The 64,934-nt window shown below is 43.5% G+C and overlaps 1 protein-coding gene and 1 long non-coding RNA gene across 6 annotated transcripts; one reads left to right on the top strand and one right to left on the bottom strand.

Moving 5' to 3' along the window:
- Positions 1-8,818: 8,818 nt before the first annotated feature.
- On the bottom strand, positions 8,819-46,072 carry LACTB (lactamase beta). Of its 5 annotated transcripts, XM_073995961.1 has the most exons (7): positions 45,781-46,072; positions 28,936-29,164; positions 27,433-27,499; positions 23,940-24,130; positions 23,303-23,639; positions 21,327-21,492; positions 8,819-9,599 (listed from the first exon to the last, which is right to left on the bottom strand). In XM_073995961.1, exons 4-7 carry the CDS (start codon positions 24,075-24,077, stop codon positions 9,074-9,076), a joined length of 1,167 nt encoding a protein of 388 aa, XP_073852062.1. In that variant the 5' UTR covers positions 24,078-24,130; positions 27,433-27,499; positions 28,936-29,164; positions 45,781-46,072; the 3' UTR covers positions 8,819-9,073. The 5 variants fall into 5 exon arrangements, 4 of the variants coding, with proteins under 4 accessions (XP_073852062.1, XP_073852064.1, XP_005559790.3 ...); XR_012415023.1 differs by lacking the exons at positions 28,936-29,164; positions 45,781-46,072 and adding an exon at positions 27,907-28,338 and having other exon boundaries at positions 21,327-21,488; XM_073995963.1 differs by lacking the exon at positions 23,940-24,130.
- Positions 46,073-57,144: 11,072 nt separating this feature from the next.
- LOC141407207 (uncharacterized) lies at positions 57,145-63,137 on the top strand. The gene is made up of 2 exons (XR_012415022.1): positions 57,145-57,666; positions 61,151-63,137. It is a non-coding gene; the product is annotated as an uncharacterized lncRNA (long non-coding RNA).
- The last annotated feature ends 1,797 nt before the right edge of the window (positions 63,138-64,934 follow it).

The following is a 64,934-nucleotide window of genomic DNA, read 5'->3' as shown; positions in this document are numbered from 1 at the left end:
GCTGACACCTGTAATCTCAGCACCTTGGGAGGCCGAGGCGGGCAGATCACGAGGTCAGGAGATCGAGACCACCCTGGCTAACACAGTGAAACCCCATGTCTACTAAATACAAAAAATTAGCCAGGCATGGTGGTGGGCGCCTGTAGTCCCAGCTACTTGGGAGGCTGAGGCAGGAGAATGGCATGAACCCGGGAGGCGGAGATTGCAGTGAGCCGAGATCGCACCACTGCACTCCAGCCTGGGTGATAGAGCGAGACTCTGTCCCCCCCCCCCCCAAAAAAAAAAGATAGCTAAAAATAAAATGAAATTCTTGGCTTTTGGCCTGATGAGATGACAAATGGTTTTGTGCCTGGTTGTTCCTGTAAGTCATCTGATAAAGCTCTAATTCCTTTTTATTTTATTTTTCTGGAGATAATGATTCAGATACTATAAAATCCAACATTTGTGATGTAAAGTTCAGTAGTTTTTAGTATATTTACAAGGTTGTGCAACCATCACCACTGTCTAATCCCAGACCATTTTCATCACCTTACAAACTTCATACCTATCAGCATTCACTCTTTATTCTTCCCTCCTCTCAGCCACTGGTAGCCACACTAAGCTACTTTTGTCCCCATGGATTTGCTTCTCAATATTTCATATAATGCTATTATTTCATATAAATGGAGTCATATGCTATGTGGCTTCTGTATATTTCACTTAGCATAATGTTTTCAAGGGCTGTCCATGCTGTTGCATGTATCAATCAATATTTCATTCCTTTTTTTGACAGTATTCTGTATAATAATATGCAATGTTTATCCATTCATCAGTTTATAGACATTTAGAGTGTTTTCACTTCTTATTTATTTTTGAGATGGAGTCTTGCTCTGTTGCCTAGGCTGGAGAGCAGTGGTGTGATCTCAGCTCACTGCAACCTCTGCCTCCCAGGTTCAAGTGATATGGCCTCAGCCTCCCGAGTAGCTAGGACTACAGGCACGTGCCACCACACCCAGATAATTTTCTTTATTTTTTGTAGCGATGGGGGTTTCGCCATGTTGCCCAGGCTGGTCTTGAACTCCTGACCTCGGGCCATTCACCCACCTCAGCCTCCCAAAGTGCTGGCATTACAGGTGTGAACCACTGCACCTGGCCAAATAAAGTATTCTTAATTACATCTGCAAAATCTCTTTTGCTATGTAAGGTAACATATTCGTAGGTTCTGGGGATTAGGGTATGGGAATCTTTAGAGGGCCATTATTCTGCTACCACAGAATATACAGTTGTAAAATTCTACCCCATATTTGGAAACTGAGATTCTTAAATTATGTCTTTGTAATTCTTCCCTTCCCTCCCTTTACCTTTCCCTTCCCTTTTCTTTTTTTTGACGGAATCTTGCTCTGTTGCCCAGGCGGAGTGCAGTGGTGCGATCTCTGCTCACTGCAAGCTCCGCCTCCCAGGTTCATGCCATTCTCCTGCCTCAGCCTCCCGAGTACCTGGGACTACAGGCGCGTGCCACCATGCTCGGCTAAATTTTTTAAGAGTATTTTTAGTAGAGATGGGGTTTCACTGTGTTAGCCAGGATGGTCTTGATCTGCTGACCTCGTGATGCGCCCGCCTCAGCCTCCCATATCTTTGTAATTTTCCATGGAAAAAAATGTAAATCTTTGGAAGGAATAGAGTACATTGTTGCATTTCACAAAGAAAAGGATAACTTTTACAGAATAATGACCTTGTATTCTTTTAGGAGTTTACAGTTACTTTTTCACAACTACAGGCATAGAAAATGACATCAGGGGCCGGGCACAGTGGCTCACGCCTGTAATCCCAGCACTTTGGGAGGCTGAGGCGGGCGGATCAGGAGGTCAAGACTGAGCGCATCCTGGTCAACATGATGAAACCCTGTCTCTACTGAAAATACAAAAATTAGCTGGGCGTGGTGGCGGGCGCCTGCAGTCCCAGCTACTCAGGAGGCTGAGACAGGAGAATGGCTTGAACCTGGGAGGAGAATGTTGCAATGAGCCGAGATCGTGCCACTGCACTCCAGCCTGGGCGACAGAGCAAGACTGCGCCTAAGGAAGAAAAGAAAATGACATCAGGTCATGGTGTTTGCTATTTATCAACATTGACATAGCCTTTGAATTTTGTTTCAAAGGAGATGCCAGAATAGCAAATTTTCTCCGCTGATTTTTGTTCTACCGATTCTGGCTTGCTTCCCCCCTACTCTACCAGGTCTACTCTCACTTTCATGCCTAGCAAAACCTCACCTTTCAAAGAATTAGGCAGAATATTCCTAAGTTAGTTAATAAGCTTTCATTTTAAATCTTAGGAAAGCAGTGTTAGTTTCAGTTATTCTACAGGAACAGAAATTGGAGTTGCTACAACCTTCTGAACCACAGCCCGGCAGACCCTTGGCTTCAGCCCTGTTCAGTGTTTTTGTGGCTATGAAAGTCTTTTTAATTTTCTCATTATACATTTTAGATATCATGCTATGTATTTAGAACAGAGGGGGTGTGTAAGATTATGACCCTATGTTTTCTTTATCTTGTCTTTGTGTTAATTTGAAGTTGTTTTTCTTTATTTGTAGCCAACTAATTAAAATAACAACACATATTTATTTTTATTCATTTTTATGTGACAAACTTTTAAATTGAAGACTGCATCAATAAAATTGCATGCCGTTAAATATGACTTTTATTGGATTGGTAAATTTTTAGAGATGACTTTTTTTTTTTTTTAAGACAGCGTCTTGCTTTGTTGCCCAGGCTAGAGCGTGCAGTGGTGCTATCTCGCCTCACTACAACCTCTGCCTCCTGGGCTCAAGTGATCCTCCTCCCACCTCAGCCTCCCAAGTAGCTGGGACTGCAGGCCCATGCCACCACACCTGATTTATTTTTGTATTTTTTGTAGAGACAGGGTTTCACCATGTTGCCCAGGCTGGTCTCAAACTTCTGGGCTCAACTGATCCGCCTACCTCAGCCTCCCAGAGTGTTGGGAATACAGGTGTGAGCTACTGCGTTGGCCTAGAGATGCTTTTTATGGGAAGTCACGATAATGGTTAAAACAGGCTTTAGAGTCAGATATGTGTGGGTTTGAAACAAGTGCTAGTTAATGGTTTGTGACCTTGGGAAAAATAATATTTCTACTTAATAGAATTATGTTGAAGGTATAATGAGATAGCATATACAAAGTGCTTAGCAAAATGCCTTTCCCACAGTAAGTGCTCTGTTAATAGTTTGTGTGGGCCGGGTGCAGTGGCTGACGTCTGTAATGCCAGCACTTTGGGAGGTCGCAGCGGGTGGATCAACTGAGGTCAGGAGCTCGAGACCAGCCTGACCAATATGATGAAACCCCGTCTCTACTAAACGTACAAAAATTAACTGGGCGTGGTGGCATGTGCCTGTAGTCCCAGCTACTCAGGAGGCTGAAGCAGGAGGATCTCTTGAACCTGGGAGGCGGAGGTTGCAGTGAGCTGAGAACGTGCCATTGCACTCCAGCTTGGGCAACAAGAGCGAAACTCCATCTTAAAAAAAAAAAAAAAAGTTTGTGTGTTTTTTTAAGGGGAAAGCAGTCATGTCTATTCAACATCAAGTACTTTAATGTTCCATTTTTTCCCTAAAGTTATTTATCCACCTTACCACCACACTGGAGCATAGATATGTTAACTTTTGCTACAAAACAAGTCACCCCCAAATCTAATAGCTTAAAATGTTGACTTATTACTATTTCTCATGATTATATGGGTTGGCCGCTTACTCTGTTGGTCTCACCTAGGTTCACTTACACAGCCACCTTCACCTGGAGGCTCAAGTCATAGGTCTGGCAGCTGGTGCTGGCTGTCAGCTGGGACATCTCTGTTCCCCTCCATGTGGCCTCCCATCCTCCAGGAAGCTAGTCTGGCTTCTTTACATGGCAATCTTGGGGTAGTGTTCTTAGAGGGTGGCAGACAAAAGCTTGAAAACCACTTAAAGCCTATGCGGTGGAACTTGTGCAACATTATTTCCACCACATTCAATGGGTCAAAAAGCAAATGATAAAGCAAGACCAGATTCAAGGGAGTGGAGAAAGAGCTCCACCTCTGATTGGAAAAAGCAGCAAAATCACATTGCAAAGTTGCATGCATAATGGAATGAGAGGAAATTGTGGCCATCAAAGAATTGGTGGCCGGGCACGGTGGCTAACGCCTGTAATGCCAGCATTTTGAGAGGCTGAGGCAGGAGGACTGCTTGAGTCCAGGAGTTTGAGATCAGCCTAGATAACATGGTGAAACCCCTACTCTAGAAAAAATACAAAAAATTATCCAGGCATAGTGGAATGCGCCTGCATTTCTAGCTACTCAGGAGGCTAAGGTGGGAAGATCACCTGAGCCTGGAAGGTCAAGGCTGCAGTAAGCCATGATTGTACCATTGCACTCTAGCCTGAGTGACAGAGTGAGACCCTATCTCTCAATAAATAAATAAATAAATAGATAAATAAAAATTCCAAATGGGGGCCAGGCATGGTGGTTCATGCCTGTAATCCCAGCACTTTGGAAGGCCGAGGTGGGAGATCACTTGAGCCCGGTTACAGTGAGTTATGATCACGTCACTGCACTCTAGCCTGGGTGCCAGAGCAAGATCCTGTTTCTAAAAAACAAATAAATTCCAAATAAGATAAAACATTAACATTAAAGAAACATTACATATTTAATGTTAAAATAACATTAAAGGAAGGCATGACATTTTTATGTTTATCTAAGGGCATGGATTGAAAATTTGACAAAAATAAATACAGGACCTAGAGATCAGAAGTCAGAAAGAAAGAAGGAGATGAAACGAATCTGTTTTAGAGAGCTGCTCTCTTTCTACTTCAACTAACTCAGAGATATCCATTTACTTGTATAACAAGTGTTAAGTGAAGAAGCAGATTTAGGGCTCAGAATTAAAGAAAAGCCCTTCTTTTATTAGAGTGTATAAAAATTTTGATTTCTTTTTGAATTTTCCTGAGTTCAGTGGCACACCGGTAATCTCTAGTACACATGATATATGGCTGTTAGAACAAAATTCCCCAATATGTTAACACTGCAGCTTCCAAAATGGCTCCTAATGATCCCCACCTTCTGGTATCCACTCCTTTGTACGGTCCTCTCCCACACCAAATCAGGGCTGGTTTCTGTAACCAACAGAATTTGGCATAAGTGATGGCATATAGCTTCCAAGGCTGAATTAGAAAAGACATTGAGGTGTTCGCCTGTTTCTTCAATCCCCTGGTCTAAAGGGAAGCCATAGCACAGACAAGCAAACCTAAGGAGAGCGCCATGTGGTGAGAAACTGAAAACTCTTGCCCAAAGCCAGCAAGCCACAAAGACCTCTTGCCCATGGCCACATGGGTGAATCATTTTGGAATGAGATTCTCCAGCCCCAGTCAAGCCTTCCCTCAGATGCTTAAAGCCCCTGCTGACATCTTGTCTACAAACTCACGAGAGACCCTGAGCTAGAAACGCCCAGCAAAGCTGCCCCCAAATTTCTAAAACACAGAAACCGTGAGACAATAAGCTTTGGGGTAATTTGTTATGCAGTAATAGATAACTAATATACATTATACTACAGGAAAAAGCTCAAGACACAGAAGGCCAGATATGGTATGATTCCATTTATATGAAACATCCGTAACAGGCAAATCCAAAGAGATAGAAGGTAGATTGCTGGTTATCAGGGGCTGAAGGACAGAGGAATGGGGAGCAAATGCTAATGGGTATGAGGTTTCTTCTTGTGGTGAAAATGAATTGGATAGTGGTAATGGGTGTATAATCTCGTGACTATACTAAAAACCACTGAACTGTACATGTTAAAGAATTTTATGGCATATGGACTGTGAATTATATCTGAATTGTGTGTGTGTGTGTGTGTGTGTGTGTGTGTGTGTGTATTTGGAACAAAGCAGTGGATGGAAGTTGGAAGGACTTTGAGGAGAGTGTTAATGAAAACCTGAAGAGCCTTGAAGAAATTGTTGAGAAGTATGGCCTTTGAGGAGGCTCCATATGTAGTCTTAAGGAAAGTAACAGAAGTCTTATTGGCAATTAGAGGAGGGGATTCTTGTTTAGTACTGACAGAAAATTTAGCAACACTGTCACCAGGAGTAACTCAGAAAATAGAAAATGTGCCTAATGAACTGGGTGACTAGCTGATGGGATTTCCATATACAGTGTTCTTTTTTTTATTTGTTTGTTTTGAGGCTGGGTAATTTATAAAAAGAGGTTTATTTGGCTCACAGTTCTGCAGGCTGTACGGGAAGCATGGTGCTGGCATGTGCTTCTGGTGAGGGCCTCAGGAAGCTTACAACCATGGCGGAAAGAGAAGGGGGAGCCCGGATGTCACAGGGCAAGAGAAGGAGCAGAGAGCCATACCCAGTGTTGAAGTGCTTCCTTAATTCTTGTTGCTTATACTAACATGCAAGAGAAAGATAAGCTATAGGAAGAACTATTGATAAAGAATTAATACTTGATGGTTTAAAAAATTGCCAGACTTCAGATGGCAAATGATGCCAAAATTAAGAAATGGCTTCAAGAAAAAGATAAAATTGAGGGCACTTCCAGGAAAACATAGTCTAAAGATGAAATTGAGGGCATGACTATACAATCCTTTCTCAAGACCTCAAAATGAACCAACATGGTGCTTCAGAGAACTATTTAAACCAGAGTTCATTAGATTATTAGCGTAAGTAGTTCTTCCCATTATCTCGGCAGAGACAAGCCCCAAGTTAGAGAGGGGCTATTCTTAAGGGACTTTGGGGTAGCTTGTCTACTGGTATAAACCCCAGTAAGATTCATAGGATACTCTTAACATTTTTAAATGTTATATTGTCAGCTAATAGGTTGCTAAAACAAATTCAAATATTAGAGAAATAAAATATTATATTGGCAGAGTCACTGTTAACTTAGACTGAAAGGACAGAGAGAGTACAAAAAGGCCTTTGGGTCTCCAAACTTCTACAAGTGGAAAGCAGACTGAGAAAACCACTCAGCTAGAAAGATATGCTACCTTTCATGAAAAAAAGGTATAGGGAAGTGGCCAGGCTTAGTGGCTCAAGCCTGTAATCCCAGCACTTTGGGAGGCCGAGGGGGGCAGATCACCTGAGGTCAGGAGTTCAAGACCAGCCTGGCCAACTGGTGAAACCCTGTCTCTACTAAAAATATAAAAATTAGCTGGGAGTGGTGGCACGCACCTGTAATCCCAGCTACTCGGGAGGCTGAGGCGGGAGAATAGCTTGAACCCAGGAGGCTAAGGCTGCAGTGAGCCGAGGTTGTGCCACTGTACTCAAGCCTGGGTGACAGAGGGAAACCCTGTCTCAAAAAGAAAAAGAAAAAGAAAAAAAAGTATAACTCAAGGGCTGGGCGCAGTGGCTCATGCCTATAATCCCAGCACTTTGGGAGGCTGAGGTGGGTGGATCACTTGAGCCCAGTAGTTGGAGACCAGTCTGGGAAACATGGTGAACACCTGTCTCTTAAAAAAAAAAAGAAAAAAGTATAACTCATAAGGCAGAACTAAAAGCCCAGAGAACATAGCCAAGAGGTAAGAATTATTCTGAAGGCTTGAGTACTAATCAGAGTTGCCAACTTCTGTCTGACTGAATTTCAGTATTGCCAGTCTCCTGTATATCTTCCATTTCCCTATTTTTTGAAGAGGACGGTATCTAGCAATTGTCCTATATTTGCTGTGCTATTATATGTTACACATGTGGGGAGCAAATAACTAAAGTTCACAGATCTTACAAGAAACTGTACTTGAGTTGCCGTACCTAAGGAACTCATCCCAAGGAGCCCTCATTCACACTTGGACCTGACCTGATTTAGATGATAAGATACTGGGCTTTGAGCTGATGCTATACTAAGGTGAAACTTTTGGAGGATTTGAAAGGAGGTAAGAGTATTTTGCTTTGGGAAGGACATAAATCACTGGGGACCAGAGGTCAGACTGTGGTACCCAACTTCCAAGTTGACACCCAGTGATTCCTACCTCCTTATATTCACAATCGATATAAACTCTCCAACATTTATTAGGCCCCATGTAACCCATGGAATTTGGCAAATGTGATGGTATGTGACTTGAGGCTAGTTTATAAGAGTGACTTCTGCCTGGCACTCTCTGTCTCATCACTTACTCTGCGGGAAGCCAACTGCCATGACATTAAGATACTCACACGGCCCTACAGAGATGTCCATGTGTTGACAAACTGAGCCCCCTTGCCACCCACCAGCCAGAAGACAGACTCTTGCCAGCAGTCATGCAAGCAAGCCATGTGGAAGCATTTCCTCCAGCCCTGGAGGATTCTTTAGATGATCATAACACCTTGTCTGCAACCTCATTCAAGACTGTGCGAGACCCACATGACTATATTGCTCCCAATTTCCCGATTCCTTCCCTGAACATTTCTTTTAAGCTGTAGTAGATAATATACTATTTCTCATGCTTTTGTTACTGCTCTCCTATTAAAAGGATATTTGGCCTGGGCACAGTGTCTCACGCCTGTAATCCCAGCACTTTGGCAGGCTGAGGCAGGGGATCACCTGAGATCAAGAGTTCAAGACCAGCCTGGCCAAAATGGCGAAATGCTGTCTCTATCAAAAATTCAAAAATTGACTGGGCATGGTGGTGGGTGCCTGTAATCCCAGCTACTTGGGAGGCTGAGGCAGGAGAATCGCTTGAACTCAGGAAGCAGAGGTTGTGGTTAGCCAAGATCACACCACTGCACTCCAGGCTAGGCAACACGGCAAGAATCCATTTCAAAAAAAAACCCTCAGATATCTGGAGGCTCCTGTTGAATGAGATTTTCTCTGTATTACACATGCAGAAAGTACATATTTTATCAGAATATTTTATTTCAAGAGTTAACACTTTTTTTCAAAAAGTAAAAACAATAGAATTACTTCCCTGAGTATAAAGAACCAATTCTACAATAAAAGACCATTACAAAATTAAGCAATTAGAGGTACATAATTCTCTGCATTCAATTATACTCTATTTCAAATTTATTCTTAAAAATTTCATGTTTTGGAACTTTAATGTTTAAAAAAAAAACCCAAAACAACTCATTTTGCACCTGTGGTGTTAAGGTATCAGTCTGATCTGTCTTTATCAAATTCAAGGGCAATCTTCAAAGCGGTGCTATTGAGGCCAACAGACTGCATGTTACATATGATAGAAACGATGATTCCTCTTGGGGGAACCTTGTTATTTATAGTCTCCGTATCCAGTTCTTCAGGAAGGACCAGCAGGACGCTACTAGCACCCACGGCCCCTCCAGTATGTGAAGCATAATGTCGTTGCTTTCTACAAGAACCATACGTTTGCTTCTTTTCCACCACACCCCACGCCATTGCATATTTACCCTCTTTATCCCAAGACATCTCTGTGTTAGGGACGGGGGTCCACATCATAACCATTGTTTCCGGTTTGAGGTATCCAGGTAAAAGACTTTCATTTGAGTTCTTAAACAGCCCGACTTGGTAACCATAAAGCATTGCATTCCCAAATTTCAGAAGGTCACCCACTGTAGACAGAAATCCACCACCAGCCCATTTATAGGAGTTATCCACGTAAGGTGTGTTGACAAGACGTTTCTTTTTATTGTAAACATAAAATCTAAAAGGAAATAAGAAATGATCATTAAACATTTAATAACCACTGACTTCACACGATAGAAAAATGTGTACATGAGACAGATTGTATTTCAATGTAATGATCATACATTCTTAGAAACTATAAACTAACCACTAATTCTCAGCATGATTCAGGTCCTAATGACACACAGATACTAAGTAAGGTAGTCTAATTACCTTTTGAATTAAAGCATAGAAAGTGGTTTTTTTTCTATTGGTATGGCTTGTCCGTGCTGAGTGTATCAAACTTTTAATACCTGCAAAAATTAATATAACTCATGACATATTTGCCCTGTGCATATGGTGACACTTATCATTTGGTAGATATTCCTTGTCCTTGTGGTTAATGCTGAATCATGCCACAAGTGAATTTTATAACCAACACTGTAAACATCCAAAGCATATTGGGATGTTTAGGAATAAGGTTATTTGTAAGATGACTAGATTTCTTGGATAAAAATACCATATAAGCTGGGTGCAGCGGCCCGTGCCTGTAATCCCAGTGACTTGGGAGGCTGAGGCAGGAGGACCGCTTGAGCCCAGGAGTTTGAGTCCAGCCTGGGCAGCAAAGCAAGACCCTATCTAAAAAAAAAAATTCTAAAAATAATACCATATACATATCGTATATAATGATGTGACATGGTAGTTTCTTGGTGCAGTGGGAAAGGTTGGAGTTAGCAAACCCTAGTTTGAATCCTTTCTTCTTTTTTCAAGATTCTTATATGTAACCTAAAAGTACAAGTCATAATATTGGGTGAAGTAGGGCTGGCAATTAGGAAAGGAGTGGCCACAGGTTTGTGTCTGAAGATTTAAAAAAAGAAAAAAGTCTAAAGGGGATCTTAGCATGCTCTTTAGAGAACCAATGACTTGATAGGTGGTTTTCTCATTGTCTCAAAATCAACATGTCTGTCATATTTCTTTCTCTCCATTAAAGCCTTCATTATACAACTTTTAATGACTTTCTTGCCCTAAACTCTCACATCCAGTAAGATGCTAAATCCTATTTATTCAATCTCTGCTTTGTGTCTTACCCTTCTCCCTTCCTTCCATTCCTATGGCAACTCTCAAATTTTAGGCCCTCGTTACTTTCTGCCTCAACTCCTGATTATATTTGTAATTCCAGCCAACCAAGTCAAATTAAATCTAAAAGAAGTTACATAATAGAAACACATTTTTTTTCCACTGAGAAATAAATTTCCACTTTTCTTTTGAGACAGAGTCTTGCACTATTGTCTAGGCTGGACTGCAGTGGTACAATCATGGCTAACTATAGCCTCAACCTCCAGGGCTCAAGCAATCTTTCTGCCTCAGCCTCTTGAGTAGCTGGGACCACAGGTGTGTACCACCATACCTGGCTAAGTTTTTTCTTTCTTTCTTTCTTTTTTTTTTTTTTTTTTGGTAGAGATGAAGTTCTCACTGTTGTCCAGCCTGGTCTCAAACTCCTGGCCTCAAGCAATCTACTCGCCTCTGCCTCCCAAAGTGCTGGAATTACAGGCATGAGCCACTGTGCCCAGCCAATAATCAGCTTTCTGTAACTTCTTTTTTTTGAGACGGAGTCTCGCTCTGTTGACCAGGCTGGAGTGTAGTGGTGCAATCTCAGCTTACTGCAACCTCTGCCTCCCAGGCTCAATTGGTTCTCCTGCCTCAGCCTCCCCAGTAGCTAGGATTACATGTGCTGCCACCATGCCCAGCTAATTTTTTTCTGTATATTTACTTATTTATTTATTTTTGAGATGGAGTTTCACTCTTGTCGCCCAGGCTGGAGTGCAGTGGCACGATCTTGGCTCACTGCAACCTCCGCTTCCTGGGTTCAAGCAATTCTCCTGCCTCAGCCTCCCAAGTAGCTGGGATTACAGGTGTGCGCCACCACACCCGGCTAATTTTTGTATTTTTAGTAGAGATGGGGTTTCGCCATGTTGGCCAGGCTGGTCTCAAACTCCTGACCTCAAGTGATCCGCCCACCTTGGCCTCTCAAAGTGTTGGGATTATAGGCGTAAGCCACCGTGCCTGGTCTATTTATTGATTTTTGAGACTGAGTCTTGCTCTGTTGCACAGGCTGGAGTGCAGTAGCCCAGTCTCGGCTCACTGTTCCTGGGTTCAAGTTATTTTCCTGCCTCAGCCTCCCTAGTAGCTGGGATTACAGGCATGCACCACCATGCCCAGCTAATTTTTTTTTATTTTTGTATTTTTAGTAGAGACGGGGGCTTCATCATGTTGGCCAGGGTGCTCTCGAACTCCAGAACTCAGGTGATCTGCCCGCCTCCACCTCCCAAAGTTCTGGGATTACAGGGATGAGCCACTGTTCCCGGCCGATTTTTTCTTTTTTTTTAAACAGAGTCTCGCTCTTTCGCCCAGGCTGGAATGCAGTGGCACAATCTCGGCACACTGTGATCTCCACCTCCCGGGTTCAAGCAATTCTCCCTCAGCCTCCCGAGTAGCTGGGATTAAAGGTGCCCAACACCATGCACGGCTATTTTTTTTTCTTTTTGTATTTTCAGTAGAAATGGGGTTTCCCTATGTTGGTCAGGCTGGTCAGGAACTCCTGATTTCATGTAATCTGCCAGCCTCAGTTTCCCAAAGTGCTAGGATTACAGGTGTGAGCCACCGTGCCCAGCTCTGTAACTTCCTTTTAACAGTAAAGCATTTCAAACCACTTACATTAAGACTGGAAACTAGAACTCCTCAGTTATTCCTCCTTTAAATATTAAAATATGGAGACTTCTATACTTTAGAATTCTAGTTTTAATAAGCAAATTCTAGATTTTAATCTCTTAGTTCCTTTTCACATAGGACCAATGAGTACATTTTTATGAAAATAATTTTGTTCAGCTGAAAGATAAACTTTACTATTTCAAATTCCTAAAACATTTCTGCTTAAAAGAATATAGACACAAGTTCTTGACTAAGTTGCTGAAACATTTTTGTAACTAACTGATGGGACGATGCCAGATGACAAACAGCTTCTTCATACGTATTTATAAGAATCTCCAGATTCTGCACAAGAATGTTATATAACCACAGAAATCTACATCTACAAACTTATAAACTAAAAATACTTTTTTTCAAGGGTGGGGGGACAGGGTCTCACTCTATCACCCAGGCTGGAGTGCAGTGGTGTGATCCTAGGCTCAGGTAATCCCCCACCTCAGCCTCCTGAGCAGCTGGGACTACAGGCACACACAACCTTGTCTGGCTAATTTTTGTATTTTTTGTAGAGACAGGGTTTTGCCGTGTTGCTCAGGTTGGTCTTGAACCCCTGGGCTCAAGTGATTCACCTGTCTCCGCCTCCCAAAGTGCTGTGATTACAGGCATGAAACCACTGCGCCCAGCCTTATTTTCAAAATGCTTCTTAAATGTCTTTAGAGACAATATTCATCACTTGGTATGTATTGTTATAAGACGTTTGAAAACCAACAGAATTTCAAATGCATATTATAAAAACAATCCCACTTTAACATTTAGTATTTACATTTGGATTGAACTACTAGTAGAGACTCTGTCAGCTAAAGGCATGAAAAAGAGCTTGATACGGAACAATTCTTAATTCTAGAAGACACTTTAGAAATAGAAGGTAAAGGCCATATCCATACTGTCAAAATGCAGCCAAAGTTGAGAGAAGGTGGGATGGTTAATGGGTACAAAAGAAACAGAAATAATTAATAAGATCCAGTATTTGATAATGTACCATGGTGATGATGGTCAATAATAATTGTACATTTAAAAATAACTAAAAGAGTAGGATTGGATCGTTTGTAACACAAAGGATAAATACTTGAGGGGATGGATAACTCATTTTACACGATGTGATTGGTATGCACTGCACGCCTGTACCAAAACATCTCATGTACACCGTAAGTATATACAGCTGCTCTGTACCCATAAAAATTGATATTAAAAATTTTAAACATTCAAAAATACAGCAAACACTCCAGAAAACATTCATTTTATTTGGTTTTCATCCCATCTAGTTATAAAATTAGAAATTTTTGTTGCAAACACTGTGCCAAACACATTAAAAAAATGGCCAAGTTCTAATAATAAGCTGAGGCATTGACTGAGGATTCCCCTATCAACAAATTGAGTGTCTCTCAGTGGCAAGAACAGTCAATGGGCTCCTTTGTGATGTTCACTTACAGAGTTATTTAGTGTACTTGCCTATACAGAGTATATTTGCTACACAGAATCAATAGTTATGCGCCTAAACAGAATCAATGTTCCCACTGTTCCATTTAAGAAAATCCCAATTTTATTCAAGACAACAACATACCCAGTTAAAAACAATTCTCTTGACTCCCTTACAGCTAAGTGTGATCTTGTGACTCAAATCTGAGCGAAAGAATTTCAGTGCTATTGTGAGGTGGGATTCTGGTGAGATCCTTTGAACAGGTGACAGACACCGTGTGGTACTATTTTCAACATGTGCATAAACACACAAAGAAATGACAAAGAAGAGAAATATTTACTCCTGGAAACACAGTAACTCTAAAAAGCCTTAGTCAGGATATTATAAACAGGTTTATGGTTATACCCAACAAGTCAGTAGACTACATAACAAAGCTGGAAACATTTTTTCCCCTGCAAAATGGTACCATAAAACAAATCAATACAAACATATATATTAAGTTTTACTTTAAGGTTTTATTTTTGTCTATATCTTTGAAAAGATTTCTTTTACTCCCCGAACTCCCCCCCAAAAGCTGGTGCCTTTAAACTCCTTTAAAATAATTATTACAAAAAAGAATCAGAGTTGAGTTTCAGAGGCCCAAACAGATACTGTATCAAATAAAACAAATAAAGCAAATAGATAAAACATTTTCCTAGGTAACAATATTTCCTTCTTTTAGTGCCCTCTTTTATTTCAGCAGCCCATTTTACCTAACTAAAATGAATCAACTACCCTTTAGAACCACTGAGAACTACTACGAATTAAAACGAGACAAAACAAAAACACCAAACCAAAAGCATCTCAAAGCTGATAGGGACCCTTAACACTAGAGATAGAAACCCATTGCCTTTTTTCAAAGAATAGAAAATAAAATGAGCTAGGCTCACGCCTGTAATCCCAACACTTTGGGAGGCTGAGGAGGAAGGATCATTTGAGGTCAGGAGATCAGCCTGGGAAACACAGCAAGATCTCATCTCTACAAAAAATTTTAAAAATCAGCCAGGTGTGGTGGTGCACATCTGTAGTTCCAGCTACTTGGAAGGCTGACACAGGAGGATCACTTGAGCCAGGGAGTTCAAGGCTGCAGTGAGGTATGATTGTACTACTGCATTCCTGCCTAGGCAACAGAGTGAGATCTTATCTCAAAAAAAAAAAAAAAGAAAAAAGAAAATGAAATTAACTCACCATCATATGGCAATTTTGATTTTTGCGCAAGTCACAAGTTAATTACTCATCAAGAAAACAGGAAACAATAGCTGCTCTGCATTCTGCACATTCACAGAGCCTTCATTTCTAGCTTAGAAAAGAGGCTCAATGAGTGGACATAATGTCCTTCTCCCCCTTATATACAGAGCTAGACATCCATTTTCAAATTTTCAAATGTCTAGATCTAAATCACAGTAAGGTCATGCATCTATGCCATCTTTACTAGAGAAACTTTTTTTAGATTCAACTGACAACTTCTGGTATTTGTCATTTGTTTTTGAGACAAGGTCTCATTCCATCATCAGGTGAGAGTGCAGTGGCACGATCACAGCTCACTGCAGCATCAACTTCCTGGGCTCAGGTGATCCTCCCTGCTCAGCCCTCAAGTAGCTGGGACTACAGGCTCATGCCACCATGCCCGGCTAATTTTTTTGTATTGTCTGACAGGGTTTCACCATGTGGCCCAGACTGGTCTTAAACACCAAGGCTCAAGCAATACACCCCTTTCGACCTCCCAATGGTATTTATCATTTTTCTTGTGCTTTCCAGTAAAATATAATGCTAGATCCAAAAATAATAAACACAAAGAGTCTGAAGTAGTTGAGAACCACAGGCCATTTAAAAAATTAAAATTCATTGCTTGTTGCTAACCTAATTTATTTTGGGTCCCCAAGAAATCTCTTTTAGGCCATAGACTGATTTGCAATGCATATTTAATCCTTTTAAATAAGCTGATAATTAAAAAATTATAATTTAAATACAACAGATTGAACAAAACTAGTACGGAGATAGGAACATAAAACTAAAAACATTTCCAAAAAGAGCCACCATTTCATCTATTTCTTTATAAAGTGCAATTAAACCATTTGTAAAGCATGTACTAATGGAAATATGCAAGGTAAAAGTAATAGTTGATTTGTTAAATGTGCTACCTTTCTAACAAATCAAATAATAAAATGGAAAATAAAACACCATAACTGTAAAATTCCTATTAGTAATTAAGCTTCAAAATTCTATCCCAAAACTCCTTTCACAAATTACTAGTAAAAAATATAATAAAATTTTAGTTTGATATATTCCACTGAATGGCTTTCAAACATTTTTTTTAACCTCAACCCACAGTGAGGAATACATTTCTCCTTTCGACTGAATGAAAACACACACACCCCCCCCCACACACACACACACATCACACCCTTCTAAAACAGAAGTTTTATGGAGCAACACAGTGGCCAGTGGCATAGATGGCTGCTTGCTCACAAAACTGACTCTTCTATTCTTCCTTAGTAGTAAAGTAAAGCAAGGCACATGCCTGCTCAGCTAGAAATTACATTTCTCAGCCTCCCTTGTTGCAAAGTTTGACCATATAGCTAAGTTTTTGCCAACAGAAGGTGGACAGAAATGAAGTGTGACACTTGCAAGCCTGGAACTTAAGGCCCTGAGTACAAGCTCCATACCCTGTCTCTTTTCAGGAGGCTGGGGCACCTTCGGGGCTATGATTGAGCTTCAGGTGTACAGACAGGGACACCACTGTGGAGAGAGGAGCAGTAAGATGGATGACTCTGGCCTCTTAAAGGCTTGTGGGGAACCAATCAGAACTGTTCACCTTAGGAATGCTGCAAGGAAAATTAAACTTTTGTTTTCCTCACGCCACTGCATTTTGGTGTCTCCTTAATGCAGCAGCCTAGCCTTTATCCCAAAGCTTATATTTACCTTTACTACCTGCGATGTACGTTATCATATTCTATTCTATTTTGTTCTATTAAAAAAAAGAAATCCTGCTACTCAACCCACTAAACTGATTTTCCAACTCAATAATTGGACACACAAACCTACAGTTTGAATACCACTACGGTAGGAAGAGAGAGGAGTAAACAGATAAAACTCAGTAAATACAAATACTTAACGAATTGAATTAATTCTGACCATAAATAATCAAGATATAACTCAACTGGCCATTTTGTAAACTTCTAACTCACCCTCCTAACATTTCACACAACTGCCCTTTCATGAGTGTTTTTGTTCTTTCTGAACAAAGTATTTTTGAAAAGTTATCAAGTATTTGCTTTCCAAATACTTTTTCCTCTAATAATAAAAATCCCAAATTACTTTAAAAGGTCAAACAAATTTTTATTGCATTTGCTAACACTGTGTCTCAAATTTTTCTCTACAAAATAAGCTCAAATGTTTGTAATTTTAAAATTCAATACTTCCATGTGTGATTTTTGAAGTATACCAGTTCGGACAAGAAATCTGTATTTGGTTCACATTATTTTAATCCTGTCTCATCTCAACCGAACATGCAAACTTTTTAGCACTTTTATATAGTCTTGTGCTTGTTTTATTCAATTAACCAAGTAATTAATTAATTTTTAGAGACAGGATCTTGCTTTGTCACCCAGGCTGGAGTGCAGGATATGATCATAGCTTACTGCAGCCTGAAACTCCAGGGCTCAAGTGATTCTCTCCTCCTGATTAACTAGGACCACAGGCATGCGCTACGATGCCCGCCTCCTTATTTAAAGAATTTTTGTAGGGATGGGGTCTCACTCTGTTGCCACGGCTGGTCTCAAACTCCTGGCCTCAAATGATCCTCCTGCCTTGGCCTCTCAAAGTGCTGGGATTACAGGCATGAGCCACACAGTACCTGGCCTGAGTTATTTTAGATTATGTAAATCAAAGTTAAAACTCTAAGTCATAGAAAATGTCTCCATAACAGAAAGCATAAATTAAATTGTAAAATTTGTAAAGGCTAAAAAGCGACTAAACCCTTTCCTATTATAGTGGTAAATGAATCAAATATGAAATTATATAAAATCATAGCATTTTTCACTCCTAAGGGTAAAAATTCTAGTTAACTTGTCAAAATCTGTTCTAAAAGCCTCTCCATAAATTATATTAAAGTCTGCTTAAGCAATTCACCTAGGATTTTGTTTGAACACCCAATTCAAATTTACATAAGTAACTTGAACTTGATATTTTATATATAAAAGCTATAGAAGAAAATGGAGAGAAAATGTGGTTTAAATGTTTTAAATCTTAAATCTTACTAAAATTACCTAAGGATGCCTCACTGTAAAATAGTGTTTACACCCAGATAGTTTTTAAGTATTCAATTACTTTAGTTAGATACTATTTTGGATTTTTATAATATATCCAAAAAAATGTTTTTTGGGATGGGGTCTCCCTCTCTCGCCCAGGCTGTAGTGCAGTGGTGCAATCACAGCTCCGTGTAGCCTCACCCTCCCAGGCTCAAGTGATCCTCCCAGCTCCGCCTACCAAGTAGTCAGGACTACAGGTACACACTACCATGCCTGGCTAATTTTTTTGTACTTTTGGTAGAGATGGGGTTTTACCATGTTACCCAGGCTAGTCTTGAACTCCTGAGCTCAGATGATCCACCCGCTTCAGCCTTCCAAAGTGCTGGGATTACAGGTGTGAGACACCTCGCCCCACCCCCAGAATCTTAATTACCCTTATTAATGGCATGTAGGAGAGGTCTACATAATCCAAATAAGAAGAGCATTTTAATGTTCACTATCAACACACATAAAATCAAGCAGAAAATCATTCATTTAAAAATATATACACATACATAAGAAAGAACAAAATCATGTCCTTTGCAGCAACATAGATGTAGCTAGAGGCCATTATCCTAAGTGAATTAATGTAGAAACAGAAAATCAAATACCACATGTTCTCACTTATAAGTAGGAGCTAAACACTGGGTACACGTGAACATAAAGATGGATACAAGAGACACCAAGGACTCCAAAAAGGGGGACGCAGGGAGGGAGGAGGGCAAGGGTTGAAAAACTACCTATTAGATACTAAGTTCATAAGTTCATTATTTGGGTGACAGGTCCAAACCTCAGCATTATACAATATAGCCATGTAACAAACCTGCACATGTACACCCTGAATCTAAAATAACAATTACAAAAAGGAGGGGATTACCATGTTAGCTACATATCTAAAGGGCGGTGTGGCCCCACTGATAACTACGTTACATAATCATATTCTTTTCTTTGTTGGGCCGGGGGGTGCTACAGAGTCTTGCTCTGTTACTCAGACTAGAGTATAGTGGGGCGACCTCCGCTCACTACAACTTCTACCTTCTGGGCTCAAACAATCCTCCCACCTCAGCCTCCCGAGTAACTGGGACGACAGGCACGCACCACTATGCCTGGCTAATTTTTGTATTTTTTGTGGAGATGGGGTCTCACTACGTTGCCCCAGCTAGTCTCAAACTCCTGGGCTCAAGCAATCCTCCTGCCTTGGCCTCCCAAAGTGCTGGGATTACAGGTGTGAGCCACTGTGCCTGTTCATAACATGTATTCCTTTTGAAAGAAAATTTATGTACTTAATTGATTTATTTGCTGGATGTTGGTCTTTAAGCTCCTGGAGGGCAGGAGCTATGTCAGGTTAGCTCTACTATGTGGTACAATATGTGGCATGTAGTATTTGCTCAATAAATATTTACAAATGTATGGCAAAACAAAACCAAAACTACACATATAGGTAAGCAATCTAATAATCATTTACTGTTACAGTTTTAATATTTCATATACTATTTTAAAAGCAATATATTAAATAATGACAGTGACAGATTATAACTCACTGACTAAACTAAGAATCCATGAATGCATACTGGTATGAATAAATAAATAAGAGAGAAGGGAAAGCACTTTTTTTTTTCTGAGATAGAGTCTACTGTCACCCAGGCTGCAGTGCAGTGGCATGATCTTGGCTCACTGCAACCTCTGCCTCCAGGGTTCAAGAGATTCTCCTGCCTCAGACTCCCGAGTAGCTGAGATTACAGGTGCCTGCCACCAAACTTGGCTGATTTTTTGTATTTTCAGTAGAGACGGGGTTTCGCCATGTTGGCCAGGCTGGTCTCAAACTTGGCCTCAAGTGATCCGCCCGCCTCAGCCTCCCAAAGTGCTGGGATTACAGGCGTGAGCCACCGCCCCCAGCCCGCACCTTCTTATAATAGAATGCCAACTAATAAATATAGAATGGATGATGGAATTAGAAAATCACCATTTGACAACCATCACTGTAATAACTGATTCAGTCATGAATCATCAATAGATGCTAAAACTAGTAGAAAGTTTGATGAGAAACAGGATTTTTACATCATCTTAAATTATCTCTTCCAAATATACTTGTTAATTATAAGGTAAAAATAGTAACTTTATAAAAACCTGACAGGCACCACCTCAAAAAGTGATTAAAATACCATCAGCAATAATGGGACAAATTGATGTCATGTGACTTCTGATAGATATGACAAGTAAATGCAATGTGAGATCATGGATTAGATCCTAGACCAGAAAAAGTTTTTCTGCTCTTTTGCTATAAAGGACATTATTGGAACAACTGGCGAAATTTGAGTAAGGCCTGTAGATTTGATAAAAGCATTGTATCTATGTTAATTTCCCAAATGTCCTTGGTTTTTTGTTTGTTTGTTTTCGTTTTTTGAGATGGAGTCTCGCTCTGTTACTCAGCCTGAAATGCAATGGCACGATCTCGCTTATTGCAACCTCCGCCTCCTGGGTTCAAGAGATTCTCTTGCCTCAGTCTCCCGCGTGGCTGGGATTATAGGCACCCGCCACCATGCCTGACTAATTTTTGCATTTTTAGTAGAGATAGGGTTGGTTTCACCACATTGGCCAGGCTAGTCTCAAACTCCTGACCTCAGGTGATCCACCCACCTCAGCCTTCCAAAGTGTTGGGATTACAGGCGTGAGCCAACGCGCCCGGCCCTGAATGTCCTTGATTTTAGAAAATACACATGTAAATATTTATAGGTAAAGGGGTATCACGTCTACAATTTATTTCTAAATGGTTCAGAAATAAACACGTGTAGACAGAAAGGCAATGCAAATGCGGTAAACTAACATTAAGGGAATCTGAGTAAAGGGGATATGTGAATTCTTTGTATTACTCTTGCAACTTTTCTGTAAGTATAAAATTATTTCAAAACAGTATGAAAACCATTAAAAACTAATAACACGTAAACAAAGCATTCGTTAAAACATAAGAAAAGGAATGGTTAAAGAGCAAATTACAGATGCTCAGGGTGGGTGCAATTTTGGTTTCATTAGTCATGTTTGAATTATGAATATTATTGCTGTCTTTCATCAAAGGGTCTTAGTGTACTTTATAAACATGTTTTACTTCCTTCACTCTACAGATGGGAAAACAGACATGTAGAAAAGCTCCCAAAATGTGGCAAGTTGATTTTGGAATGGAAACAAAGAAAATGTGACTTTTAATTAATAACATAGTGTTAAGATGTGATACAACTAGACACAGCAGAAGGTATTCATTTACCTTGCTCTATTGTAAATCACTGGCTCATTTTCTTCCTGCACAGTTGTCAGCATATCCAAGTCTTGGAATATTTTCTGCATATAGTCCAAATACTTATAGCCTGAAGCTCTCTCTACTATGGCTGCCAGTAGGGTATAGCCAAAAGTTGAATACAAAAACTGACTACCTTGAGACATCATTGCAAGGAGGAAAAAAAGAAAATGCTTGATTATTATTCAAAACTACATAAAATATATTCCCACTGAAAATTAGCATACCTTTAAAACAGGAATATTTTACTGCAGCATTTAGAAAAAGAACACAGGACAAACACATCAACATATTGAATTAACTTTGCAATTGTCCTTATTCCAAGTCCTTAACACAAGAATAAAATTATGATCAGCACACTTAACATTTCACATAAATCTGCTCCTTTCTCTGATAATAAAGTAAGCAAATAAATCCTACCTCAAAACAAAACAAAAATCTTTCAAAGTGACACCAAAACAGGAAGAGGAAGAAAAGCAAAGCAAATTTGATTTCTTGAGTCAACTTTGTTCTTAATCTACCTCTACTCATTGTTTAGGGCATAAATGGGCAAATATGTTCTTATTTTAATACAATATATGGGTCAGGAGCAGTGGCTCACTCCTGTATCCCAGTATTTAAGGAGGCCAAGAGGGGAGGATCACCTGAGGTCAGGAGTTCGAGACCAGCCTGGCCAACACGGTGAAACCCTGTCTCTACTAAAATACAAAAATTAGCCAGGTGTGGTGGCGGGCACCTGTAATCCCAGCTACTCAGGAGGCTGAAGAAGGAAAATCGCTTAAACGCAGGAGACGGAGGTTGCAGTGAGCTGAGATCGTGCCACTGCACTCCAGCCTGGGCGACAGAGCCAGACTCCATCTCAAATAAAATTAAATAAATAAATAAAATAAAATAAAATAAAATGTAGGCACAATAACCTTGTTTCAAATACATATTTAAATTTAAATACATATTCAAATATATATAGTATTTCAAATAAATAACTTTATATCATTTTGGGTTCTGGACAAACTCAAACTGGTTTGAGACGGGGTCTTGCTCTTGCTGTTGCCCAGGCTAGAGTAAAGTGGTATGATCGTAACTCACTGCAACCTTGAACTCCTGGGCTCAGGGATCCTCCCGCCTCAGCCTCCTGAGTAGCTGGGACTACTTACAGGCGCAGGCCACTGAACCTGACTATTTAAAAAAATTTTTTTGTAGAGACAGGGCCTTGCTTTGTTGCCCAGACTAGTCTTAAACTCCTGGGCTCAAGCGATCCTCCCACCTTTGCCTCCCTAAGTGTTGGGATTACAGGCGTGAGCCAACTGTGCCCAGCATGGAACTTCATTTTTAAGATAAAATCCAAAATTATATTTTATTTGCTCTTATTAGTTATATTTATATAATATCTATTCAACTAAAAGCTTTTAAAATGAAAATAGAATATAAGTATATAATTTATACTATGGTAAATTTAGATTTTAAGTAGCTTCAATAGGCACCAAATCAAAAAATAAAACAAAGATAATTATTTGTATAGATCAGCTTTTTGGGAAAAATTATTGATGAACGCTCATTTCTTTAAGAAATAAAGGCACAAAATAAGCTGAGCAATTTAAATTCTAACCAAGTACTAAAATATCAGCAATACCTTAACATGTCTATTTTGGTCCAGGTTGTATTTAGAGAACTATTATTCCAACATTTCTCCATAAGTTTGCATGAACATCTTGATACTGAGAATCCTCTAAATGACTGGGGAGTCTCCAATGAGGCAAAATTTAAACAACGAGCTGCCTGGATGCTAGGCTTTGTTAGAAACTACAGATAAAAACACAAGCACCAGACTAGCCCCTGTCACAAACATTAGCCTCACTGAATGCACTCAGGATGGTATCATTTTGGATTTCCTGAAAATTAACATTTCAGTAATGATGATTTTGTTAAGAGAAGGGATGAACACTCACCAGGCTTAAAGAACAAAGGATCATTTTTAAATAATCTTAGGGATTCAATTGAATTTTCAAACTTTTCTCTCAAATATAATTCGCCTTGTTCAAAATCATTCTTTTTCTTGCCAGGTTTTGAATTCCGGCTTTTGGCTTCATTCTCCTGCTCTGTTTTAAATTTAGTAAAATCATTCTTTTCATTACTTTTGCCTTCTTTTTCTTGCTCAAATGCAACAGTCTCTTTCATCATCTTCAAGGCTTTATAAGCTTTCTCTTCTTTCACCTTTTTTATGTCCTTTTCATAATGACGAATTCCACTTAAATGGGAAATCAGTAATCTTGTTGTGACAGAAACCTAATTGTAAAAACACGAAAATTCAATTACAGTATTAACCCGAAAAACAGAAAGTTAGTTACCTTGGAATAATGTCTCAGTAATATTTTCCATTTTGAACTGCTGCTGGGAAAATGTCATGTACAAATCCTTAGCCTCAAATTTCAGAAAAATACCTACCTGATTATCATCTTGATGAAAAAAACCTAATACATTAACAATAACTAAAAAGCCAAAGAATCCTAGGAAACATTTTAAATATAAATTCTAGCATAAACCATTTAACATGCCATTAGTAAAATGAACTGTGAGTTTCACTACCTTTTCACCTTCATATTCTTTTTCTGGGAATTCGGGAACATAATGTTGTACTGGAATATCAAGATCCAGTTTCCCTGCTTCCCACAATTTGGCAAGAGCAACCATGGTGAGACTTTTGCTGATGCTGGCAATTCGCATAACTGTCTCTGGCTTACATGGTACACGGTTCTCAACATCAGCATAACCTAAACCTTTGGAGGAAAAAAGTAAAAAGTCACTATTAAAGGCTTCATGGTCAAACAAGTCTTCAAAAACTGAAATAATACTATCTTTAAACATGCTGTGTTTATCTAAAAGAAAAGATACTCCACTTTTATAAGTTACTTAACACTGGACATGTAAAAGATTAAAATCTTAGTATACTGGTAAGTCTAACAATTTAACCTTATAACTAAAGTGAAATTGTACCCTGTTTGCAATAGCAATTTTCTATGACTTAGATACAAATTTTTCTTAGCTTATCTAAACAACTGAGTTATTCCATATTTTAAATAAATTATTATTTAAAGAAAACATCATTATTCTTCTTCAGATTATATTTATTTTTGACTTTTGAGTAAATTTCCACCAAATTCCTTAAAATAGCCACTCAATAAAAGTAAGTGTGGGCCGGGCGCAGTGGCTCATGCCTATAATCCCAGCACTTTGGGTGGCCGAGGCGAGCAGATCGCCTGAGACTGGGAGTTTGAGACCAGCCTGGCCAACATGGTAAAACCCCATCTCTACTAAAAATACAAAAATTAGCTGGGCGTGGTGGCGTATGCTTGTAATCCCAGCTACTCGGGAGGCTGAGGCAGGAGAATCGCCTGAACCTGGGAGGCGGAGGTCACAGTAAGCTGAGATCACGCCATTGCACTCCAGCCAGGGCGACAGAGTGAAACCCTGTCTCAAAAAAAAGTATGAAAAGATGTCCCACAAACCAAATCTAGCTAACCATCAATTTAATTTGGCTGCAAACCAGAAGAAAAATTATGTACTAACCTAAAGCTTTTTCCAGAAAAAATTTTAAATTTGGTTTCCATGTTCTCACAGGTTGCAAGTGTGTAAATCTAACCAAGAAAGAGAAAGTGCCTGTAATCCCAGCACTTTGGGAGGCGGAGGCAGGTGGATCACCTGAGCTCAGGAGTTCGAGACTAGCCTGAGCAACATGGCAGAAACCGCATTTCTACAAAATATACAAAAAAGGGCAGGGCAGGGCAGGGCAGAGCAGAAAAAAGCCTGGCGTGGTAGAGTGGAAGGAAGGGAGGGAGGGAGGGAGGGAGGGAGGAAGGAAGGAAGGAAGGAAGGAAGGAAGGAAGGAAGGAAGGAAGGAAGGAAGGAAGGAAAGAAAAAAGCCTGGCATGGTGGAGTACACCTGTAGTCTCAGCTACTTGGGAGACTGAGATGGGAGAATCATCTGAGCCCAGGAGTTTGAGACTGCAGTGAGCCAAGATCACACCACTGCATGCCAGCCTGGGCAAAAAAGAGACCTTGTCCAAAAAATAAATAAATAAATAAATAAATAAATAAATAAAAGACAGAAAACCAAGATCTGAAAAGAAATAAAAGGAATACAATGACTATAAAATTGTATAATTGTAAATATCTAAAAAATATTTGCATAAAGTCCATAAAGCTGACATTTATGTAATTTTTGATTACGAGATTTATCATAAATTAGGTATAATGATCAGACTATACTTATACTTGAAGGAAGAATCATTTTCCTTTTTAAAAAAATTTTAAGCCAGGCGCTGAGGCTCATGCCTGTAAACCCAGCACTTTGGGATGCCGAGGCAGGTGAATCACCTGAGGTTGGGAGTTCGAGACCAGCCTGACCAACATGGAGAAACCCCATCTCTAATTTTTGTAAAAATACAAAAATTAGCCAGGTGTGGTGGTGCATGCCTGTAATCCCAGCTACTTGGGAGGACGAGGCAGGAGAATTGTTTGAACCTGGGAGGCGGAGGTTGTGGTGAGCTGAGATTGCACCATTGCACTCCAGCCTGGGCAACTAGTGAAACTCCAAAAAATAAAAATAATTAATAATACAATAAAATTTTTTTTTTTTATAGAGACACAGGTGTCACTATGGTGCCTGAGCTCGTCTCAAACTTCTGGCCTTCAGCGATCCTTCCTCCCCGGCCTCCCTAAGCACAGGGATTACAGGCGTGCACCACGTCGACTGGCTCATTTTTCTTCAAATTCAAACCCCTACTGCTTCCATCAACTTACTGCCTTTAAATGGCATATGAAACTTTTTTTTTTGAGACAGAGTCTCGCTGTTGCCCAGGCTGGAGTGCAGTGACATGATCACGGCTCACTGCAAACCTCCACCTCCCAAGTTCAAGCGATTCTTGTGCCCCAGCCTCCCGAGTAGCTGATATTACAGGCACGCACTAGCATGCCTGGCTAATTTTTTGTGTTTTCAGTAGCGACAGGGTTTTGCGACGTTGCCCAGGCTGCTCTCGAACTCCTAAGCTCAGGCAATCCACTTGCCTCTGCCTTTCAAAGTGTTAGGATTACAGGCGTGAGCCACTGCACCCGGCCTGAAACATCATTTTCTAAAAGTACAACTCCTAGAAACCTAGGATGACCAATTAGATCAATTTCTGTGCAATAGAGAAGTTATGAAAAATAATTCCTTGATAAAAGTATCATAAAATGAATAGAAATCCCTCTCCCTAAGTTTCTTGCCTTTTGTTTGAAAAAAATAGTTGACATCTCTGCCTGGTAAAAAGTCTAAGAAAGTAGACTGAAAAGTCATTAAAGACAAGGAATAGTGTATAACCCCAGTACTTAGTACTCTGCCTTTTACAGAAGAGAGGACTCAACAAATTGTTAACTTAATTAAAAAACAAAAATTCACAAATTCTGAGTTTTATCTACCCATAAGTGTTACCTACAAGTACTCAGTTAATGGATTGTTCTACACGGTAGTCACCCCTTATCTGTGGTTTCGCTTTCCTCAGTTTTAGTTATCCATGGTCCGAAACTATTAAATGGAAAATTCCAGAAATAAACAATTCTTAAGTTTTAAATTGCATGCCACTCAGAGTATTGTTGTGACTGTTCTATTTTATTTTTATTGTTAACCTCTTACTATGACTGATTTATAAATTAAACTTTATCATAGGTATATATATGTAAGAGAAAATATAGAATATACAGGGTTCAATACCATCCACGTTTTCAGGCATCCACTGAGGGTCTTGGAATATATAAGGATAAGGAGGGACTACTGTACACAACTTTCAGACCAATAAATTCAGTCCTAAGAGAAAAGTGGGAGTGGATAGAAGCAAGCCATCTTTATGACTCCAATTTATTAGTCACATTTTAAGCCTTACTGTGATTTAAAGACACCTGATTCTTTATTATGTTAGATGTTTTCTCCACAATATGCATCGTTTTAAGTAAATGCAATAGCATTTCATGGGATCCACTCTAACCAGTAAAACAATATTTTATTTACCAACTGGCACAGAACAAAACAACAATTTTCTGAACCCACCTTCTGACCAGACTTCTTTTCCATCTACAGAAACTCCAACCACTATGCCCGGTGCTCCCACCTCATCCTAAGACCGAAGGGAAAGAACTGACAGTTAGAGGCCTGCTGAAAAAAGCCCAGATCACTCCTCGAAGACCTTCCAAGGCCCCGCCCCCAGAGCCTGGGCCCCGCCCCCTCCAGCCGGGCCCCGCCCACCTCGTCCCAGGCCATGCTCACTCACTCACAGCAAGCGAGGTGCCTGTCCGCCTCCTAGGGGGAAGGGGCGGTCCCCGAGACAGGCGGTGACCTCCGCCCAGATTTGGGGAACCCCCAAGAGCGTCTGACCATGGCTCGGCGGTGGGGAAATGGGAAGTCTTTCTCGGAAGCCGATCGCGGGCACCCCGCCGCCCCGGGTGGGGTCCACTCAGCCCCCGACAGCACCGCCGAGAGGGGTGGGTCCCCGGCCGCCTACGTCCCTCGCCCCAGTGGCCGCACCTTGATCCTGTGCAGCAGGTCGCGGCTGCTCTCGATGGCTCTGGCGAAGCCCCTGGAGTGGGGCGGCGCTGGGGTCTGCGGAGACCACGGGGCGAGGGACTGCGCCTGTGGCGGCTCGGCCAAAGGGGACGCCTCAGGGTCGGGGGCCGCGGGGGACTGCGCCGGGGCGGCGCCCCTCAGCCCACCCGCCAGCTTCACCCCGAGCGCCAGCCCCAGCCCCAGCCCGAGGCCCCCGACCCAGCCGTGGCCGAGCGGCGGCAGCCCGGCGCGCTGATGGACCCCGCGTCGTCCGCAGCTCGAGGCCAAGCCCCCAGGGGCGGCAGCCCGGACAGTCACTGCTGACAGGAGCCGGTACATGGCGTCTCTGTACAGCCGGCCGCCACCGAACTCACGCAGACCCGGCCGGCCGCGGCTCGGGGCGGAGGGAAGGACAGGGGGCGGGACGGGGGCGGGGACCGCGGTCAGACCCTAGCAGTCGACGCCTGACGACCCGAGCGCCGATCGCATCGAGCCCTTCCTCCTTTGCCTTTTCTTGTCTCTTTGTTGTTTTTCCTATCTTTCTGTCTCTCTTTCCTTTTTTTTCCTTTGCTTACCCTCAGATCAAGCGTCACCTCCAAGAAGCCTTCCTAGTTCCCGTCCCATGGGCGTTCTCGCCCTAACCATCTTGCCCCTCAGTGTGCACACTTCCTTAACAACAGTTAACACTTTGTATCATTTAACTACTTGTCAGATTCCTTACCAGACTGGGACTTCTTTGGGGAGCCTAGAAGAAGTTTTGGATCCTCAACTTCTGGAACAGCGCAGGGCACGCAGTAGACGCTCAGCAGGCGTCTCCTTTCCCTTTAGAGATGCTTTTCTCCTTTCCTTTCCCTTTCTCCTTTCCTCTTTTCTCTCTCTTGCCATCTCCCTTCTTTATGTCTCATTTCAGCTCCACCCATTTCCCTAAAGCTGTTTTAAAATCTATTGCTTCTGGAATTCTAGCTCCACACCACACCAAAGATATGAAGTTACAAACAGACCTTTTATTACCTTTCACTCTTGTTGTCCAGGCTGGAGTGCAATGGTGCCATCTCAGCTCACCGCAACCTCCACCTCCAAGGTTCAAGCAATTCTCCTGCCTCGTCCTCCCAAGTAGTACCTTATCTCTTTCTGCAGCGATTTCTTTAGAAGAAGGAATGTTCTTCTACAGCTTCTTCTCGCCACAAGTCCTGTCTTACTATATCTCAGTTTAGTGTATGCTATTAACCACATTAACAAGCTAAAAAAGAAAAATCACATGATCATATCAATTTATGTGAATGTATCAATCATTAGGCAAAACACATTCATGACCGAAAAAACTCTTGGAAAAACAGGAATAGAGAAAAACTTCTTCAACTTGATAAAGAACTTCTAACAAAAAAATCTGCTAACATTATGTTTAGTGGGAAAGACATACGAAGCAAGTATGTCCACTCTAATCATTCTTATTCAACAAGGTGCTAGAAATGATATCGAGTGCAATAAGGCAAGAAAGAAAATTAAAAGCACACAGATCAAAAAGAAAGAGATAAAATTGTCCTTATTTGCAGATGCCATGATTGCTTACATAAACAATTTTAAAGGAGCAGGCACGGTGGCTCATGCCTGTTAATCCCAGCACTTTGGGAGGCCGAGGCAGGCAGATTGCTTGAGGCTAGGAGTTTGAGACCAGCCTGGCCAACATGACAAAACCCTGTCTCTACTAAAAATACAAAAATTAGCTAGGCATGGTGGTGCATGCCTGTAGTCTCAGCTACTCGGGAGGCTGAGGCACGAGAGTCACTTGAACCCAGGAGGCAGAAGTTGCAGTGAGTTGAGATCACGCCACTGTACTCCAGCCTGGGCAACAGGGCAAGACTCCATCTCAAAAAAAAAAAAAAAAAAAAAATCTTAAAAGGCAAAGAAAAACCCAACACCTCCTAAAATTAAAATGTGTGTCCAGCAAGATTTAGGATACAATATAAGCATAAAATATCAATTATGTTTCTACGTGCTAGCAATAAACTTGTGGAAAAGTTTAATTAAAAAAATAAAGATGGCCAGGCATGGTGGCTCACACCTGTAATCCTAGGACTTTGGGAGGCCAAGGCAGGCAGATTGCTTGAGCTCAGGAGTTCAAGATCAGCCTAGGTAACATGGCGAAACCCCATCTCTACAAAAAAATACAAAAATTAGCCAGGTGTGGTGGTGTGCGCCTGTGGTCCCAGCTACTTGAGAGGCTGAGGTGAGAGGATCACTTGAGCCCAGGAGGTTGAGGCTGCAGTGAGACAACATTGCATCACTGCACTCCAGCCTGGGTGACAAAGTGAGACCCTGTCTCAAAAAAACAAACAAAAAAAAGACGGAATATGAACCAGGATGAATGTTCTGAAACTCAAATATAACCATATCTAACTCCTATTCAAAATGCTCTAAAGCTTAACCAATAAGAGAAACTCCAGACTCCTATGGTTGGACATGTGGTAGGATAACCTATTGAGAAAAAAATGGGTTTTGTTTTTACAGAATCAGGTTCACCACAAAGGAATGAACTTCATTTCCTCTTCTGCCAAGAAGGGAGGCCAGGCCTCTGACCCTGGAAGGTCTGGGTTTTTCATAGCCCCAAGAGGGCAGTTAACAACTGTAACTGGTTGTTTAAGAGCTCCCAATCCACTGGAGTATAAACATCGAAGGTTTTGGTTTTCCCAGTAATTGCTACCTGCTTTGCTTGGCCAAATCCCTCCCCACCTGGGTAGAGGGGGATTTTAGTGATATCTCCATCTGGTCCAACACCTTATCTGTCACATCTAGCTATCAAAACAGTGCAATTTCAAGTGAACATTTGGTTGATTCAGGTACTATTTCCCCTGCCAAGTCCACTTCAACGGCCTCTCTCCAGGAGCTGACCAGGGTGCCATTCAAAGCCGCAGGGAGGTCCTGGCTGAAGCGGGTAGGTGGTGCCATCAGGAATTTGCTTTCCCAGTCCGTCTCCCTTCGCTTGGCAGCACGTGTGTGAAGCAGGCCTCACCAATCAGAGGTGCACATAGTCAGAAGCTGGCAATGCCATTGAGGGTGTTGGATGAGACATGCAGCTCTCTGGGCAGTAAACGGCAGGGGCTCTCATAGCATGGCAGGGCTGCCCCACTTTACCCCCCACTGGATCAGTCGCAAGGCCGCTCTCAATGTCCCAGCTTCTAGGAGCACCCGAATCTTAAAAGACTCCGTTCATGTGTCCTTTACACTTGCAATCCTGGCATAATTAAAAATAACTCCACTTTCCCTCTCAAATGAGGAGACAAAATATGCAGCCATCCCACCCCACATGCTTTAATAAATTCATTTTCTATGTAACTGGCCAAAGTGGTCTTTGAATTTGCAGCTAAGAACGTGCGTGATACAAAGGGCTTCTCAGAATCAGGCTCCTCCCTCCTACCCCATCTCTATCCCGCTGTGAGTCGATTTCAGTTCTATTAAAATAGATGGCTGTTAAATGCCTCCAGGGCATTGGACAGGCTTTCTTTCTTCCTGGAACGTTTTTCCCTCCAGCGTCCACCTGGCAAACAGTGTCTTCCTCCCTCTTTGTGCCCTGCATTCCTCTATTGTCACACTTAACCCCATGTTACAATTGTACTAGACTTTTTGGGTTTGTTCTTTGAGATTTCTCTGCCAATGATTTGTGAGTTCCCTCAGATTAGAGACTTAGTTTTCTCCAGGGTGAGCCCAATGCTGGTCACATGGTAAGTTTCAACAAACATGTATTGAAAACTTCATATGAATGAGTGTCAAACTGTACTTTTTATAGAAAAATGGTGAAATCAATTGGTTATGATTACTGCTTTACAGAGTAGCTCTAGCAGTCTGCTACTAAGTTGAATTCTCTGAAGATTTTCATTTGTAGATCTTGAGTTTTAGCTGGAGAGAACCAAACCTATCAGGGGTCTGGAAAATGGAATTCAAGTCAGGAGTGGACCTTAACTTGGACTAAGCCATGTCACACCTATAGGGAGACAAATGGTGACAGCTCATGATTATTATTAGACTGCTTTGTGACTGCTATGTGCTGGCTGCCTTATATACATTTTTTTTTTTGAGATGGAGTCTTGCTGTGTCGCCCAGTCTGGAGTGCAGTAGTATGATCGTGGCTCACTGCAACCTCCACCTCCCGGGTTCAAGCAATTCTCTGCCTCAGCCACCTGAGTAGCTGGGATTACAGGTGCCCACCAACATACCCGGCTAATTTTTGTATTTTTAATAGAGACAGGGTTTCACCATCTTGGCCAGGCTGGTCTTGAACTCCTGACCTCATGATCCACCTGCCTCGGCCTCCCAAAATGCTGGGACTACAGACATGAGCAACCGCACCCGACCTAGTAACAGTTTAAAGGATAAAGCAGGGAAGCACTAGGGACAAGAGGCAAGGATTTCAGGCCCTGTTCAACCACCAATGAGGTGGGCTCACTTCAGGCTAATGATTTCCCTTCCGAATGTTAGGATCTGTATCTGTAAACCAGCATGCACTCTGAGGTCCCTTTTAGCCACATAGTACAAAAATTCTAAACCTCTCAGCAAGAGGTTCACTATAGAAGATGATGCTGGGTAAGAGGAAAGAAAAGAAAAGGAAAGAAAAGAAAAGAAGGAAGGAAAGAAAGAAAGAAAGGGAAAAGAAAATAAAGAGAGAGAAAGAGAAAAGAAAAAAAACTTCCCTAATAGTGGAAGTTGGAATAGGTTCAGCATTGTTTTAGGAAAGAGAAGTTCTTTCTGGAAGCTTCTCAAGCCTCTCTCTGTTCTTGATGGAACCCAACACAAGCACTCTGCATCTAGCAGGCCCTCCATAATGATTTCTTACTAATGAACAGCATCTAGGGTGTAAGAGTTGGATCTTGAGTCCTGGGTATATCTAATAATCTCATCTCCCAGCGCTTCACCCGGCCTGTGATAAACAAGTGTTTGATACGGCGACTCTCTTGTTTTCCAGACTTTTTTAGTTAGAGTTCTCTGTGGGATGTTTTTCAAACATTCTCAGGTAATGATAACAGGGCCATAATGATAACCCAGAGATGCTTGTAACTTTTATGTGATTAGCTGGGAGAAAGAATTAGAGGTTTTAAAGGTGACAAAAAAAATTTTATTGAACCTGATCAGCCTTTGACATATGCAGACTGGAGCTTTAAGAGTTGCAAAATGGAGATAGTGATGCGGGATGTTTAAAGGTAGAGTAGAAGGCCCAGACCAGAGAGAGCAGCTGTTAGTTTGCTGAGGAAATGGTCTCCCTTCTCGTCACAAACCATTTCATTATCTATGTGTATATCAAAGCAGCATGTTATATATCTTAAATATATACAATAAAATCTTTTTACAAATTCCTTTCATTTATCTGTTTGCAAATTGGAGGAGCTAGAGACTAGGATGCAGTTAGGTCTGAACAATGCAATAGGCAGGTCGAGCTCATGACTGGTCAAGGAATAGGCAAGGCCAGGGGGAAGCTGTGACCAGGGAGACAGGTAGCCAAAGTGACACTCCTCAGATGTGGCAGCTGTGGCTCCCACCTCCCCATGTCAGCCCTTCTACTTGCCAGTACCTGCCTGAGGACTCTGGTGCTGGAGCCTGTCTTGTCCATGAGTGCAGCAGGCAGGAAGTGTTGGGGAGTAATTGCTGTCCCCTTCAAAAAAATAAAGACGGCTGGGAGTAGGTGTAAAATGCCTCAGCACTTTTGCCCTTCTGGGATAACTGTTTCTGAGTTCCCCGAGGGGATCAAGCTTCCGCCATGTAGGTAACTTGCATGATCTCGCATCCTTCACTGTCTCCTTCCTTTCCCTGTCTCACATCTTCTGTGGTGTTTCCTAGGCTCATCTCCCACACACTACCTGAGCTGGAATCCTTGTCTCAGGTTCTACTTGTGGGGAAACCCCAACTAAGTCAGCAGGCCACTAGGAAGATGATGGGTAAGGTCACTGACTTGTAGCCAGGGGGCTAACAGAACACAGGGACGCCATGGGGCTTATAACACGGAAGAGGAAGTAGCTGAAGTGTCCAGTATACAAAGAGATGAGCATGGTGAGACTCATGGGTATGTGAGCAGGAAGGGGCAAGCTTGATCGGAAGCCTACCCTAGGCCTGACCCTGTGTTTGGTATTAGGTACATATTGTCTCTGTCGATCCTTACAGAACTATACACTAAAGAGATGTCACCTCCGTTTTCCAGGTTGAAGGAAGTTAAGTAACTCATTCATGATCACACGACTGGTAGAGAGGGGCTGTGAACCAGGCCTCCCTGGTACCAAGTCTATGCTGTATTCCCAAACCTCACCTGACAGCCGACAAATCATGAGTGATCAGTGACTAGTCGGTGTGGTTTTCATGAGGAAGAGCCAGCCGTTCCTCAGGCCAGGCCAGACTTCCCAGGGTGGAAGGACCTTGGAGAGGTTGAGGTCAGCTACATGGGGACTCAGCTTAGCAGATCCAGAAACTTGATTTGGTGACCACCTAGCAATAATCTGGCCCAGGGGACTGAATGACAGATACCAGACTCTCCAGAGTCTGAATGATCTCCAGAGTCTGAATGATCTCCAGAGTCTGAATGAATGATCTGGGTACTGATCTGTTGACCAGATATTTATGCTCGTTAGTGTATACGTTTTCTGTTGCTGATGTAACAAATGACTACAAACTTAGTAGCTTCAAACAATACACATTTATTACCTTGCAATTCTGGCAGTCAGAAGTCTGAAATCAGTTCCACTGGTTTTAAATGAAGGTGTGGGCAGGGCTGCCTGCCTTCTGAAAGCTCTAGGGGATAATCAGTTTAATTGCACTTTCCAGATTCTAGAGACCACCTTCATTCTTTGGCCCCTTCACCTGCCTTCAAAGCCAGCAGCATAGCAGCTTCCAGCCTCTATGACTCTGACGACCTGGACTCCTTCTTGTTAGATTTGGCGCATCCAGACGATCCTGGAGAATCTCCTCATTTCAACATTCTTAGTTTAATCACAGCCACAAAGTCCCTTTTTCCACATAAAGTAATGTATTCACAGGTTCCAGGGATGAAGACATGGACATCTGGAGGGAGCCGTTATTCAGCCTATCTCCTTCGGTCAGTTTTTTTCTCTTCCCATAGCAGGATCATAGTTAAGCCAGCCTATGGGCAGAGGCTGCTGAGGAACCTGAAACCAGAGTACAGGGGTGTGTGCAACCTCCATGAACGGGTCATCAGCTGGCTGCAAAGCAGCTGGGCCCCAGTCTGCCATCCAATCAACAAGGAGAGGAAACTTCTGACACTCAGGCTTCCCTTCTTGTAGACACTATAGACTTTTGTCAGATGGACTCCAGTGCTGATTGTCAGGTACTGCTCTACTTACTCCCAACTCTCCATCTCTGATAGTTACAAGTCATCTTTTATGGTTGCTTGATGGGACCTGTCCCATCCTGGGTTCCCTTAACCTCTCTGACAAATTGTGTTACAGACCAGTCCCCAGTGACAGCATTTGACCCAGTGTTATCCAGGACCTCACAGCTCCCTGCCCTTTTCTCCCTGCCTCTCTGACTTTTGGCCACACATCCCAGGTTCCAAAGTCCGCTCTGCTCTGCCCTTCTCCTGTCTTTTTGATAACTTGTTAGGACTTTCCTTTCTGGATTCTGTGCAGAAATACTCTCATCCATTATGCACTGAGTTTTATTAGTAACCTTGTCTCAAAATTCGGGGAATACCTCCTTTGTGGTAACCTTTTTTAAAAAAACTGATTCTCAGCCAGGCGCAGTGGCTCACACCTGTAATCCCAGCACTTTGGGAGGCCGAGGCGGGTGGATCATGAGGTCAGGAGATCGAGACCATCCTGGCTAACACAGTGAAACCTTGTCTCTACTAAAAATACAAAAAATTATCCGGGTGTGGTGGCAGGCACCTGTGGTCCCAGCTACTCGGGAGGCTGGGGCAGGAGAATGGAGTGAACCCTGGAGGTGGAGCTTGCAGTGAGCCGAGATCGTGCCACTGCACTCCAGCCTGGGCGACAGAGTGAGACTCATCTCAAAAAAAAAAAAAAACAAAAAAAAAACCAAAAAAACATTCTGCAAGAACCTGTTTATGCGCCAGGCTCTGGGTAAGGCTCAGAGAGCCTAGAGGCCAGTAGATAAAATGAATTTTCTGTTATCACATCTTCACATTCAAGTATGTGTAATTATAAATGAAGATTAGTTGCTCTTAAAGACAGTTAATGAAAATTTAAAACAGAACTGCCCCAGATTGGGGGTCCTCAAGGGAGACTTCCCTATGGAAGTGCCATTTGAACTGTGATTATCGGAGAGGTGACAGGGAGGAGTCGGGGAGCTGGGAGGTGGCTGTGGCTGCGGGCAGAGACAGACAGATGGGGAGGAAAGGTCAAGGGGGGTTGTATGGGCAGGCAGGGGCCAACCTGAGGGTTTTGAGTTTTAGCCTAAGAGCAAAGATTTTCAGCAAGAAGAGAGAGGGGACGGATCAGGTGTGCTGAAACCATCTTCCTGATTGTAGCGTGAACAGCTTTTATGGGGAGGGAGGAGAGGACAGGATTGGTGTAGGGAGAGCAGTTAGGAGGTTCTTTTGGTAACAGAGGTAAGACATGAAGGTGACCTGGCTGGGGTGGTAGCAATGGAGAAGAAGAGGAGTGGTTGGTTTCTCAGAGGTAGTTTGGCGGTAAAAATCTAACAGGAGATGGTGACAGTTTCAATACGAGGCAAGAGGTGGAAAGTTTCGAAGATGGAATCAAGCTTCACAGCATATATAAGTTACTATGAAGTAGCCTGATTTTTTTTTTTTTTTTTTTTTTTTTTTTTTTTTTTTTGAGACAGCGTCTCGCTCTGTCGCCCAGGCTGGAGTGCAGTGGTGTGATCTCAGCTCACTGCAACCTCCACCTCCCAGGTTCAAGTGATTCTCATGCCTCAGCTTCCCAAGTAGCTGGGACTACAGGCATGCACCACCATGCCCAGCTAATTTTTGTATATTTCATAGAGATGGAGTTTCGCCATGTTTGCCAGGCTGGTCTTGAACTCTTGACCTCAAGTGATCCACCCTACCGGCCTCCTAAATTGCTGGGATTACAGGCGTGAGCCACCGTGCCTGGTCTGCAATGAAACATTTTTAAAAGGAGGAAATGCTAGCTCTTGTGTATTTTGTGACAGGCCTAATGAAAACAGCTGCCTTCAGTGTGAGGAGGTTGCTCCATCCTTGTGAACCTCAGACATGACTATGTTGGTGGCTTCTGGGAGAAGTTTACATATCTAAGTTCAAGTTCGTAGGTGGCCGACATGGTTGATGCTTTTACCATCAGAATTCCCCTAACATTCTTTGCGGTGGGGAGATGGACTATCTCTAAAACCAAACCACCATCATGAGGGAGCCTTAGACTGAGAGGCTTACTTATGGAGACTCATATTTGGAGAATTCTGGGAATCCAACCCCAAGAATGTTGGCCCCTTTCCCCACTTGTTATGGTCTTTTGAACTTCAGGATTTGGCAGTCTGTCAAACCAAATTAACTCTGGGTGCAAAAGTCAACGCAGTCCAGAGCAATCTCTGCCTCATTGCTGTAGGCTGGATGTCTCTAACAGGCATGTCTTGGAATCCTTGCCCTTTTTCCCTTTTCAGTTAGAATAGATCCTCTGGTATAAGAATCTGCATGAACACTTTTCTCCCAACATTATTTTTTTATATTTTATTTTATTTTGAGACAGAGTCTCACTCTGTCACCCAGGCTGGAGTGCAGTGGCACGATCTCGGCTCACTGCAACCTTCACCTCCCGGGTTCACGTGATTCTCAGGCCTCAGCCTCCTAAACAGCTGGGACCACAGGCGTGCGCCACCACACTAAGCTAATTTTTGTATTTTTGGTAGAGACAAAGTTTCACCATGTTGGCCAGGTTGGTCTCGAACTCCTGACCTCAAGTGATACCCCCGCCTTGGCCTCCTAAAGTGCTGGGATTACAGGCCTGAACCACTGCGCCTGGCCACAATGTGATTTGTTTTTTAAATAACAAGACACTTGGTTGCTTTGTTGGGACAGAATTTCCAGGATTTCACATTTGAATATCTGGGCCTAAGTGTCCTGGTGGCACCATTTGGATCTCTTAATTAAAGTCACTTGTGGCTGGGGGTAGTGGCTCAAGCCTGTAATCCCAGCACTTTGGGAGGCCAAGGCAGGTGGCTCACTTGAGGCCAGGAGTTCGAGACCAGCCTGGCCAACATGGCAAAACCACATCTCCACTAAAAATACAAAAATTAGCCGGGTGTGGTGTCACATGCCTGTAATCCCAGCTACTTGGTGGCTGAGGCATGAGAATTGCTTGAACCCGGGAGGCAGCTATTATAGTGAGCTGAGATTGTGCTACTGCACTCCAGCCTGGGCAACAGAGCAAGACCCTGTCTCAAAAAAAAAAAAAAAAAAAGAAAGAAAAAAGTCCTTTGTTAAAGTGAGTGGCCCCCTTTGGAACATTCAGTCAGATTCTGCTACCCAAAGGCTAGAAACCCAGCCTCCCAGCACACAGTGCAGGAGAGGAGTGTGTACCTTAGGATGAGGCTGAAGGCTCTTGGACAGGAAGCCTGGCCAGTGTGCTCCAAACTCTCCATTACTTTCGTTCAATTACACATTATGAGAAGGGGAAGGGATGAGGAAAGCAAATTAATGCTTAATCACTGTTAATACCCAATGCACTTCTAAGGAAGGCCCCTGCGCCTCATTGTGGAGATCTACATACACCTGCGCAGTGACCCCAGCCACACCTCTGGCTTCATCATTAACATCTAGGATTCTCGACCTTGGCTGCACTTTGCACGATAGAGAGGGGTTGAGGGGGTGGGGGTGTTAAAAAAAAATCCCAGCACTTTGGGAGGCCGAGGCAGGCGGATCGCCTGAGTTCGGGAGTTCAATACCAGCCTGGCCAACATGGTGAAACCCCATCTCTACTAAAAATACAAAAATCCAGCCGGGCGTGGTGGCGTACGCCTGTAATCCCAGCCACTCGGGAAGCTCAAGCATGAGAATCACTTGAATCCAGCAGGCGGAGGTTGCAGTGAGCCAAGATCGTGCCACTGCACACTAACCTGGGCGACAGAGCAAGACTGTCTCAAAAAAACAAAAAAAAAAGACAATGCCATGGTAATGATTTTGTTCATTACCATAAGATACATGGGTCACCCCAATCTTACCTACTGGCCTAAGGGCAAGTGACGGCCACTTCAGTTCCACTCTGTCACGTGCCCCACTTGCCCAGCACACACCTTCCTTCCTCCCCGGTTAAGATGCTGGCTGGTGTTTCCGGTGGAGCTGGTCCTCATGCCCTGTCTTAGCACTGGACTGCTGTTGAAGAATATGGATACTCACTCATCTTCTGGCTCTCTCCTCTCTGGCTTCCCTGGATTTCAGCCTCCAGGAACCAGATCCTGACTCTGGCTTGCTTGGTTGGCATCTGCACCTCCCTCTGGGGGTTGTGGGCAGATATTTTTTCTTGAGCATGTTCCATGCCTGTACCCCATGGACTGTGTGTTAACTCTGCGTATCCACCAGTTTTCCATTTGAGTGACTAGGAAAACATTTGGCATACAATGCTTTGTGACGTCCTTTGGTCTCTACTTGTTTACATAGTAAGTCCACCTCTATTCTTTTTCCCTCTAGCCTGTGACAATGCAAATAGCATTATTTGGCTCCAATCCCATCTAAACACAGTGCCAATGTAGATTGTGAAACCATGTTATGGTACTCAGCGGCTGGCCAGAGGACCCAGAACCTGCAACCACAAATCTAATTTTAAACAGTAATCAAAGGGAAAGACAGAATTTGAAACTCCATAGGTGTCTGGGGGTGAGTCTGCAGATCCCAGCGTGGGAAGCCTGAGCTTGCTGGCTCAAGCATAGGTGCCCAGAGCCATGTCAGGAACCACAGGGAGGCTGGGAATATGACTGTTGTTATCAATGTGTGGCTACTTAGTTCTTTCTTAGAAACCATCTCAAGAGTTATTCCCTTTATTTCTATGCCCCGGTCTAAGTTTGAAAGCTTTTCCTCTGAGCTCTCTTGATCACTGGGGGACCAAAGATCTAAGGCTAGGTCCATCCTTAGATCTTCCTCCCAAAGTCCCCATCGGGCACTGCATACCTCCGCCTCCCTCTCATAGATGCCTCCTGTTTGTGGGTACCGAGGTCCTGAGTCATCTTCCTGCAATTGTACCACACTCTGGCCTTACCATGTTGCTATCAGATTCTCCAACAGGTCATTGCATGGGCCTCCCCAGGCACACTAACCATTCATACCTCACAAAACATTCCTTTCTGGGCCAGGCACGGTGGCTCATGCCTGTAATCCCAGCACTTTGGGAGTCCGAGGCGGGCAGATCACCTGAGGTCGGTAGTTCGAGACCAGCCTGACCAACATGGAGAAATCCCGTCTTTACTAAAAACATACAAAATTAGCTGGGTGTGGTGGCACATGCCTGTAATCCCAGCTACTCGGGAGGTTGAGGCAGGAGAATTGCTTGAACCTGGGAGGCAGAGGTTGCAGTGAACTGAGATTGCGCCATCATACTCCAGCCTGGGCAACAAGAGAGAAACTCCGTCTAAAAAAAAAAAAAAAAAAAAAAATTCCTTTCTGGGCTTAAAAAGTCAATCAGTATTTTCTCCATAATCCATGTAGCTCAGAGTTGATATGCTACATGCCAACACTCACTGAAAGTGAGTGTTTACTCATGTCCCCTTATGACAGACAGCTCTCCAACGTTTAATTTCAGCTCTGCTGTTTACTAGCTGTGTGAACTTGGGCAAATCACTTAGTTTTCTAAGCCTCAGTGTCCCCATGTATAAAATACTACATGCTCTGCCTTCTATACAGAGTTGGGAAACTCAAACTTGATAAAAGATGTGAAAACATTTAAGAAATTATAGGCCGGGTGCGGTGGCTTATGCCTGTAATCCCAGCACTTCGGGAGGCCAAGGTGGGTGGATCACTTGAGGTCAGGAATTCGAGACCAGCCTGGCCAACATGGTGAAACCCTGTCTCTGCTAAATTTACAAAAATTAGCTGGGCATGGTGGCGGGTGCCTGTAATCACAGCTATTTGGAAGACTGGAGCATAAGAATTGCTTGAGCCTGGGAAGCGGATGTCAGTGTGAGCTGAGATTGCGTCACTGCACTCCATCCTGGGTGACAGAGTGGGACTGTCTCTAAATAAATAAATAAATACAATTATAAAGTGCTAGTCACATGCAAGTTGGTACTGAAACAGGCCTTGACATATTTCATAGTCACTTTATAATTCTTCCATCAAGTCTGGACAAGTGTCACCTTAGCACAGATCAACCCAGATCAACATACTGAAAATTTAGAAACACAAGATTCTTTAATAGAGGATATTTTTCTGCCTTGCTTCTTCTAATTGCAATATATCATATTTGATCATTGTAGTGCTTGATGGATTTATTTTGCAGCTTACTACGATAGAATGAGAAATCATTGGCTTTTCCAAATAGATCATGGCTGCCTCCCCATTGGAGAAAGAGGTACTCTGTAGAGCAACTAGGTTAACTCAGAATATCTACACCCTGAAAGGCCAGTTTTCTTTTTTCTTTTTTTTTTTTTTTTGAGATGGAGTCTCGCTATGTCGCCCAGGCTGGAGTGCAGTGACCGGATCTCAGCTCACTGCAAGCTCCGCCTCCCGGGTTCACGCCATTCTCCTGCCTCAGCCTCCTGAGTACCTGGGACTACAGGCGCCTGCCACCTCGCCTGGCTAGTTTTTTGCATTTTTAGTAGAGACGGGGGTTTCACCGTGTTAGCCAGGATGCTCTCGATCTCCCGACCTCGTGATCCACCCGCCTCGGCCTCCCAAAGTGCTGGGATTACAGGCTTGAGCCACTGCGCCTGGCCCCCAGTTTTCTTTTTATAATGAAAACATATTAAGGGAATTTGGAAATAAAAAGAGAGGAATCATCCAGAATTCTACCATCTTAACACGGCTCTGTGTTTTTGCCCATTACAGCCTAGTTGGCATCCAGAAGCACTTAAACTTAAGAGGGCTGTAGTTACAATGTACATATCATTTTGGTATTCTGCCCTTTTTTCACTTAAGCATTTCTCTACATTTCTTTTTTCTTCTTTTTGTGATTATACTTTGATAGGCATCCACATTCCTACTTAGCCTCCGTGTTTATCATTTTAATGGTGAAATAACATTCCATGAACTGAATTAATCATGATTCCTTTTGGGTCAGGATGTAGGTTGTCTCCAGGTTTTTCTTTTTCTACTGTTAATAATACTACAACAAACAGGCCAGGCACGGTGGCTCACACCTGTAATCTCAGCACATTGGGAGGCCGAGGTAGGTGGATCATCTGAGGTCAGGAGTTTGAGACCAGCCTGACCAAAATAGTGAAACCCCATCTCTACTAAAAATACAAAATTAGCCGGGCATGGTGGCACACACCTGTAATTCCAGCTACTTGGGAGGCTGAGGCAGGAGAATTATTTGAACCTGGGAGGCGGAGGTTGCAGTATGCTGAGATTGCACCATTGCACTCCAGCCTGGGCAACAAGAGCAAAATGCTATCTCAAAAAATAAAAATAATGCTACAACAACTGGCTTCTTAAATATAGCTTTTTGCCTTTGTTGAAAACTAAAGTCTCCAGGATAGAATTATTAGCTCAAAGCGTAAAAACTCTTTAGAGTTCCTGCAAATATATTTTTATTGCTTTCCAAAAGGATCCCACAAATTTTGATGCTGTTAACATATTTTATCTCATTGCTAACATTCCAGCATTGAGCAATTTATTATAAAATTTTACTAATTTAATAGGTATCAAATGCTATTCTTTTAAAATGCTATTTTTATTTCCACAAAGGAAAGACAATTTTCAAGGGCTACTTTTTTAGAGGGAAAAGTTTTGTCACCAGAAAGATAAATCCAGGTAGCTGATAGTATCTTCAGTTAGCCTTTTGTCCATACCAAAGACATAGGAGAATGAGCTGGTACTCAACCTCCCCTTGAGAGGGCGAGAGCAGCTAGATCTGCCCCTTTAAACCATGATATTCAGGTCTATGGTATGCAGTAGGGTGGATACTACTGAAATAGTTTACACATTCTTGCTGGAACTTAATAATACACTTTCAGTTTTACTGAACTTCTAAACCAGCAACATAAGTTAAGCATCCGGGAATATTACAACATGCAAATTGACTATCATCTAACAACTGGCATCTAGACTCAGTCAGAAGGAGTTTTCAGGCAAACAGAATCTGGTGTGATGTTTATAGCTGCGTAGCGGGAGCCAGGCCTCTTAGCTTTGCTATTTGTGTCAGTTCCCAAGGGAACTTAAGTGGAAAAAGGCCACTCCAATTTTCTCTGTTTTAGGTTGCCCATTTGCCTGAAAGAAGTGATGTGAAACTTGTGAACCAGAATCTTGGAAATATTCTGAGAATCTCAGATGGAAGAGACCATTTTAATTATGAAAACTTTTTTCATTAAAAAAAAAAATCAGGTAACCTTTTCCCCATTTCACATTTCTGGTTCAGATACTCAATAAAATGCAAATAGAATGACAGAATTTACTTTGATAAGCTCAAAATCAGTAGCAAAATATAAATCAAGATGCCTTATTATGAAAAAATGTTAAAGATTTGTTAAAAACGGTAATGTAAGCAGAGATGATTTTAGGTATTTAGGATGTTTAATTGTGTCCCATCCTGCCTTGCCCCCTTTACATATTTAACATTTTTTTTTCTGATAGGAAAGTAACTTGTAGATTGGAAAAAATATCTTATTTTATCTTAAAAACAACTGCGTGAAGCACATGTTATTATGGTGTCTTCATTTTACAAATGAAGAAACAGACTTAAAGAGGCTAAGGGCCCCGAGGTCACACTGCTCAGAAGTGTGTCTCAGCTCCCTTATTCAAGCTCTTCTATTTCTCAGGGTTTACCCTTCTTGCATTTGAAACTGAGCAAAAGTTTAAATTCTTTTACCCAGGCTGCAGAATGGGTCTGGGAAAGACGGTAATGTTCTTGAGAGGATCATGCATGTAGGTGCTGGGGAGAAGCCATTGGGTGGAGAATGTGTGAACAGCAGGTGGCAGCAGTGTCTTTGGAGTGCGTGGTTGTCCCAGGCAGTCCTCAGAAAGCAAGGTCCGTGCATACCATTGAGCGCTAAACCTAATGTCTGACCTCTCATCTCTGACCTCCTGCTGAGCCAGGTGGACTACCTACCACCTAGTAAGGTACAGTGTATCCCTGGGGAAGGAGTTGGGGAGAACATTGGGAAACAGGTGACTTGGGAGTCACTTCTAATTGAAAGGCTCCCATCTGGATAACTGGTATAATGTGCAGTGGTCTGACCCTGGCATATTACTTAGCTTCTCTGTTCTTCAATATCCTTTCTGTAAAATTGGGATAATGGCCATCTGCCTCACAGGATCACTGAGATGATTAAGGGAACGTGGTATCTACAAAGCCCTTGGAACAGCCCAGTACCGGGCGCACACTATGTGTACGTTACCCATTATTAATACTCTTTGTTGAAGGCTTTATCATTTGCGGTGGACTTTCATACCTATCATTTCATTCCATCCTCCCACCATATTTTAAGATACAAATATTACACCCACTTAATAGAGGAGGACACCGGTTGAGCCAGAGAAAGTACAAATTAGCATGAGCTTTGAAGTCAGAGATTGGAAATCAGGCTCGTTAGAGTTGTGGGATTTGTGCAAGTTACTTAATGCTTTGGAACCTCAGTTTCTTTGTAAATGAGTGATAATATTACGTATCTTGTGGGTTTATGACAACATATATGAAGTTTAAAACAACATATATGGTTTAAAACAACATATATGAAGCCCTCTGGTGTGGTTCCTCTTCCACAGTGAACACTTAAAATTATTCAACGGATGTTTTAAAACATCAAAAAGTATTTAGCCGGGCGTGGTGGCTCATGCCGGTAATCCCAGCACTTTGGGAGGCTGAGGCAGGCGGATTGCCTGAGGTCAGAAGTTCGAGACCAGCCTGGCCAACATGGTGAAACCCCGTCTCTACTAAAAATACAAAAATTAGCCGGGCGTGGTGGCACATGCCTGTAATCCCAGCTACTCAGGAGGCTGAGGCAGGAGTATCGCTTGAACCTGGGAGGTGGAGGTTGCAGTGAGCCGAGATGGTGCCACTGCACTCCAGCCTGGCGACAAAGCAAGACTCCATCTCAAAATAAATAAATAAATAAATAATAAAAAGTATTTTAAAAGGCAAGTAAAGTTACTCACAATCCACCACCTAGAAATAACCTTGTTATTGCTGTGATGTGTTTTTTTCCCCTAGTATTTGTAAGCGATATGGCCGAGCTCCTATCACATATGTCTAAGTCAGTTGACCAAGGTGCCAAAGCTAAGACAGGGGCAGAACTGGCTCACACACCAGGCAGGGCTGCCTCCAGGGCCAGATTCTTCTGTGTACCTACTTCTCCACACTTCCTCAATCAAGTTAAGGCTTAAATGTCTTTTGAGAAACTGATGAAAAAATATTTCAAGTGTTTCAAGTTTGAAAATATACACTTACATTCAAAAGCACGTAAAGAAACCAGAGGTACCCAAGACAATCTAATTATACAGTTCAAGGCTGGAATTCTGCCCAGAAGGTAGCCTTTCATGTGCAAAACATGTTAATTTCTACAGATTTTTGTTTGGCCAACATTTTCACTGTAAAAACATTACTGTTCAAGCTGTTACGACTACAACAAGTAAATTTGGAAAAATCAGTGAATTAATCATTTGACAAATGGATTAAATTGAGTGAATTAATGATTCAGCAGATTGGGTCTTCGGGTGCACTAAGAGCCCTGAAAGCTTCTTGAGACAGATATTCTGATTCTAGGGTCACGGCTACTCACCATGTGTGCATCCCAACTCCAAATCCACACTCATTTCCTGGTTGTCTCCTCAGTGAGAGCTGGTGCTTCCCCGTTGGTTCTTAGGGTTGAAGCCCGCTCACTATGGGTCTTAGAGTCAGAAGACCCAGGTTTGAATCTCACTGGGCTTGTCCACATCTTAGCCACAGAACACTGGCCAAGCCAGTGCACCCTGGAACCGCACTGTCACCGATTACACAGAGATAGTGCTGATGCCTGTCCTGCTTTGTTCCCAGCATCACTGTCACTACCAAATCAAATGGAAATGCTCTCTGGGAGCCGGAAAGTGCTAGGTGAATTTTAGTTCCTCATGAGTTCATTATTATGAAAACCACAGTGGCCACGTGTGCTCTCCGTCATGCGGTGGGGGGGGAGGGCTGGGGACGGCTCTTGGGGAAGGAGGGCCAGGCCTGCTCGCTGGGAGAGGGTCACCACTCACCTTTGCTCTTTGGTCTCTGCCTTTCTGGTCACTGACACGCATGACAGAACGGCACACACACCTATTAAACTGCCTCCCCCAGGTCATCTGCCAGTGAGCAGCTGGCAGACCCCAGTGGCCCTACAAACGCCTCCTCACTGGCCGCTTCAGGCTGAGGTCATTTGCCCGGAGCCACTGGGGTGGGGTGAGAGGGAAGCCTGGGTTCTCCCAGTCACCTTGGGCCCTGTGCGGCCAGGCTGGGTGGCATCCTCCTCCGTCTGGCCTCTCTGCACCCAACTCTGAACGCAGCCTGAAAGAGGGCAGAAGGATTGTCTGCTGGGCACCTTTGCTGCCTCACAGCCAAAGAAACCTGGCTGGGGAGGGCTGGGCAGGGAGGGTACACAGCTGGGCGTGACAGGGAGGGCGTGAAATGGCGTAAGCATGGGAACAGGATCAAAGGCAGAGAACGAGGGGGCAAGAGGTGTCTGGAGAATGCAATTGTTTTCCTCCTCCCTTTTCTCAAGTGGAAGAGTGAAATCATTAAAGAAAATAATACCCTTCAAAGGGGAATTGGCCATCAGTGTTGAATTTTAGTGCTGGAGTGGGTGACACATCCCAGCTGCAGTCAGGAGACCTACCGCTGCTGAGTGACTCTGCACCAGCCACCCGCCATCAGCCACCAGCCCCCGGTCAAGCAGTCGTTTACCACCCACTTGGTCTGGCTCACTTTCTGTTTCCTGAGTTACATTAGCCCTAGTGGAGACCTAACTTAACAGTTCATCACGCTTGAAAGGTGCTTCTTCCTCCCAGAGAACTTCATGTCCACCCTCTAAAAGCTCATCTGTCTGAACAGCCCTTCAGGGTTAAAAGCACTTGTGTTCAGATGGAAGGTTCTGAGGTTCCATCTAATCTTGTTATTACCCAGACATCAGCTGGGCCCTCATTTCACCCCTCTGAGATTTGGTTCAATTTAGCCTGGACCCCAATTCCAGGTCCAGCTTAAGACCATTACAGGTCCCAGGGTCTTTCAGTTATGGAGTCAGCATTCCACATCATATCAAACACATTAGAATATACCCATATTTCACATTGAGTGTCACATTTTTGCTGTGGAAAGGATCAAAAAGACTTTATTAATCTTGCTTTTGAAATTCTAGCTGCTCACTGACTACATGTCTGGCTATGTTCTCCAGGCCGGCACTGTGCATGCACAGTACGTTTTGTGGAGGGAGAAAACCAAACCTTAGTATTATTTTCAAATAGAGAATCCAGAAACATTAAATTTAAACATGAATGAAGTTGACATTGTTTGTTTTACAGACATTTAATTAAAATGTATTCCTTTCAATTTCATACTTTTCCCTTTATATTTTAGATACAATAACTTTTTTTTTTTTTTTTTTTTTTGGCATGTCACGTATTTTCACAGGCCTTTGAAAAAGGCTCATTGACCAGAGGCCCTGTCCCAGGGCCCTGCTGACCAGATGGCTCTGCTGGTGGTTGCTGAGAGCCCTTCCCAAGATTTTGCCCCACCCCTCACCTCATTCCCAGCCTCTTTCTCATTCCCTGCTCCCTGCTCCTGTGTGTCTATCTGCCTGTGTTTCAGTTTCCGCTGGTATCAAAACTGACCGCAAAGCCCAGCTCCTTCATTGTTACATGGACATTTCATAAGGTTGATACCTGGACACATTCTGAGGACCATCGAGAACTGGCACTTACATACCTTGTAAGCTCCTGGCATCTGCTTGGCTCCACCCTTTCCCTCCCAGTGCCCACCCTCTCTCACTCCACATCCTGCCAAGGGCAGCTCTCCAGGGAGCCTGCATCACATCAACCACTTCCCTTGTCTGGCTGCTTCTCTTTCAAACAGCCAGGAATGCCTGCAGTCCCTATCGCCCTTGAATCTGCAGAGCAACATTGCTGCATCTCTGCACAAGCATTATCCGATGCCTCCATCCCTTCCAGAGCTTCCTGGGCAGGAACTGCTGCTGGACACATCCCAGGATGGGGATCTCACCATCTCTCAGGACAAGGCTTTTGCTTGCCTTTTGGCCTGTTCTCACCATAAAAAAATTAGTAAGATGAGGCCAGATGCGGTGGCTCATGCCTGTAATCTCAGAACTTTGGAAAGCCAAGGTGGGAGGATTGCTTGAGCTCAGGAGTTTGAGACTAGCCTGGGCAACACAGGGAGACCCCGTCTTTACAAATACTACTGCTCCCACTACTACTATTACTACTACTAGTAAAATTAGTTGGGCTTAGTGGTGCACGTTTGTAGTCCCAGCTACTCAGGCATCTGGATCGCTTAAGCCTGGGAAATTGAGGCTGCAGTGAGCCATGACTGCGCCACTGCACTACGGCCTGGGTGATAGAGAGATACCCTGTCTCAAAAACAGAGAAGAAAGTAATAAGATGAATGTGAATTCTGGCTTTATTTCAACTGCTCCTGATCCTGCCTCTGGGCTCCTTTGACCTTCAGCCTACCCCTGAGAGACAGAGCTCTGTCTCCATGGGACAACTGAGGAGCCCTGTAGCAAAGCCCCAGCTGAGATCCAGCCTCTCGACTTGCAGTCCTGGCTTCCTCAAGGTCCGGTTTTCTCCCTGACTGCCTTTTATTACTCGGCTTTCTTCAGGGAAGAAATGCACTGCACTGTGAATTTCCTTCAGCAAACAGAAGCTCTCTGCTTGTTGAAGTAAACAGCGCTGCAGAGGGTGGGGCGGGGAGGGGCTGGGGTGGGAACAGGGCCAGCTTCCCCATTAGCCACAGGAGGCACAGTGCCCAGGGCCCACAATAGGACCCATGGAAATGATGCGATTTCTTTTAAAATCGGGAGAAAAAAATAACTTTTAGGTCAAATACAATGTTTTAATATGTAATACAAATCTATTTTTCTTCTTACCAATGCAGATGTAAAGTATGATTTTTAATATTTTTTTTCATAAAGGGATGCATGAAGGCTACAGTACCCAGGGTCCAGGTCCACAGAGTGATAATATGGTCCTGGTGGGCAGGGGTGTCTGGACTGAAATTTATGTGTGACAGTCCATTTAATGGCACCAGTCCATTTAATGGCACAGTGGTGCTACTGAGGGGACAGAGACCTGGCACCTCCTGGTCTATGAGCTCCCATCACCCCCTCAACACACACACACCCAGATGAACCAGTGAAAGAATGACAAGGCTGATTCTGTTGGCGTGGTCAGCATGTGCTGGGTCCAAATGCCCAATCCTTTTGGGGGATTTTTCTTTTCTTTTCTTTTCTTTTTTTTTTTTTTTTTTTGAGACGGAGTCTCGCTCTGTCACCCGGGCTGGAATGCAGTGGCGCGATCTCAGCACACTGTAACCTCTGCCTCCCGGGTTCAAGCGATTCTCAGGCCTCAGCCTCCTGATTAGCTGGGATTACAGGCACCCGCCACCACGCCTGACTAATTTTTGTGTTTTTAGTAGAGACGGGGTTTCACTATGTTGGCCAGGCTGTTCTCAAACTCCTGATCTCAAGTGATCCACCCACCTCGGCCTCCTAAAATGCTGGGATTACAGGCGTGAGCCACCGTGCCCACCCTTTTTGGGGGGATTTTTCTTAAGAGGTGACACCATACAGAGTATATAATAGTTGTTTTTCTTCTTGAAAAAGGACAGCATAAAACTTAGCCCTGGTTTAGGATACAATCCACTCTTTATCTCTTATCATACAGGAGCAGCCAGTATGGGCATGAGTACACTGCTCTGCCCTATGCATCACAGGGACAGGGAGAAGTGAGGCCATGGGCCACACTCTGGGGAAAGGGGATCAGCTCTCTCAGCTGGGGGCAGCTTGTTTTCTCCTTTGGACTTCCACCTCACAGCTCAACCCTGGGCTCCCTGAAGGGCAGATGGGCAGTCCATTAGGAAGCCTTGCCTGACTCATCCTCAAACTGACCGCCTCCTCTTCCCCTCATGAGAATGCATCTCATTAGCATTCTCAGCAGAGAAACAGCATAAAATGGTTAAAAAAAAAAAAAAAAAAGAGTGAGCTTTGCCCCTAGCCAGTCCTGTGTTCCCATCCCAGCTCTACCACTTCCCAGCTCTGTGCCCGTTTCTGAGCCTCAATTTTGTTAGCAGTTAAAATGGGGATATTACCTACTCATGCAGTTGTATTAACTAAGGCAAGCAATGAAAAGCCCATAGAACCAGTGGCAGCTTAGAATTGGCAGGGTCTAGGGCAAGTGTCCTGAAGCTGTGGTTTCCTGCTTTACATAATATAAAGAAACATCGCTGGGCGTGGTGGCTCACGCCTGTAATTCCAGCATTTTGGGAGGCCGAGGAGGATGGATCACCTGAGGTCAGGAGTTCAAGACCTTGTCTCTACTAAAAAATACAAAAATTAGCTGGGCATGGTGACGAGAGCCTGTAATTCCAGCTACTTGGGAGGCTGAGGCAGGAGAATCACTTGAATCCGGGAGGCGGAGCTTGCAGTGAGCTGAGATCTTGCCACTGCACTCCATCCTGGGTGACAAGAGCGAAACTCTGTCTAAATATATATATTTATTTATATATATTTGTTATATATATAAATATGTTATATTTATATATAATAGGTATATATTATATAATATATAAATACAAATAAATATATAATTTATATATATTATATAATATATAATTTATATATAAATATATACTTTATATATATTATATAAATATATAATTTATATATTATAGTTTTAATAATATATAATATAGAATATATATTAAAATATATATAAACATCAATAGTGTGTATCAGAGACGGAGGTGGCAGCCATCAGTGCTTCCACCCTCTGGCATATAGGAGCTCCTGTCTTCTTTTGGATGACTTGGTCCCATCTACCAAAAATGTGTCTTTGTAGTTCTGCCCCGACTTCCCACCCCGATCAGCCATGGGGAGACTATAGCATAAGGGGAAATGCTCTGGATGTGACGTCAGGGACCCTGGAGTGTAACGTGAACCCTGCTGCCCCTTAGCTGCAGATCTTGGGCAACTTGCTTCAGCAAGTGCAATCTGGGCTTCAGTTCTACGTATATCTGTAAAACGAGGTCTCCCTTCCAATTCTAGTATCGCTGATTTTATGACTCTGGGAAAATTCAAAGTTTCTTCACATCAGGAAAAGATCGGGGATTCTTTGTCATAACACACACTCCATTAAGCTATGGAAACAGGGAGTTTGAAAGCTTCACTGTCAACGGAGGCGGGCAGGCAGAGGCCTTCCATGAACTCCACTCATTTCACATCCCGTCGGTGGAATGGACTTTAAAATTGCTCTCAGCGACGCAGAGTGCCCCTAGGAGACTCACGTGCTGCTATGGACCCGGGAATTCTTATGCATTACCCTGCTGTAACACTCAAGGCTCATATTGGTGAGACCAACAAAATCTCTCTGGCAAATCCGGGAAAGTCTAGAATTCCATAGAACCAGGGGAATCACATAGGATCAGATTTCACCAGCTTTCTCTACTTGAAAATTCTTATGCTGGCAACCCAGCCCAAGTGTACTTTGCTTGAAGTTGATCAGTTACAAAACCATAAGTTTGGGGAGAGAGTACATGTGGGGATATGAGGTGCAGGGGGCGAAATGACAAATCACACATTTACCAGTAAACTTGGGGGTGGGGGAGAACGGGAGAAAAACCACTTCTGGAATTCCTATCCTTGCCTGTTTACTCCTCCTACTCATTGCAGTATGGAAACCATTTAGCTGCAGACAAATGATTTCCTGGCATATTCTTGGGACTATTCCAGTAAATCATGTCCTTCTCTACCCCTGGGAAAAGTCTCTCCCTTGCTTGGGTCATAACTCAAAACTACAGCTTCGACGTACTTGCCCTAGACCCTGCTTTCAGTCTGCCTCCAGTGAGCTGAGGCTCTGAGATTAAGTATATGCACCAGTGCCGATAGGCCTGAGCTCCAAGAATGACCCACAGTAAAAGACAAACTAGGCCAGGCACTGTGGCTCATGCCTGTAATCCCAGCACTTTGGGAGGCCAAGGCAGGAGGATCACTTGAGCTCAGGAGTTCAAGACTAGCCTGGGGAACATAGAGAAACCCTGTTTCTACAAAAAACACAAACATTTATCTAGGCATGGTGGCTTGCACCTGTAGTCCCAGCTACTCAGGAGGCTGAGGTGGGGGAATCACTTAAGCCCAGGAGGTCCAGGCTGCAGTGAGTTACGATAGCACCACTGCACTCTAGCCTGGACAACAGAGCAAGACCCTGTCTCAAACAAAACAAAACAAAAACAAAAACAAAATCAAAAGACAAGATAAAAAGGAGCTGTCTCTAGGGCAACATAGTCCCTGCTTCTGACAAACCTGTCCTCCAAAACTAGAAGAGACAACATTTTCATTTCTCTAACCTAAAAAATTTTAAACAGAATAGTAAAAATCTGATTCTATTAATAAGACTTCTATTTACACATAAACTCTCTGGGAATCTATTCATCTCTCTAAGTGATCGTTTCTATTAAAATGAGCTTCTATCTAGTGATTTTGTTAAAAATACCAAAACAAGTTGATGGGATCAACACAGGAGAAGAGATAGTTTCCCTTCAGAGTCAACAAACTTTTTCTGTAAAGGGCCAGACAGCAAATATCTTCCACTTTGTGGGCCATGAGGTCTCTGTCACAACTTCTCAAGTCTGTCGTCACAGCACCAAAGCAGCCACAGACACCGCGTAAGCGAGTCAATGCAGCTATGTTCCAATACAATGTTATTTGCAAACACTGAAATTTGAATGTCATATAATCTTCACATATCATAAACTATTATTCCTCTTTTGAGTTTTTTTTTCAACCACTAAAAAATTAAAAAGCCATTCTTAGCTCTCAGGTTGTACAAAAACAGTGGTGGGCTGAATTTTGCCCACAGACCGTAGTTTGCCAAACTCTGATTTAGAGGTTCCCCAGGGCAAACATGCAAAGAAGTTAAAGTTTGGTTTTTGGTTAATGTAACCTTTCCCTACTGGCACTGGCATTTTAAAACAAGACAAGTGGGTAAGGAAAATGCAAGTCAAAGGAATAAGTTATTAACAGAGGAATTTCAAAAGAGTTGAAAATAATTTGGAGACGATCCCTCATCTGACACCTTGTAAACAACTATTAACTCTACCTTCAGGTGAAATGAGTTTCACCTTCATCAAGTTCAGTAGACTTCTGTTGACCTCTGTTCCATTCCAGGAACACACTAAGTGCAAGATGATGCAAGAACAGCCTCTGCTCTCTGAGAGAGACAACTACTGTTAAACAATGAAAGGTCCTTTCCAGTTAGTGGTGGAATTGATTCATTCATTGAACAAACATTGATTGAGCATGCCGGGCCCTGGGTCAGGTGCTACCCATTTCAAGGTGAATAAGTTCTGAAGATGTTTATGGTAAGCAACATTCTTACTATTACCTTGTTCTCATTTGCTTGAGGGAAAAGATAGAGGCCCAGAGGTAGCTTGCCCAGGTGGAAGAGTAAAGAGGAGACCAAAGTGTGACTACTCTTCCTTAACCGGGCTGGAGTCAGGAGAAGCACCTAGCTTGCAAAATTTAAGAAGGGGCCAGGTGCAGTGGCTCATGCCTGTAATTCTAGCACTTTGGGAGGCTGAGGTGGAAAGATCACTTGAGGCCAGGAGTTTGAGACCAGCCTGGGCAACATAGTGAGACCCTGTCTCTACAAAAAATTTAAAAAAAATTAGCTGGGTGTGGTGGCGCCTGCCTGTAATCCCAGCTACTCAGGAGGCTGAGGCGGGAGGGAGGATTGCTCAGTGAGTTGGAGGCTGCAGTGAGCTACAATCATACCACTGCACTGTGGCGCTGTCTCAGACTCATCAGGACCTCCAGATCTCACTCTCCGCCCCCTCACCTGGCTCCAAGGAATCCCCGCTGGAGTGGGCATTTGTGGGTTTTGGACACCGTGCTCATGTCCCCTTCCTAAGATGCCCCGATTTTCCAACGTAGAATTGAGGAATGACCTCTTTTTCACTGTACACAGTCTGATGGAACTCCTCCCAGGGCCTTACCGTCCCAGGGCTGAGGCTGGTGTGAGGCCTGGAGCCTGACCGTTGGTGCTCCCTTCCAGGGCAGAGAATCCTAAGCTGAATGAACTGGTTTCTTTTGCTTGCCATCAACCACTGTGACACCTACAGTCCCTCTGGGTAATGCCCATGTCACACACCACATCAAATCTCAGAGCCCTGCTACTCAAAGTGTGGCCCACAGGCCAGCAGCACTGGCAACAACACCCAGAGCTGGCAAGAAATGCAGAGGCTGGAGCCAGCCCCCACCACCGCAGAATCTGCATTTGGACAAGATCCCTGGCAGGCTCCTGTGCTCATTAAAGTGTGGGGAGTGCCCCTCTACACCTTTCCTCACCCTCCCACACCGTCTCGCAGCCACGGGGGCTTGGGGAAGGGGCCTGCCTTGACGTGCATGAGTTGCTGAAACTAAGGGAGGCTCCAGGCTGACCCTGGCTTTCCAGATGATCTCACTCCCTGAGGACTGCTCAGCTATGGGCTTCTCAGGCGCACTCACCTGGTGCGTAGCGGATGGCTGACTCTAAAATAGGAAAAATTGGGCAATGATTTCAGAAAATAATGACATTTGAACAAACCTCTCTCCAGAGAAGCCCCTTCCCTTCCAAGGGAGGCCGGAGACTTCCGAGGTTGCTTCACAGGGGAAAGCTCCGCTACAAGTCCCTCAAGCTGAGATGGTGGTGGTTGTGGTTCCTTTTCCCTAGAGAAGGGACCTACTCTATCTTCTTTTTAGACGGATCAGGAGTGAAGAAAGGGCATGAATAATTCTAATATTTATAGGTAGTCCGCCATGTACCAGGTCTCAGACATGTTTTACCTTTTATTCTTATTTGTTTGTTTGCTTACTTATTTAAATAGAGGCAGGGTCTCATTCCATTGCCCAGGCTGGAATGCAGTGGTGCAATCATGGCTCACTGCAGTCTTGACCTCCTGGGCTCAGGCGATCCTCCCGCCTCAGCTTCCCAAGTAGCTGGCACTACAGGTGCATGCCACCATGCCTGGCTAATTATTAATTTTTTTTTTTTTTTGTAGAGATGAGGTCTACTATGTTGCCCAGGCTGGTCGTGAACTCCTGGGCTCAAGTGATCTTCCTGCCTCGACCTCCCTAAGTGCTGGGATTATAGATGTGAGTCACCATACCTGGCCTTTTTTTTTCCTTTTTTTTTTTTTTAGAGATGAGGGTCAGAGCAACTGTCACCCAGGCTGGAATGCAGTGGCGAGATCATAGCTCACGATAGTCCCCAACTCCTGGGCTCAAGTGATCCTTCCACCTCAGGCTCCCAAGTAGCTAGGACTACGCAGATGCACCACCACACCTGGCTAATTAAAACAACTTTTTTTTTTTTTTGGTAGAGACAGGGTCTTGCTTATGGTCCAGGCTAGTCTTGAACTCCTGGCCTCAAGCATTCCTCCCATGTCAGCCTCCCAAGTAGCTGGGATAGCTTTAATTCTTTAACACAACTATAAGGTGCAGGCTCTTACAGAGGAGGAAACTGACATTCAGAGAGGCGGAGTAAACTGAAATTCAGAAAGGCTGAGAAACTTGCTTCAAACCCCCCGGTTGTTAACTGGGAAGAACTAAGGGTTGAACTTGGGTTTTGATCAGTGTTGCAGATTCACAAAAGTATCTGCAACATAGCACATGCAGTATAAAAGTGGTCGGCATGTCTTCATACGATCAGTGGTGGTGGTGATGCTGATGGCTCTGAGTGTGGGGGAAGGTGGGGTGGTGGCCTTAGGAGAGTCAAGGGCACAGACCAGGGGCTTGTGCAAGGCTCAACTCTCTGTGGTGGTGAGCTAGGAGACCAGCGAGATGTGCAGCTAGCATGAGACATCCTTTGCACCAAAGAGATTTGTAACTCAAGATAAAACATCAGTAAACTATTAAACAAGTGGAAATAAGACTACATATTCATATTTTTCCAATAATGACTTTTTCAATGCCTTTTTTTTTTTGAGACAGGTCTTGCTCTGTTGCCCGCCCAGGCTGGAGTGCAGTGGTGCGATCACGGTTCACTGCAGTCTAGACTTCCTAGGCTCAGTTGATCCTAGGCTCATTTCAGCCTCCAAAGTAGCTGGGACCACAGGTGTCTGCCACCACACCTAGCTAATTTTTTATATTTTTTGTAGAGATGGGGTTTTGCCGTGTTGCCCAGGCTGGTGTTAAACTCCTTGGCTCAAGAGATCCTCCCGCCTCGGCCTCCCTAAGTGCTGGGATTAGAGGCATGAGCCACTACACTTAGCCAATGCCTTTTTTTGAAATATAAAATAGTAAAATTCTATCACTGTTTCTCATTCTTTTGGGTGCCATGCTTTTGTCAATGCATTCAATACAAACCCTCGTAGGATAATCCAGCTCTAATGAGTGGGAAGCTGACCTCCTGCTTCCTTTTAATCCCAGATGTGAGGCTAAGGGATGTTTGCTCAGCTACTGGAGGGGGTAGTGACCCCTCCACCTGGAACACCAATGGTGTGCACCATTGTTAGGGAGGAGAGTAGGCTAAAAACACACGCAGTCACCTCTCTGAGGTTAATTTCTGGAGTGCCCGCTATCCTCATTCCTGGGCTCTCAGTCAAGAATGTAACTGAAGCCCCAGGACAATAGAGTGTGAAAGGAAAGATGTTCCCTGGTGTCAGATGCCCTGGCCAGCCAGAACCAAAAGCATGGAGTAGATACTTGGCTTTTATTCCTGGTGCTGGCTGGGTCCCTGTGTCCTGCCCTATACCTGAAATCCTCTTTAGGTGAAAGGCAAAGCTAACTAGGAAGCTCCAGCTTGGGCCTCCTCCAGCATCGCCAGGACCAGCTGTGACAGAGCAGCTTGCTTCCTCCTGCCGACCCCCTTGTTTAAAGGTTAAACACACAAAGGCAGGAGCCGCAAGCCCAACAGAGGGAACCGCAAAGCAGCCCCTCAAATGCTAACGATTTCACCAGAGGACCAGGATATTGTTAATTGTCTGAACTCAACTTCTAAGTGCCCTAGGAAACCTTCTAGTGTCTGAGAGTAAGATCAACAAGGAGGTGAGCTAGGTTTTCATAGTGTCATTGAGAAGTCCCCAGGAAACCTAACCCCGGTGGCAAACCCCAGTGTGCCCTGGGGAGACACAGGACCTGGGCACCTCTTCTGGATGCCACCAGCGAGGCACTTCCTGGAGAGCCGGCGATGGTGGGTCATTGGGGTCTACTCGAGGCCCCTCCTCCCACGCTGGAGAGGGGCTCTTCTTACTGCTCACCAATGCCGGACTTTAGTCCTGACGGGCGGTGAAGTGTGCTTCCGTCAGATTTCAGGGGAAGATCCAGTTGGGCTATCAGGCTAACTCACCACTGGCCCTGACCCATCCCGATGAATCATCCTGGTGAAGTGAACATCAGAGGCAGCTTTGAAGGAGAAAATGACAGCACTCTAGGGCGGCCTGACAGGTGAGGAGGGAAGAGGTGAGGGGCGGCATTGTCTTTGAATCCTGAGGAGCGTGACTTCCAAGGGCTGATTGCCAGGATCTAAGACTATTTAAAGAACAGGGCAATAGAAGTTGTCTATCATTGAGAGTTTGCTATGCCAGGCACCATACTAAAACTTTTCATGCAATATCTTGGTTATTCATGCCCTGAACGTTATAATGCAGTGCACTATTATTATTATCCCCATTTTGCAGATGGGGAAATAATCGCAGAGAAATTGAGCCACTTACTTTAAGTCACACAACCAGTAAGTGGCACAGGTGGCTTTTACATTCCGGTCTAATTTCGAAGGCTGGGATTGTACGTATTATCTAGGCTGCCTCTTTAGCAGGGCGGTTAAGTTTTCTATATGGCTTCTTCCTCCTTCTGTCACTGTTCATCATCCAGTTCATCTTCCCAGAACTGAGGCCCGGGGCAGTGCCTCTAAGCCCACACACCCATCATTCACTTTTATCAACTCTGGGTCTAGACAAGGGGTACAGGAAAGAGCCGGGTGGCTGTGGTGAAGGCATGTCTTAAAGCTCAAATTTGTGTGTTTTTGTTGCGGGAGCAGGACAGATGAGGGAGGGGGAAAGAGATAACGTGTGGAACTAGATTTCTTTTCTTTTCTTTCTTTCTTTCTTTCTTTTTTTTTTTTGAGATGGAGTTTCGCTCTTGTTGCCCAGGCTGGAGTGCAATGGCTCGATCTCAGTTCACCACAACCTCCGGCTCCCTGGTTCAAGCGATTCTCCTGCCTCAGCTTCCTGATTAGCTGGGATTACAGGCATGAGCCACCACACCCGGCTAATTTTGTATTTTTAGTAGGGAAGGGGTTTCTCCATGTTGGTCAGGCTGACAGGCCGACCTCAGGTGATCCGCCCGCCTTGGCCTCCCAAAGTGCTGGGATTACAGGTGTGAGCCACTGTGCCCGGCGGAAACTGGCCCCCTCCCCTCCCCTCCCCCCTTCCCCCTCCCTCCCTCCCTTCCTTCCTTCCTTCCTTTCTTCCTTCCTTCCTTTCTTCTTTCTTTCTCTTTCTTTCACATTTTAAAGTGTTTTTTATTTTTTTTAATTTTTAATTTTTATTATTTTACTTTAAGTTCTAGGGTACATGTGCACAACGTGCAGGTTTGTTACATATATATACGTGTGCCATGTTGGTGTGCTGCACCCATTAAGACAGTGTGGTGATTCCTCAAGGATCTAGAACTAGAAATACCATTTGACCCAGAACTAGATTTCTTAAAGGCTTTACCACACCAGTTTGGGAAAAGTTTTCTCTTTTAAGAACCTGAGGCCTGGAAATCAAAAAAGGGCCACCCAGGCTAGAGTCCAGGCCGGAGCAGTAATCACTACATAGTTAAAAAACAACTTAACACTATATTTAGGGTATGTCTGTGCTTAAATGAAATAGTTTTTTTTTTTTAAGTGTATGTTTTCACTTCTTACAAGTCAGAAAATACCCATATTACAAAAAGATCTCCCATCAGTCCTAGTTGTGAGAACAAAAAATTACAAAAACCCAATGATCAAAAATAGGAGAACAAATTCTGGCACATTAACCAGAAGACTAGGTGAAGCAACACAGGAAGATGCTTATGCAAAAGTTTTTGAATAAAACCACAATTTTGAATAAAAAGCCTTCCATAAACACACAGGCAAAACATATGGAAAATAAAAGTGTTTTTTCCCAATGGTGACCTTTTTTTCCTTCATAGTTTTTCTCCATTGTTTTTGTAATGCTTTGTGACAAATAAAAAATGTACACAATTATATGGTGGCATTTACCTTATGTGTACATTTTGCTTATTTCCCTTGAAACCCTGTATCCAAATGTGCCAAATAGCTTTTCATTTGAACTTGCAAATTGCTGCATGAAATTTAAATATTCCTTTAAATACACAACCCACATCAATTGCTGCTATACACATTGGAATGAATTCTTCAGGTTCAAGTCGTTTTTATCCAAATTTAAATTATCCATGTTTATCAGTAATACTTTATGTTTCTTGGGTAGGAACCAAAACGAGGAGAGCAAAAGGGGAGCTCCCAGCCCCCAGCAGTTCACATTAAAACAACACTGAAACCCAATTCTCTCTTGCCCACTGCCCCACTACTCCTCTTTCTTGGAAGGCTGGAAAATGGGTTATTTGGAGACACCCAGGGCTCCTAGCCCATTAGGGAGGCTCTGAACTTGGCTGAGGCTTCTGAAGTCTGGCAGCCTGAGCAGATCAGGTGGCTGTCTGCACTAGCGACTATAGCAATCAGCCTGGGGAGCCTTCTCATGGGAGAAGTGAATGTTAGCCGCAATCCTCATCCATTTGCTTTACCAGAAATCAAAGGCTCCTTCAGATCGCCCTGGTGGAGTAGGAAGCTGATTTTGTAGGCTCTAAGAGTGTATGTGTGTATTCATCTATACTCTACTCTTTCCTCTAAAGCTTAAGAGATGCTCTAGGATTAAAGCGACGGTATGGTAAGACCAAAAGTTTAAAAACACAAAACAAACAGACGAAAAAAACACAACTACATGGCCTAGAGCAAGGAATGAGAGGAGGGTAAGAGGGGAGGATTTCAAAATGAGAATTTCGTAGAATGAAGCTACAATAATGAACAAAGAATTTCGTAGCCAGAGTAAATAGTAAAACCAAAGCATTTTTAAACTGGCGGAGCTCTTGTTTCTAAGATTTGAGAGGCTGGGGTGAGTGGTGATTTGCTTGTGGCTTGAGTACCCCTGAGAAAATTATACAGCATGCCCAGGAGAGCCTTTTCTACTGGTTTTAGACGGTTAAAAATCTCCCAGGAAGGGAGCATGACATCTGTTTCCATGTAGTCTGGTATCATTTACTCTCAATCTGCCATGTAATCCTTTCCTGTTTTATTATTTTTTAGTGCGTTTGTGCATATATTCAGTTGCTTCCATAGACTCCTTGAGGGCAAGACGTCTATTATACTTTTTCTGTATTGTCCTACAACCCCAACCTTGAAAACAGCCCAGGATTTGCCATCATGATGTGTGCTGGCTTCTCGGCCCCCTGCCCCACACAGCATCCGCCAAGAGGAGCTGATTCTTCTACTCCTCCAGCCCACCCGAGCCCAAAAATACAGTCCCCCAAATACTGTAAACCAGTCTTAAGTGGAGATACAATTTGTCTTTTAGGCAAAATTATGAATCTTAACTTTCATAATTCTAGTTACTAGAAGACAATATGGAAGCTCTTTCTGTGTCTGAGAGAAAGTGAGCAGAACAAGAGATTAGAGTAACAAAAAATTGTAGCCAGAAGGGAAGAACGAAAGCTAGAAAAAGGAGGCATGGCAGATAGGAGGTTTCACGTAGCGGGTTAGCAACTGAAGAGAGGTGAGCAGTTTGGCCAGGATTTAAGCCTAGCAACGCTTTTTGAGGTACATTTTCTTGATATTCCTATTCTTAGGCAAATTATTCTGTGCCTTTGCTCTTTTTAATTTCTCCAGAAGGTGCTAGGCAGACAGTCCTGGAGTGTTCTGGAAAAGAGTGCTTTGTGTGAAGATAGCAGGAAAACACATCATGGGAATGACAGGCTTCGAGCTGAGTAAACCAGCAGTTAATCACTTCCCACTGGCTCAGGCTTCTGAGATGCAGGTATGCTCTGGCCATCCTTTAGGAAGCTAGCATCCCCTTCAAAAACAAAAGCCCCTACTGCCTGGGTGTGGGTTCCCATTTCTAATATTTACATCACTGGACTTTGTGCAACTACACTTAATCCTTTTGGGAATAGCGATGGGGCTCACGTCAGATAAAGGTGTCCTTGACCACAGCATGATTCAAGCAGTTCCTTGGCAAGTGTTTCATTGTGAAGTGTAGTTTTCACAGAGGAAGTGGACTTTGGGGTGAGGTGGGGAAGTGGAGGTGCAGGATGTGGGCAGTCCATCGAATCCCAGCTCACCAGAAGGCCGAAGGGCTGTATTATACCATTGCAGGCATCTGGGAGTTTTAACACTGGATTCATGAGTCTAACCAAGAGTTCCACTGGAAAGGCAGCATTTCAAATCCTTTCGGAGTGTCTCTGGAGTTGAAAACAGACCAGGACTTAGCATCATGATGTGTGCCGGTCCCTCTGACCCCATTGCCATGCAGCATCCGCCAAGAGGAGACGACTCTTCCGCTCCTTTGGCCCCCCTGTGCCCAGTCGGCCCCTCAGGAGACACAACTGCTCCCCTGCCACAGACAAAGCACTTTTCACCTTCCCGGTCATTAGGTTCCCCCTGGAGACGGTGGATTCCACGGCTCCACAGGATCTGCCTCGGGGCTCCGCTAGAATCAATGAGGGCTGAACTGCCTTCATTTACATCCGATGCCAGGCCTCAGAGCAGTGTTCTGTTCACTTCCATGAAACAACAAATCCAAATGCAGTTTGAGAATGGAGTAACAGAAACTTACAAAAGAGCCAGCCTTTAGCTTCCACGTGAGATTCGAATCTACTGCTTTGAAACGTTCTTTGCCTCCGTGCACAGGTGATTAACAACTCCAAAACAAACTTTGAAACTGTGACTTGAGCTTTGTTTCTGGGCCACTTGAGGGGTACCATGGCCTTGCAGTGAATGTTCTCCCGGGCAGTGGTACTGGGGATTTTCATTTCAAAAGGAAAAAGTTACTTTCAGTTTCCCTAAGGACCTAATGCAGGTGGGGAAAAAAAAAAAGGATTGGGGCTAAGGAACAAGAGAGGGACTCTACACACACTGCCCCGTTCGGTTATCGGCCCTGAGGAAGTGAGTGGGCATGCGGAGAGGGGCAGTGAAACCACCTCCTTGAGGGATGGAGAAATCAACGCCCAGATGGCAACATCAACCTGGGCCGGCCTGGAAGCAGGGAGCGGATGCCAAACCAGCACCTCTGGTTTCCAGGCCCCACGCTGCACTGCCCGCCTTGACGGGAGCTGGATGACTCTGAGCAAGACACTAAATCTTTCTAGGTCTCGTTTTTCTCTGTCCTCAATGATCTGAAGGCTCCTTCCAGTTCTGAATCAGCATTTAAGTTTAGGGCAACAGCCTCGGCAGGCCCTCATGTGGCCTGGACTCGACCCTTGCTTCTCCATGGCTTTGGTGACAAATGGAAAGAAAGCTCTCACAGGCAGCAGCAACCAGCCTTTTCCTCTGGGTTGATGCCCATTTGTCAAGAATTTGGCAAAAGTTACATTCATATTAGTGAACTCTCAACAGAGCTTCATTCATTGACACACAAAATTGATGACATCTGTTGGAGGAATGTAGCTCTGAAAACCCTCAATGTCAAAAAGTATGTATAATGGAAGGAACACTTCTTGTATTGCCCAACATTTCTAATTTCTTTCCAAACCCTTGTCTCCAGTTCTGGAAATGATGGCTCCCTGAACACCCTAGTGCTTTTTGTTTTGATTGGAGAATTTGGATTTTTTTTCCCCCTGTATATACATCTGACTGTAGATTTAAAAAAAAAAACTGCTACAAATAGTGTTGACAAGTTGAAAAAATGGTTAACACACATTCAAATACTTGAGTAAAACAGATATATATATAAATTTTTTTTTTCCCGGAGAAAAAAGAAATCAGGCCCAAAGTATTGAACTTTGGAGGATACAAACCAGCATATGCAAAAATTAGATTTTGTTTCTGCTAATGACATCTCTAGGAACAATAAGGAGGGGAATTGTTCTTTTGTTTTTTTTTGAGACAGATTCTCGCTCTTTCATCCAGGTTGGAGTTCAGTGGCGCTATCTCGGCTCACTGCAAGCTCCACCTCCCAGGTTCACGCCATTTTCCTGCCTCAGCCTCCTGAGTAGCTGGGACTACAGGCACCCGCCACCACACCTGGCTAATTTTTCGTATTTTTAGTAGAGATGGGGTTTCACCGTGTTAGCCAGGATGGTCTCAATCTCCTGACCTCGTGATCCACCTGACTCGGCCTCCCAAAGTGCTGGGATTACAGGCGTGAGCCACCGCTGGGAATTGTTCTCTTCAATGTCAGTTTGAAATAGTTCAGAATGTATCCACAAAGCACTTTTCTTTTTTCTCTTAAGAACTGATTGTAGGCCAGCACAGTGGCTCATGCCTGTAATCCCAGCACTTTGGGAGGCCGAGGTGGGCAGATAACTTGAGGTCAGGAGTTCGAGATCAACCTGGGCAACATGGTGAAACATCATCTCTACTTTTTAGAGTACTTTCTTACTCTTTATTTTTATACAAAAATTAGCCAGGCGTGGTGACATGCACCTGTAATCCCAGCTACTCGGGAGGCTGAGGCATGAGAATTGCCTGAACCCAGAAAGCAGAGGTTTCAGTGAGCTGAGATCATGCCACTGCACTCCAGCCTGGGCAACAGAGTGAGACTCTGTCTCAAAAACAAAACAAAACAACAACAACAAAACAAACTGTAGAACTCTGATTATTTGTTGAAGATGCTTATGTTTTTATCTGTGTCCTTTCTCTGTGGAGTTCCACAATGTTTTACTCTGAACAGGGCAACTGCTCCAGCTCTTCATTCTGAAATCTGGGCCTGCTAAGTTTCAGCAATGGAATTTAGAATATGAATCTTGAATTCTCTCTCTACACTTCATGGTTCTCTAAATGGTGACCATCTCAGCTTCCAGCCTTGGCCTTTGCATATTGAAGAGTCCTAATCTCTGTACCTTGACCTCACAGAGTGGCATGTTCAGAGGTTATCACACCCAGTCATACCCCAGGCGTGTACCACATACAGACAGGGCTGTTCTCCTTTTTTATATTAATCTGAAAGATTAGGTAATCATTCTTCGAATTGGCATGATGCTTCATAATTAACTGATCTCGTCTGATCTCTGGAACCCAGAGGGGAAGTCAGATGTGAAACCACTCCCTCGCGGTCATGTCAGCTGCTAAACGGTTGACTCCACCTCCATCTTCCCAGCCTCCTCCTCTCCTATTTATACCTGCGGCTTCATCTGTTTTCATCTGTTATCTAGAAACTGTTTTTCTTCTGCTGTAAAATGTTTGAAACAAGGGGAAGGAGATTCCAGGCAGGGCTCAGGAGTCACAGAGGGCCAGAGTTTGAAGCCCAACCCCACTATTTGGGAGCTACTGAACTGAGTCTCTGAGCATCAGTGATGTGAGGCTTAAGTGAAATAGCCCTTGTAAGTACAAGTTGTTCAGCACACATAAACAGCATCTGAAAGTATTAAAAACCGTCATCATAACTTGGGGTAATGTTAGTCTCCCCTTAGCTTCACAAGGATGGGTGGTCTTTGGAGCACAAATGGCAAGTTGA

Source organism: Macaca fascicularis, chromosome 7 (assembly GCF_037993035.2).
Source record: "Macaca fascicularis isolate 582-1 chromosome 7, T2T-MFA8v1.1".
Taxonomy (NCBI): Eukaryota; Metazoa; Chordata; class Mammalia; order Primates; family Cercopithecidae; genus Macaca; species Macaca fascicularis.
The sequence above is the reverse complement of the archived record's forward strand: the minus strand, read 5'-3'. Positions and strand labels throughout refer to the sequence as shown.

Bases quoted from the DNA above. Each gene is read 5' to 3' on its own strand.
- LACTB (XM_005559733.4), bottom strand. From the start codon at position 28,263: ATGTACCGGCTCCTGTCAGCAGTGACTGTCCGGGCTGCCGCCCCTGGG. The intron at 21,493-23,302 runs GTGAGTGTTCAT...TGATGTCTCAAG, and splicing joins TCCTTTGTTCTTTAAGCCTG to GTAGTCAGTTTTTGTATTCA. The intron at 9,600-21,326 runs GTAAATGAATAC...ATTTCCTTTTAG, and splicing joins GTGATTTACAATAGAGCAAG to ATTTTATGTTTACAATAAAA.